Source organism: Ciconia boyciana, chromosome 5 (assembly GCF_034638445.1).
Source record: "Ciconia boyciana chromosome 5, ASM3463844v1, whole genome shotgun sequence".
Lineage (NCBI taxonomy): Eukaryota > Metazoa > Chordata > Aves > Ciconiiformes > Ciconiidae > Ciconia > Ciconia boyciana.
In genome coordinates this window covers 48,623,129-48,695,217 of record NC_132938.1, presented here as the reverse complement: position 1 = coordinate 48,695,217, position 72,089 = coordinate 48,623,129, and the positions used below count along the sequence as shown (strand labels likewise).

The 72,089-nt window shown below is 37.7% G+C and overlaps 2 protein-coding genes across 5 annotated transcripts in view; both read left to right on the top strand.

Annotated features, from left to right (window-relative positions):
* The window catches only part of GUCY1A1 (guanylate cyclase 1 soluble subunit alpha 1), a 14,312-nt gene extending 805 nt beyond the window's left edge, over positions 1–13,507 (top strand). Inside the window, exons 2-8 of one of the 2 annotated variants that reach the window (XM_072862132.1) lie at positions 2,479–2,540; positions 4,155–4,213; positions 5,291–6,000; positions 7,505–7,990; positions 8,509–8,652; positions 10,830–10,984; positions 13,306–13,507. In XM_072862132.1, the coding sequence (XP_072718233.1) occupies positions 2,479–2,540; positions 4,155–4,213; positions 5,291–6,000; positions 7,505–7,990; positions 8,509–8,652; positions 10,830–10,984; positions 13,306–13,507 (1,818 nt within the window). Of the gene's footprint in view, positions 1–2,478; positions 2,541–4,154; positions 4,219–5,290; positions 6,001–7,504; positions 7,991–8,508; positions 8,653–10,829; positions 10,985–13,305 lie in introns of both variants that reach the window. The other variant, XM_072862133.1, reaches the window with a different exon arrangement.
* An 8,845-nt stretch (positions 13,508–22,352) lies between these two features.
* On the top strand, positions 22,353–69,061 carry GUCY1B1 (guanylate cyclase 1 soluble subunit beta 1). Of its 3 annotated transcripts, none has more exons than XM_072862681.1 (14): positions 22,353–22,442; positions 22,790–22,863; positions 39,681–39,781; positions 40,802–40,920; positions 46,401–46,598; positions 55,267–55,497; positions 56,936–57,052; positions 58,494–58,627; positions 59,437–59,634; positions 61,400–61,637; positions 62,483–62,623; positions 63,775–63,929; positions 64,255–64,381; positions 67,759–69,061. In XM_072862681.1, the coding sequence occupies exons 1-14, from the start codon at positions 22,440–22,442 to the stop codon at positions 67,780–67,782; spliced, it is 1,860 nt and encodes a 619-aa protein (XP_072718782.1). In that variant the 5' UTR covers positions 22,353–22,439; the 3' UTR covers positions 67,783–69,061. The 3 variants fall into 3 exon arrangements, with proteins under 3 accessions (XP_072718782.1, XP_072718783.1, XP_072718784.1); XM_072862682.1 differs by having other exon boundaries at positions 64,772–69,061; XM_072862683.1 differs by lacking the exons at positions 22,353–22,442; positions 22,790–22,863 and adding an exon at positions 25,025–25,091.
* Positions 69,062–72,089: the final 3,028 nt, after the last annotated feature.

The window sequence follows — 72,089 nt, the reverse complement described above, 5'->3', positions numbered from 1 at the left end:
CATACTATTTTTAAAAACATTCTGTCTGTGTTTACCACAAAGGTATTCTTATGTCTCTGCTCAACTCAACTGAAAACGGCTACAGTGCACGCACAGTGGTTTGCTTGAGTGGAGATTAATACTATGGCTTGTCTCTGTAAAAAGAACATGAAAAATGCAGCTCCATAACATTCAGCACTTGATCTTGCCTCAAATTCTGTGGAAAGTGTGAAGGAACTGACTGGTATATATTGGGACTACAAATGGCAAATGGCCAACTCTGTGTACTCAATTAATTACAATTCTATTACTTGGACATTCAGTGTACCTTACTAAAAGTGCTGGAGTTCTGTTAAATCTATTTGCAGATCTGTTTTCACAACTCTTCATCTATTACCCTTTTGCTAAAACTCTACATAATCAATTTTTGATAGACCCCTTTTTACATCTGCTGCACTTACACAGAATAAATTAATCCCTTTAAACTGATCTTTAAACGTATAAAGAAAAGGACTTTTAACTCAAGAATGAACTGGCAAAGCACCCTTTCTCTGGTGTCATGAGTGCTGTATTGCTTTTCTAGTGTATAGCTGTTGGTGGGATTTTTAATGAAATAGCTGGGGTTTTTTATCTTTAAAGACTGGTATAAATGTATGCAGCAGCGTATTATATATAATCATGATAGGCTAGTTCATCAGCTGGGACAAAAGCTTGGTAAAGTCAAGGGCATTATGACCGTGTACCCCAGGAGCTACTGAAGTTCAAGATTATTGTCACTGCTATTTACAGTTATTCAAGTCATATTCATTGGAACGTTGTCCAAGTATAGTAGTCTGTTCTCATGCTGATTTGAGGTCAAGACCTAAGCATCTTCCCAATCCTGGTTCTCCATAGAAGGGTTTTGCTTGTTTAAAAACATATTTTTCATTGCTTAGATACGTTATAGTGCCTTACTTAACCATTAGCGACTGAACATCATCTTCTTTCCAATTGGAAACTCCACAACAGGGGGCGGCATCATGACCCCAACTGATTCATGAACTCCTCATGAAAACAGTGAGTTGTGCATGGAAGTCCAGGACATAGTGCATCCAGAATAACTTTTGATTAACTTTGAGATATAATGTAGTCCATGTGATTGTTTTATTTGCTTTTTTGGGTGTTTACAGAAATTTAGAGAACATTGTTCGGAGATAAGTAATTAATTGGATGGCATTCCACTTACTGTACCAGTTTATACACAGATGTAATTGACATTTTGTTCATATACCTGGTAGAACAGTTATTCAATTTAGATTTTTGCTTGGAAAAAGTGTCCAGAATATATTGCCTTTCTGTCACATGTTGTTTTCTTCAGGTGTGCAAACTTTCTTTTGAAAATACAAAAAGTAAAAGATGCAGTAGAAAACGCTAGTTTCTTCAGCGAATGAGAACCAAAGAAAAGCCAGATCACAGCAAGCCTCACAGCCAAATTCTATCATGGCAGTACAGTACTATTCTATCAGCCTGTCTTTATGGGAAGTTTGGGTTTCAAATGATCAGAGACTACATACATAAGACAGCTTCACTGGCCCCAACAATTTGAAATATGCATGTTTGGAAAGTGTTGTATCTATCTGTTCCAATTAGGAACTACAGAAAGGATATGGAATCATGGGATTGAGGTAAATTAAGGTAAATCTTCATGATACGCTAAAAGGGTCTTTTATTGTGGAATCCTTTTACAAAGGTTATCTACAGTGACTAGATTTTCATCTGGAGGATATTTGGGTTTGCAGCATACATAGCCAAAATTCTTCTTGTTCTACAAATATAAAATAAATGGTTCTAACATTGTCTTGAAATGCTATAGTCTTGAAAACAGAAAAGGAGGTAATCTGAAGCACAGAATGCTATATTGATCTTTTATAGCTGTATTTGAAACGCTGTTACCTTTTGCAATTTCAATCTTGACACTTCTGAAAATTGCCCTGAAAAAAAATGTAACTCTTAATATTCCAAGAAAAGTTACTAGGTAGAAGAGACACTTTTAACTGTTTTGCTCTGGGCACAATGCAGAATATAACTGGCTTTTTCTGTTAGGAGGATATTTTAAACTGAAAAGATTTATTTCTACATTTTGCATCCATGGTAGGGTGGGGTTTTTTGGGGGGGTGTAATAGTAGAAATTTGGGTTAGTTATACTTATTTCTTGGCAGCACTGTCTTTATTGCCATCTGACAACTGGGAGGTAAAGCACATCACTATATTTAAAATGCACAACTACTGGCTCACATGAGCTAAGGGGCTTAATTATAGTAGTACTGGAGCTGAAGACATCAACATAAACTAAACCCCAAACACAGAAATGACATGCTGTTTCTAATAACTATACCATCTTGAAAAAAGATGTTAGTCCCAAGTACAGCGAAGTAATTCTTCTCTTTATAAAAATGTTATTCTTACGATTAAATTTTCAGCAATGACATTTTAATCAACATACCTTTTTTTCTTCCCCAGTTTGAAAGGCTAAATCTTGCACTTCAGAGAACACTTGCAAAACACAGAATAAAAGAAACCAGGTATCTATGTGTAATGGCTTTGCAACTAACTTCACAGCAAAAATGTTTTGCAGACAGTTCATAAGGAGTGGGGTGGTGACTGGGAATCAGGACTTCTGGAATCTGTTTTCAATTATCTTGTCAAATTGGTGTGTAACATTTCATGTAATGTAAGTTAATAATGATTTAGTTTATTTTAAAATATTCACAAATATTTAAATCACTCACAAAGTTGACTTAATGGGCAAATTTAGCCATTTGTGCAGGGAAACAGGCAAGGGCTTTGCTTAAAATGAGCACATGTTTTGGAGGAACTCAGAGAATACTCAGGCATAGAGGGAAAGGTAGATATGGTTGTACATGGATCTAGCCCAGTGTTTCTAAGATCCCAGGAAAAGAATTTTAAATGCAAACTATTAGTATCACACAAAAAAAATTGGCTTCTGATACAATGAAAAATCATACGCTACAGATACTGACATACATGTTTTCATTGGGCTCACTTGGCTTCTGGTTTCTGTTTCTGAGGAACTCAGCTTGATTTTCAGCACTCCTTAGTACTAATCCAATATTAATCATTTAAGCTTTGTAGGGAGTGAGAATTTCTTAGGGTCTCATTATACATTGAGCATTCAATAAATTGAATGCATCTGAAAAACTAAGCCCCTCAGTTTAAATCTCCTTTCAAAAGTGGAGAAAAGCAATGAAGTTGGAAACGACACTGTTGCTCACCTTGATAAGAATAGATAATTACAATGTATCTTTTAAATTATACTTGATATTTTCAAATAGCTAGTCGGTTGTGCATTGCAATCGCTGACTGGCTTATTGATATGAATATCTTCCCTATCTTTAATTATGTGTTGCTTCCTGGAGTACTAGTTTGAAACAAAAAAATATTATTCTATTCTGCATGATGTAATAATGCAAATGTAGAACAGATCTAAATGTCTGTATTGCTTTTGCATATAAATATATCTAAGATATTTCAAGTGAAGAAATTCAGAAACCATGTATCAAAAGCTTATTGCTTATATGGAGGTTAATCTAAGCTACATGTCCTTCTCATCATTTTGAGTCTGACATTCAGGTTGACATTTATTGTCCTCAGAGAACTCAGAGGGCTGCAGTTTTGTGTTACAGAGTCAGCGTTACTACCAATGAACAAGTAATTTTGAAGTTAATAGTTGTTATTGGTATTTCCTCTCAAAACAGAAATACTTTATCTTTTGAATTTAATGCAATGTATTTCCAATAAATGCTTGAATATAAATTCCAATCATATTTTACAATACGTTATGAAATATAGTTCTGGGTTCAAGCAAAAAAGCCAAACTAAGCAAAAAACAGGACTGTTGCAACCTAAGAGTTTTTAATCAATGACAGTCTATAGCATTTGGCCTCAACCCATAATCTGAGCTCAGACCACTAAAACTTTAATTTATCACAAATGCACAGGATAATCTAAGATCCTACCAAGACCCTATTTTGAATTAATGAAAAACTGCCTATTTGATCAGCAAAACTTGTTCTGCACACATTAAAGACAGGGTAGGTAACTTCTGTTTCGTACTGTTTTGCCATGTTTATATTGATTTTTCAGGGGTTTTATTTATATTTTTATGATCTTTACAGAAAACCTGGGGATAGAGAAGATTTTGAAAAAATAATCAGTGATCATGCTAATGCAGCAGGTAAAGTAAGCTGGTTTAATAATAGATTTATATTAAAAATATATAGATTATATATGTTATATATATAAAATAATATACGTATATATAAATTAGTCTTGTTACTAATAAATAATTTCCTCCATGTAAGGGCTGCAGGGAGGCTGACAACACAGAGCCTAAACTGTGATCTCTGTAACTAACAGTTCGGAGTGTCAAAATTTGAGCTAAAGAGTTGAGTTTCTCAAGTCTGAGCTGTCATAGCATCATCCACCCCTAAGATCCAACATCTGGAGGGAGTTGTAACATACATTCAGTAATAAGTTGAGTTTTATACTCATGAAAAGCTGTTAGATCCTTTTCATCTTCTGAAGGACTGTAGTCTGTCGGAAGAGAACTGCTGTAATTTGCAGTATGGAACTCTCTGGCTGCATCTGTAATACTACATTAACATTACCAGGAACTGAAACATGGTCTTCTGTACACTTAAACTGTTAAGCTGGTCCTGGCACACAGCTGGCCTGTGACGGATAACACTTTTCCAAATGATTGCCGGTAATGGTTGGGGAGTTGGAACATTCTCAACAGTCAGTCTGCATGCAGCTATCCTGTTAAAACAAATTTACTAGCAAAGGTGTGAGCTGTTCTGTGCCAATTGGCCTCAGTGCCCTGGAATATTCCTAGGGTCATTTAATTTATTGGACCAGGTGTAGGACTTATATCTCCATGTATGCACAGATCCTATTTTATTTTTACTTTTTATTCTTATTTTAAGTTTTTAAATTCCTATTTCTTTATATCAAGCTAAGGGAATTGGGTTAAATCCTGTGCCAAAACGTGCATTCATTCTGTCTACATCTCTACAAAGAACACTGAGTCTTGGATCTTTCCAAACTACAACCTATTGTCTCCCTGTTTTCCAGGGAAGATGAGCATGTCTTTGGTTACAGCAGGACTCCTAAATGAAAGGGCCCTCAGGTGTCAGTGCTGGATCAGGGAAGGATATTGCTAATTTGATTTGGTCTAGCATGAGAAAAGTGGAGGTTAGCCTGAGATTCAGCATAATGAGTGCAGTTCTGACTAAAATGTGGTTCCATGCAGGTGTTCCTGTGGAGTCTCTACGGGAATCTCTTGGTGAAGAGCTATTCAAAATATGCTACGAAGAGGATGAACACATATTAGGGGTTATTGGAGGAACCCTTAAGGACTTCTTGAACAGTTTTACTACTCTGCTGAAGCAGAGTGGCCACAGCCAAGAAGCAGGAAAAAAGGACAGGCTTGAAGACGCCTCCATATTATGCCTGGAGAAAGATCAGGACTTCTTAAACGTGTATTATTTCTTTCCTAAGAAAATCACGAGTCTTATTCTATCTGGTATTATTAAAGCAGCAGCTCATATTTTGTATGAAACTGAGGTGGAAGTGATGCTCATGCCTCCTTGTTTCCATAATGACTGCACCGAGTTTGCTAATCAGCCTTATTTGCTGTACTCTATACAAGTCAAAAGTGCAAAACCTTCCTTATCTCCATGTAAACCACAATCTTCACTTGTGATTCCTGCCTCTATGTTCTGTAAGACTTTCCCATTTCATTTTATGTTTGACAAGGATATGTCAGTTCTTCAAATTGGAAATGGGATAAGAAGACTTTTGACCAGGAGAGAATTTCAAGCTAAGCCCAATTTTGAAGAGTATTTTGAAATTCTTACCCCCAAAGTAAGCTGCACTTTTAGTGGAATAATGACAATGCTAAATATGCAGTTTACTGTACGAGTCAGAAGATGGGATAACACTGATATGAAATCATCCATGGTAAGAGACTTTTTATAACCATTACTTCTGTGAGGAATTTGTTTTCTTCAGATAGAGTTAAAATAGCCGCACAACATGGTGCACTTTGCATTGTCTACCTCTCAACATCTAATACAGCTGAATAATAATGATTTATTGAGGGCACTCTAATGTAATTCAGATTCTGAGGCCAATATTCAGTCAAAACTCTGCTTTAGGACTTTTACACAAGTAAAATCTGACTGTTAACTTGATTTTATTAAAAAAAAAAATTGAAATATTGAGATAAACTCAGTAAATTGAGATAAAGCCAATGACACGCCATGCTGCTGAGAATAAGGGCATTTCCAACACAAAGACAGTGGCAGGGAAAGCTTTACAAAGTGCCTCTCAATCGTCTGGAAACAACAGCTCTAGGATTTGGGGAAAGAAGTAGACATTTCCTGTGCTCATTCAGCCTTTGGTATCTTTTGTATTTTGGTATCTTTTATATTCTGATGTTTTCATCAGATGCAATTGCCAAAGGTCCCACTTAGTTTCAGCTGATGGGATTACTTACTGTCTTTGCTGAAGCTGGGTCTGTGGCAAATGACCTGGCACAGTAAAAAACATTGAATATTCAATGACTGCTTTTATTCATCACTGGCCCCAGCTGAATTCCAGCTTATATACACCTGAGGCACTCCAGGATGAATTACCAGTTCAGACTGAACACTCCAAGAACTTAAATGAAGCATGGTAATAAAGGTTTCATCCAGTTATTAATGAAGTGGGAAAAAATGTAGCACTGATTAGCTACTTTGTCTCAGATCCATTTCTGCACTAGGCAACAGTTTAATGATTACAAGTGGTAATAGACTTTGCTTTGCTTTTGCATGTACTTAAATATGCAAATGTCTATTAGCAAGTTTTTGTTCAAAAAATGGTCTGTCAAAGCAGCACCTTTGCACATTACACAACTGAATACAGAAGGGACATAAAAACACTTCATACAAAATATTTTGCTTTTTTAGATCATTAAAATGGGATATTTCTGCCATTTATGCCTTTAATTTTAAATTGCAGTGAGTACTGAACATCCTATGATGAAATTGAAGCAGATTTTCTCACTTTATCTTACCAAGGAAGTGGTGCATAAACTATACGCTAGAGTTATTAGCAGAAATTCATAGGCCACTATAGTCAGTAACATTTTATCAATAGATGAAAATGCACAAAATTCTTGGTTTCGTTTTTCTTTTCTTCCTAAGCTAAAACTGATACTGATACTCAAACATAATTAGGTGTTTATCCTTAAGTTGTGGTCTAACTTTTGTACCAGAAGGCTCAAGCAAAATAAACTTATTTGATGGCTCTATGATTTAGCACCCCATGTTTTCTCTTAAGTAACTAAATGAAAATGTAAGGACTATGGACCAGTCTGGTTTTCCTACGTTTCAGCAAAATGTATTTCCTCTAAAACTTCTTGCTTCTAAACCATTGCCATGCATTTTTGCATGAATTCTTGTTTCTTTAACTGTTTCAGGTAATGGATCTTAAAGGCCAAATGATCTATATTTTTGAATCCAGTGCCATCCTATTCTTGGGATCTCCTTGTGTGGATAGACTAGAAGATTTTACAGGACGTGGATTGTACCTCTCAGATATTCCCATTCACAATGCATTGAGAGATGTTGTTCTGATAGGAGAGCAGGCCAGAGCTCAGGATGGACTGAAGAAGAGGTTAGGAAAGCTAAAAGCAACCCTTGAGCAGGCCCATCAAGCACTTGAAGAAGAAAAGAAGAAGACCGTAGATCTTCTGTTTTCAATTTTTCCTGGAGAGGTTGCTCAGCAGCTGTGGCAGGGACAAGTTGTGCAAGCCAAGAAATTTAATAATGTCACAATGCTTTTCTCTGACATTGTTGGATTCACTGCCATCTGTTCCCAATGCTCACCTATGCAGGTTATCACCATGCTCAATGAGCTTTATACTCGCTTTGATTACCAATGTGGAGAGCTAGATGTCTATAAGGTACACAATTTATTGCATTTCTGTGGGGTTCTGGGGCAGGAAAGGAAATGAAGACTAAATGGGACAGAAGATAATAGAAGTCCAAAAATTATTTTGCCCTAAACCTTCATTATAAGAATGACATATTAAGATAAATCACAAAACAAACAAACAAAAAAATCAACAGGATCAGCTGTTCACGCAGCCAAGAGAGAAACCCATTAAAACTTAAGAGTTAATTTTGAAAATTAATTTCAATGACAGTGCTGTGAATCTGGAGTAAATAGGTGTTTAAGGTAGCTACGAGTGCCTGACAGCAGATGAGCAAGAAAAAGTATTTTAGCATCATGCCCAGCAATAAATACAAGTTGTGCAACTTTTCCTTTTGAATGATACTGCAGGATTTGCCCAGGACTTAAATAATTTAGCAGGACAAGTAAGATTCAGTCAATATGTAGGTACAATTCTTAGTGAAGTCACGACTACTCTTTTATATGTCAAACTGTCTTAACAGTAAGGAACAAATATGCCTGTTTTAGGTTGAGACTATTGGAGATGCCTACTGTGTCGCTGGAGGTTTACACAAAGAAAGTGAAACACATGCTGTTCAAATAGCATTGATGGCCCTGAAGATGATGGAGCTGTCAGATGAGGTGGTGTCTCCCCATGGAGAGCCTATCAAGGTCATATATTTTATTGTATTTTATATGGTTAAAGTGGGCATTTTTGTTTGTTTAGTTGCTTTTGGCGTTTTTGCCTCAAGGAAATTTCACATCATTGCATTAATTCAGAAAAGTTGGGGAATCAAGTGTGTATGGCTGGAGAGGCTGACCTTTTTAGTTCGATGAATGAGAGTTTTGTGGAGAGGTGAAGGTGAAACAGAGATCTGAAAATTAACCCAAAAGACTTAAATGCAGTGAAATCAACAGGTGCACACTGACATGCTGCAGTTTTTGTCTCAATAGCAATAAATTTGTCAGTGGCATGAAATATTCTGTTACTGTTTTCTAATGAGGAGACTAAACCTCTCTCAAAATTAGACCTAATGAGAACATCTAACTCTTTTAAGGTAACAGGTATAAATATGAGTCATCAAAGACATGTTCTGCTTGCAGTAATCCACACACCTTTAAAGGATTCTGTTGCTGTTCTTGTTTTACAGTCAGATACTGAACCACTACCATAAGATAATGGTGTTAATGCAACTGTTGGATTCGGTGGTAGTTATATTTATGGCTTCCTTTCAGTGAGGATTTACACATGTACTGAACTTTTCATGTAGATTTACCTCTCACTGCGAAAAAAAGAGAAAGGCCTGTGTGCATGACAAATGATGTGGACCTTCTACTAAGTTCAAATGCCCTGGAATGGGGTCCTATTATTTTTAATACAGGTGTCTCAGTTCATTGTGTCTTTCATTTGCTCATTTATAACATTTATCTGTTCATTTGTTCCTTTAGAAAACTTCAGGCTTCTTTGATTTTAGATTAAGGAATATTTGTATTCCAAGACAAAGAATATGGTTATTAAGAGGATTACATGCTCCACATTTGTCACAGAGAACAGCAGTACTATATTACAAATAAACGTCGTACTTTTTGTATTTCACAATATCAAATTAAATTATGCTTAAAAAATCTGGAAACATCTTGACAATATTATAACGTGTTTATAATTTCCACACAAATGCTACCTCTATAATTGTGAATGAGGAATGCTATTACATTTGAAAAAGTAATTTTAAAATAGGGAGAAAAAAATTGTATTGTATAAGTACCTACTACAAACTTAGAAGAAAACTGAATCTTTCTATTTTTAACGATAGCATGCATCTGTTTTCATGAAATGCATCATGAAAACATTGGCTGTTTTGCAAAGCAACAAATATGTCACACAGTCTACTGTCATTTTATATATCAATTGTCAAAGAAAAAGGCGCGACTGCAAACAGCTTACTTTAAATCAGACTTGTATATCAATGTACAAATTTCAGCCATCTTTGCTGTGTGGGTGGATTTTGCTTTTGTTGCAAGCTTTTCTGCTTTTCCACTCAAAATTAGAAATTGTGACTTCTTCATAATGATACATTATTCTCTTGATATGTAAAGAGTAGCACACCTAGTAGATACGCAAGCTTCCCAACATCATGCCATTATTGTGTCAGAGTGCTATTCTGAAGAAAACATGTCTACATGTGTATAAGGCACATATGAAAAAGAACACATCTCAAAAAAAAAAAGAAGAAAAAAAAAAGAAACATAGAAAGCAGCACCAGCTAAGCAAAACTCAAAACTCTGAGTATGAGTTACAAAGAAGAGGTATCAAAATATTGCAGCTGCTTTACAGTTTGATTAATTATCGAAATTCTGTACTCTGGGATTGGGATTTACTTGATGTGCAACCTTGTCAACAGAGTTCAGCTGGCACTACAGCATATACATATCGTCTTTGCTATTCCCTAAGAGTTGTCTTCTGACCTTAACAGCAAAGCAAGTACTATTCATTAACTGTCACCAGCCTAACAACATTGTGTCATGTAATTCCTCCCAGGAAAGTATCCAAGTGTCACAGTAACTCCTGCTGATGTTTCTAGATCAATTTGCTGCCACAGAGACCACTGTTATCACAGTCATATCAGATGAAGGATTACTTACTATAAATGCAAAGCAAGGTAAACTTCAGCTAGTTTCCTCTCCACAAGCAGTGATGACCAGAAAACAGACATTTTAAGGAGACTGTACTAACTAATTTTATATTAGTAGTTCATTATTTCTTTTTTATAATAGAGGAAGAATTTATAAAACTGACTTCAACCATTTTATTTTACCTAATAATGCTGTTTTCTGTCTTTTATTTAAAGATGCGTATTGGCCTTCATTCTGGATCTGTCTTTGCTGGAGTTGTTGGGGTTAAAATGCCTCGTTATTGCCTTTTTGGAAATAATGTAACCCTTGCCAATAAGTTTGAGTCTTGCAGTATACCTAGAAAAATAAATGTCAGCCCAACAACCTACAGGTACAGTGCTTCCTATCTGTAAAATGTCCACCTGAAGTAGTTACTGTAATAGTTCATTATCTTCCTGTTCTTTGTTTTTTCCCCTCTGAAGTACTGCTGTTTATTTTCCTTTTCCTCTTTTTATCTGACTGCACCTTTATTCTGACTGCACCTGCAGACTTCATCTGCTCATGAATGCACCATGGTTATTTTTTAGTCAGAATGCAACCAGCAGCAGCAAGAAAAAGGGTGAAACAGAACAGCTGATATTTATTTTTCAGATGTTACATTTAAAATAAATGGACTGTCTGGGCCAATTTTGCTTCTTACCCTGCAGCTGTATGCCTCTTTTTTTTTTTCTTCTCTCATGTAGTTGGCTCCCCTTTGAGCTATGTGGCTTTCAGTGTGAACTGGATGCCAAACTGGCTGCAGGTGCCCTTGAAAATAACAACCTAACTGAAGAATTGTTAAACATCACCCTACACATCTTCATTCTCTTTTGCTTAGGGAAGATGAATTAATAGGTTGCAATGAATCAACCATGCCAGTGTTTAGTTTATACAGGTCTTGATCCCAACTCAATTTAAACCTTTTAGTATGGAACTTAGGCTGTACTTTTTATCCACTTAGATCAGACACTTTTAGTAATGTGTACTACGTGATTATGCAGACAGCTAGCAGGCTCTCCCATGGGAGATACAGCATCTTTCCTTTGTCCTCCGAACCTAATACTCTCTTTGTAGTATCTGTTTAATTGTACTTAATTGTACTTAAATTATTATCTGTTTAAAAATCACCTTGTAACATGTTCATGGCCAAGTAATAGTGTCTTATAGGTGCCAGGCAAAATAATAGGAAACTGTTTTGAATTTGATGGTAAGAACAGTCTACATCTGAACTTGAGGTCCGGGGCTGAATTTTATGCCACTGAGCTGATAGAGACTATTGTTTCTTCCAGAGTGCCCAAGAGTTTTATAAGAACGAACTGTAGAGAGTGAATCTACTAGTAGAAAGTGATATGGCTGGCTGGGTAAAATAACCAGAAATATGGATATAAATAATTTTTTCCTTTTAAGGAAGCTCTGCTACCCTCACTGTAGCCTGGACAGTCAGTTGTTCATACTCAGCTTGTACCCACTGCCACGTATCTGATAATGTCTCGTGGCAAGGTTCTGTGTCCAATGTGAGACAGAGAATTTGGCACAGGATCCTGACATCCCCTGCAGCATGTGCTATGTGAGTTACAGGGTGCCAAGCTTTAGATTATCTCGTATAGGTGATGTAGATAAAAGTAGCACAGGTATTAGGGCAAACAGTAAGTAACCTTTTCAATCATACACTCTGAACAAATATAGAGATAGCATTAGCATCACCAGTGCTTATGTATGTCAGAAGAACAGTGCTGGCCAGTAGTGATTTTTTTTTCCATATCCATATGGAAAACCATTTTGAATGATACTGACTACAGTCTTTTCTTAAAACCATTAGACACTTCTTCCACAGAAGACCTGCCTATAACTTGTGGCATAAGTAGGTTTCTGCATGGCTGTGTATTCATCTCAAGAGAATATTTGAAAGGAGTATACTGTTGGAAAAAAAAAGATAATTAATTATCTGAGTGCTTAGAAAATAGGCAATTTGGTTAAAGGGTAAACTGTTATTATTGTTGTGGTATGTTTGGTTTTCTCCCTGAGTGAATGATGTGTTAACCTCCTTTTTGTTTAGAGTTTTTTTCTTTTTGATTCATACACAAATTCTAAACACATATTGATAACGTTATGGCATCTTGCACTATAACTCCTGTATATTGCAATAATTGTTTGGAAGCTTAGATACCAGTCATCAGTATTTATCCCTACAGATTAGCAATCTGTGTTTCAGATATAGAAGACCACTGGGTTTAGTGGACGCATGTGTGACAAAGCAAAATTATTAGAATTGGTAAGAGGATCTCAATAGTTTAGTTAATAAGCTTTTCAGTATTTCATTAGCTGAAACATTAATTATGGTGCCAGTTTCATGTGCAAACCTGAGCTAGCTTTCAGTACTAAATCATTTTTGAAAATATTTACAACAAACATAGCACCTACATGCAAAACATTGACAAGACAAAAAAAGAGGCAATACTCCTGTTTGCACTGCTGCACAAGTTAATAGTTTGTCAAGGTTACCAAATAAACAGTATTTTTTTTATATTTTCAGTAAATAACATAAATATTAAAATAGATTCTGCCCTGCTACATTCTGCTTTGCTGTACATGAAGAATTATTGAATGTCTGCACTTGTAGTAACAATTAGTGACTGATCCATTTTTAATCAAGATGATTCATTTTTGTTCTAGGTTGTTAAAGGAATATCCAGGTTTTGTGTTCACACCCCGCTCAAGAGAAGAGCTTCCACCAAATTTTCCCAGTGATATCCCTGGAATTTGCTATTTTCTGGATGCTTATATTCAAGGAACAAACTCACAGACTTGGTTTCAAAAGAGAGATTTGGGAGACGGCAATGCCAATTTTTTGGGTGAGGAAACAGGAACAGACTAAATTGTACATTCACAAGTGTATAAATATTATTATAAATTTATAAATATTTTGATTTTTTTTTTGTATAAATTGAAAATTTTTAAAAATGTATGAAACATGAAAGCACTTTAGATTGTTAACACCTGAAAGCTGGTATTAAAATTTCAGGAAGTATGTCACTGACTACTTTTTATTTTTCCTTTGCATAAGGAACATAGTCACTAAGATAATGTTGCAACTTCACTGTTGAAAATGCTACTCAAAACTACATTTTCCCTGTGGTAATTTGTAAGTGCTACGTAACAACTCTCTCCGTTCTCTCTGTGCTGAGAATTCTAGATGTATTGTACATGCAGTGTGTCAGGAAATGTAATGTGCAAGTGATGCAGCCACATGCAGTGTTGTGAGCTGGTGCTTATCCATGACTATTAAAATGTATTTTCTTAGTGATTCCATAAGAAAATATCCATTAAAATACTGTCATTGCTATCACATACTCCTTCCAGTGCATCATTTGGGCCCCATCCTAGAAGTTGCTGATCATCTTCTAACACTGACTGGAGTCAATGTGTTGAGGGTGCTCAGCATCTTCTGGATCAGGCTGCTAATTGTAGCTAATACACAGATACATAGCAGAGTTTGCTGCTTACTGGTTCATGAACTTTATTTTGTGTATAAAATGAATATAGATTAAAATACTGTATAATCACACACTAAAGTCTCTGTAATCATCAACCAATATTTTAGTTCTTGGGGTTTTTAAAATACTTTACAAAAAATAATATCCACTTGCTGTTATGTATTAGAGCAATAAATGTTTTCTTTTTGTTGTCATTTAAATTTGAAATGTTTTAAAAGAAGTGTAATAAAACATGCTTTGAAGTGTTTGCTTAGAAAGGAAATTCCAGTCAGACTGTATAAAATGGAACACAGCACACCAGTTTAAAGCTATGATCCTTATTCAAGGACAGCAATGTGGGTATGACCTGTTATTGAAATATTGACAGGGGAATCTACAGGTGAACAGAAGTGCTTTAAAACATATGAACACATATACGAAGTATTAATATTACTACAGTACAAGCTTTTCTATTGTGGATGGTGGAGCATGAGTGGAGAACTCTCAAGGGTCTGCCTCTAGAACTGGCAGAATAGAGTTATTTACAAGTCCTGAGTTTAGGATTCTGCCTCTCTAACTAGCAGATCTGTCTCCACAGAAATTTCTCTGTGCCACACAGTTTGATCCCAACTGCAGGCTGGAGAATTGCACTGCTTACACACACACAAATATTTCCAGTAGTATCAAATATTATTAGTTATTATTCTAACCTCTTAAACTCTTGGGTTTTGGCATATCGAGCCATAAAAATTTTCCTTCAAGCTACTTGCCACTGAATCAGCTTTTGCTCTCTGAATATTTACAGGGAGCAATTACATTAGACTACAGTGCCATTCTGTTCATTTTCTGAACTTGACTGGTTCATTCTGAAGCTCGATATACTGTTCTATCCTACTGTTTTGCAGTAGAAACTCATACAGAACATGTGCTATCAGAGCCTTCAGAAAAATCCTTATAAGGGACTAGCACTAAGAACATTTTAAAAGTATATTTTAATTCCGATTTCCTGTAAGCAACATTTGAACAAAACTTGAAACATTGAATCCTGCTATTGCTTGAGGTCTCGTATATCCATCCAAGATGCTTAGAAATAATTCTGTGACACAAAAATGGAACCTGAAAGTCTCTCTCTATATTATATAATATACACCTCTCTCCTGCATGCGCCATATATATATACGCACATATACAAGAATACGTATTTGTAACATTTTTAACAGCAATGTTTCAAGGAAACAAGAACTATTCAGATCTTGGCGACTGATCTTTGCAGTATTATTTTGGTTGGAAAATTCTGTTCTATTGACATAAATACCCAGAGGCTAGTAGCAGTCCCATGTGCATGCTCCTGGATTTTAAAATGTGGGAGTATTTGACTACTGACTATTCAGTAGGCACAGGATATTAAGCCAGTAATGACTGAAGTCAGTAGGAACCTATCCATCCCTGTCATCTGTTGAATGTTAAAAAACAAATAGGCTTTTAAATAAAAAGGATTTCTTTCTCTATATCTACCAAATGGGAGGGGATCTTAGGAGTGAATTTCCTTTTGTCCCTAGGAAAGAAGTATTGCTGGACTGGATGATGGCCATTCTCAAAGCCAGATTTCATATAAATCTGTCATTCAGTAGGATGTTCATCATGGCAGTTCCTGATACCTTCCTAAGTGTATCTCTGTAAAATAAAATGTGCCCTAGGCCAAAGTTCTTATTACAGATCAAATTCATCTTCCAACATTACTTTTTATAACTCTCTATTTTTTAATACACCCTAGGCTACATTACCAGCTAGGATAGAATTGCTGTAGAATTCATTTTTATTTCACTAACTTTTTTTCTGAAAAGTTCAAAACATTCCCATGTCTACATCAGCCTTAGTTCAGAGAAGAATCCTGATAAGGCACTTAAGTGTACACATAAAGCAATATGCTTGAATCTCTGAAGTAAATAGGATTTAGGCATGTATTTAAGACAATGATTCAAGAAAGTGCTTTAAAATGTACTTGTGTTCAGACCTGTTCTGCAAAAAAACACACAAGTCTATGTGTAGCTTTAAGCATAACTTAAGAATTTAGGTCTCACTGAAGCTGTTCCTCTGTTTAAGTTTTTTGCTGAATGAATATGTATTTAATAAGGGACAATTATTTTTAACTAATCTTTTCACTTAGATCTTAAATAGTCCTTTCTCTTTTTAACTAATCTTTTCACTTACATTAAAGCCAATAGAAAAAAAGGAATCAGAAAGACAATAAGCAAATTGTTGAGAAAAACAAAAGGAAGGCAATTTAACTGATATAATAACCGGGAGATTTTGCAAGGAAATAAAACAATTGTTTTTAAGCTGATGTCTTGTATAGTATTATGTTGTATGATATCGTGAAAGTCTTCAGAGACTATGCAATGCTATTTATATAAATATACAAATACCTTAGTGTTATGTCCAGAAACAGTTTTGTTATTATGTGAATTTTTATTTTATTAGTTCCTGAAGATTCTGTGGGGCTGATTCCTGTTCACATTTACACTATGTGATGGAAGATACATTTTTATCACACTGCAATTTCTTTGCCAAAGAGGTGTAAATGGCCCTTGACATAAATAAAAAGTGAGTCCTTTGAATCTTAACAGTGACATAGCTAAAGTAAAAGCTACAGCAGAAGAATTCAACTAATTTTATTTCATTCAGGCAAGACCCGGTAAGATTTCAGGGAGATGTTGGAAAAAAATTCTCATTGGTGGTGTCAGAGGAAGTGCAGTATAGTGTGGAGCTGATGTTTTCTTTCTCTCTGAACTACTGTGCAAGCACAAAGCAAACAATCTCACACAAACTGACAAAACAGTGAAGTGTTTTCAAACAGATAATCGAGCCCCAGGACAGATCTACTTTTTCCTGTGAAATCCTACAAAGGAAGAATTCAGACCACCCCCAAACACAGTTTATTTCTCCCATAATTTTCTTTTGCATTCTCTGCAGAAACAGCTGCAACAGACAGTACAGGAGGCAAAATCAGTATTTCCAGCTGAAAGCCATCAGAATTAAGGGGAATTTCTCTTGAATCTTGGCAAGGGGACCCTTTTTCAAACCCCACCCATCCTATAACCTAGCAGGCCACTCTAGCTGCTACCATTCTTTATGCCTGCTCATTGTTCTGCAAAAGCAGGGGGAGTTTTTGTTTCCTGCAACAGCAATAATTTTTGTGGCTATTTGCCATATAGCGTACAAGGGGCTGTGTTGCTTTCAAAGCCTTGCTCCAGTTTATCAGAAGTCAGCTTGGCAGGAACCAGATTTAACTTTGAGGCTAACTTTGAGGCTGTTTCTGAAATGAAAGCTAGGACTTTCTTTTCTACTCTAAAGTAGAAAAGATGTGTGCAAGATGTCTGCAAGACGTGTGCCACAACAGTCTTTAGAGACCGCTAAAACCATCTCTGATGGTATGGCTGCTCGCAACTGCATAGGAAGGAAATGATAAGATATAAGCTTTTTTTAATCATTATTTTTTAATTTCCCAATCCCATTTGCATGAGTTAACTGGCAGTCCTTTTCAGCAGAGTGAAGGGAGAGAGTAAAACTCACTGTCTGCTGTTACTCAGCATTGCTCTGATACTGAAGCACAAATAAAAGATGGAAGATAATCAATGGTTCTGGAACCTCTGCTACATCCAGATGCAACAGTTTAAAGATGTGTACTCTCCTCAGCACAAACAGTAGGATCTGAATGTTAAATATGCAGTTAGGCTGGAACATGAAGCTGGGGAGCCAGTCAAAGAAATAATAAACTGTGAAAGAATCTAAAACAAAGTAAACAACCTTATAAAGTTGTGTGTCTCATCTGCTTCAGCAGATTTTGGATGCTGACAGTAAAGACAAGTTGAGCCAGTGGTTTCCTAATATAAATGGAAATGAGCACATTGCTTTGCAGCCCCATTATAAGGCCTCCTTTGAAGATCTGTGCTGAAATTGTTTCCCGTCTTCTGAGCAGTACAAAGTTACAAATTCTTGTGCCACTACACCAACAAATGCCATGTTTATATGAGTATCCTGCACGTACAGCATGTAATGGGAAACAACCTAGAGGAATACATGCCGTAACATCCAAAGGATGTGAAAAGAGGCAGATTAAGTCATAGATACACTTCCACTCTTCTGATTTTTCCAGCCCAAACAAAAACTGCCAAAGAAATGTTGAGGACAATAACATTCCCAGCAGCTTTGGACTACAAGCCTATCAAAATCAACAGGAGTCTTTCCATTGATTGCAGAAGGCGTTAGGGAAGATTTGCATGTATGATTAGTTTGCTCTGCATTGCTAAGATTACATTCCTCTTCCAGAAAGATGCAACAGAGCCCACAGAGTTTCTCAAATCTACACAGGTTATTGCATTACAGAACAGCATTGACATATTGAGGGCTGTTTCAGTCATAGCAGAATGTAAAATGGAAAATGAATGTAATGGTATAGTGAAATAGTGTATAGTGGTACAGTAGAAATAATGAATCTTGCTGAAGTGATCTTAAAAAAAGAGTGTATTTCTGCACCTGAGAAGTATTATTATGACAATCCCAAATGTCAAGTCTCAGACCATTATGATTTGAAACAGATAACTAGAAAATACCCATAATTCAGTTTGATGTCAGTAGAGTAACTCCATCGTCAGTAAGTGAAATCCAGCCATACCATATAAGGCAGCATTTTTATTCAGGATTACAGTAACAATATAAACTGTAAGAGCAAAGTCCAAAGTAAAAAATGCAACTTATTAAAATACTTTTTTTGTTTTATAGTGCTTGTGTATTAACACAAACCATATTGAACTGAGTGTAGATGTTCTTGGCCAGCTAGTGGTTTTCCCAAAGTTATTGTCTCAGCAACTGCCCTTTCATACAGCATAAAAGGATCCTATGCTACTTTTTGCTTTCATGGATCTCAACAAGAATTTCCAGATGAAGTTAGCATCTCAAATCAGGAAAAAACATGTATACCACTGCTTAAAACGTACAGCAGTTGTTTTTCTCCTGTAATCACTGACTGCAACTCTTTTGGCTTTCTGATGGCCAGTGCAGGAAAGTCCTCCTGAGAAACATGTTCAGGGGGACACAAAGTGGAGAAGCTGCCTCGTAGGATTTCAGTTACAGAAAACACTTTCTAAAAGGCTCCTTTCATGCCAGCATTCCATCCCACACACATCCCAGTTGTGGCTAGTGCCACAGCTACCCTCCCACTCTTGAATACCAAAAAGTAGCTGGACAGCAAGTCATGAGCAGTACCTAGTGCATGAGGGTCCCCAAATGGGAATGAGATTGCGTGCTATAGTGAATAACCTGCAGGCTTTACGGAAGTGCATCAGATACAGTCCAAATGGTTGCATGATGTGCATAATGCATGTGACCTAACAGTCCTGATACTTATAGGGTTGGGCCTTGAAAACACAGCCCAGTATTAACAGCTTAGTCTGACATGTACTTTATCTTGTTGACCTAGAGCCTTTCCTTCATCTGAAACCAAATCTTGTCTAAGACCTACCGGTTAGTCTTGATTCAGCAGGCACCTGGAATGGAGGCTGGTCCCTCTCAGCAAATCGCTTGGTTGAATTCTTTAATTCAGCATCTTCCAAACTTTTAAAAGGGGATCCCTGTTTTAGAAAACTAAATTAATCACTGTCTGCTTTAACTCTGCCCATGCTGTTTTCAGTTCACATTTTACAAATTTCACCTCGGATGCTAGAACTTCCACTTGTATTACAATGGCTTAATCACAAGAACAGCCTGCAAATGCAACCTACCAAGCCTGAACCAAATCAGAAGAAGAAAGGCAATTTCACAACTGTCTAAAGCAATTTTGACCCTTGCAGATATCAGCACTTTTGAATAAGTGTCACTCAGGTACACAAAATTGCCAGGATAATCTACTTTCCAGAAACCATATCCAAAAAGAATTTTGCGTAATCTCTCTAGTATCATTTTATGAGCATGAGGGTTTACCTCATACACAGACTGAGCAAGGAGATTCCCTTGAAACTTATGAAGAATGGGGATGTTGTTAACACTGATTCTCAATCCAGTCTTCTTGTTTCCTGCCTGGGTTGTGCTGTCAGGACTTCCTTGACATTTTGTATCCTCAAAACTACTTTATAGGTGTATGAAGAGGAAGACTACACAACATCAGAGGGCAAAACTCCCAGGTGTTGTCTTAGATCTTCCAGTAGTGTAGATTCACTACCACCAGTAGGCACACAAAGATTACAAAGGGCATGTAACTACACCATTTGTATTGTAGGATATGTTTTCCCATTTTCCCAAAACTTCCTTCCTACCAAATAGGAAAAGTAGATGGTGACCTGATGTACTCAAATCCTAGTTAACTGGTGACAAGCTGACCCTCCTCAGCTATAGGGAATCATAGCCTTTTGTCTGGTTACAACAGCGTGATTTATGACACCATCTCTGTTGCCAATTTCCTGGAGATTTAAGAGATGCTTAGAGATTTGCATCTCTTCAGTTTTTGTTTGGTTTTCTACACAGATATCTTGGAATTGGATATCTAGATTTGGAATGTGTTAAACTAAGTAGAATTCATTATTATGCCTAAATGACCTAAAAGCAGGGTTTCCCCCTACTGTTCTTGGAATACCTACTGAGATGATGTTTGCAAAATTTCTAATGGCTATCCACCTGTAATTTGTCTCCTCACTAGCAATTTTTTCAGATCTTAAGACAGATTCAAAAGTTCACCAAGCAATAGATGAAATTTCCAAAGATTTTAAATGCTGTCATTTGTTAACTTACTTACATGGAAGTTTCAACACACATACTCCATCTTTGCTTTTTGTAAAAATTTTTTTCCACAAAGTATGTGAACACTTCAAATTTTAAACTTATTTTGCACTGTCTTACTAAGGACTGAACTTTTGCAATTTAACTTACATCTATAATCCATCTGGATCGATTAGCATCTATGGCTCTATTGACTTCATGTAGCAAGATCTCTGCCCAAGAGGTACTACAGTAGTAGTCCATCAAGTATTCATCCTATAATCCCCCTAGATAACCTAATTTTCTCTTGAATATATTTTGGTTCTTTTTAAGCAAGAAAAAAACCCCAGTAGCCTCCTTAGCGTTTTTATTTCATACACTAAGGCCAGGTCCTTAGATGGTACAAAGGACTTCAAACTAAATGGGTTTTTCAAGTGCTGCATTATCATTTTTGTTCCATGTATATGATAACGTATGATGATAACCTGTTATTTCTGAACTGTCCTTGGCATGTTGTCAGCAATCCTCTGCTCAAAAACTCCTGTTGCAAGGGTCATACTTTACCTGGAGAACCCTTTGAGAATCCATATGCAGCGGGTTACTGATACAATGCAGTGTTTATTCACGCTGGCTGCTGACAAGGGCTCAACAACACAAAAAAACCCCACTGCTGAAAGCACTCATTATTATGCTTTTAACTTCACTAGCCTTTGAGAAATGAATGCACAGAAACAGAAATGTCAGCGATCATTTTACCCCTCAGATTCTTCACATTTTACAGGCATTTACCTTCCTAAAAGCTAAGTGGTTGCATTGGGATATGAAGCAACTGAGGAAGCATTTCTGTTCCTGCGAAGGCAACCACTGCAAAGGGCAGACACCAGAGCACATACTGCCCTACACATACCCACCTGACCACTAGGAACCTGCCAGGCACTTTGATTAATCTTCTGACTCAGTGTCAGGCGGGCCCCAACAACTCCAGCTGCAGAAAAGCATTTGGGAAAACCTTTTTGATGCATAGCAAACTGTAAGACAGAGATCCGAAGGGGTCCCCGCTGAGGCGATCATCGGGGAAAAGAACACCGAGCGGGATGTATGTATTTCCTAGGCCTGTCTCTCCTCCCCTCTCCCACGCACGCCGGCCTGGGGCGACAGCAAACACCGTTATCCCGCCGACTGCCGCCGCCTCAGCACCTGAGGCGGAGCAGGGTGAGCCGCAGACCTGCAGTGCGCATAGGGAACCCACCTAGCTACCAGGGCGGCCGGGCCGGCCGGGCCCGCGCCCTCCAGCTCCCCGCTGGGCGAAGGCAGCGGCGCCCCGGGCCGCTCCGCGGACGGCGCTTGCCCGCGGCCCCCGCGCCCGCCGCTCCCACTTCCACGCGCCCAGCCCCCGCCGCGCCGCCGCATCCCCCAGCCACCCGCAGTCCCGCCTCCGCCTCTGATTGGAGGAGGGCACGGCGGCCGCGCCCGCCATTGGCTGTCGGCGGATGCCACTCGGGGCGGTGGCGGCCGGGGGAGGTGGTGAGGCGATCGGACCGGTGTTCTGCTCCGCGGCGGCGGTGGCGGGGTGGCGGCGGCACCATGGTGAGCTCCGCCGGGCCACCTTCCCTACCCGGGAGAGCGGGGCTGACGGAGGACGTCTGGTCTGGTCTGGTCTGGTCCGGTCCGGTCGGGTCTGACCGCGCCCGGGCCCGGGCCCGGGCCCATGGTGGGAGGGAAGAGGCTGAATCCGCTTGGGAAGAGGGAACCGTGAGGGGAGCGGGCCCCAGCCCTTTGTTTTGGGGGGAGATGGGGGGGCGTTTCGGAGAGGTTGCTTCCCGCCGGGGTGACCGGCACCGGGGTGGGAGGGGTGGGGTGGGATGCTGCGGGGCGGCGGAAGGGACTCCCCCGGCCGGTGCCTGACCGTGCCGCCGCCTCGCCCTGCCCCGCAGTACGGCTTCGTCAATCACGCCCTGGAGCTGCTCGTCATCCGCAACTACGGCCCCGCCGTCTGGGAGGACATCAAGTAAGTGTGCGTGTGCCTGCGCGTCTGTCCGTGCGTGTGCCTGCGCGTCTGTCCGTGCGTGTGCGTGTCCCTCCGCCCCGTCGCGGGGCGGGCTGGGCCGGGGCCGCCCGCCCGCGGGGTACCAGGGAGGGCGGCCGCGGCCCGGCGGCGCCCTGTTTGCCGCCCCACGCGGCTCTCCGGTACCGGCAGGTCTGTATGAACGTACGTTGTCCGGCAGCGGCTGGCAGCGGTCCCCAGGAGGAGGCTCTCGGCTGTGACAAGACCAACAGGGTTCTTGCCGCCTTTCGTCCCGCTCAGGGCCTTTCTTAACGCCGCAAAGACCCACCTTGTTCCATCTTTACTGATCTCCAGGAGCCGCAGTGGAGATGACATTGATCCCTGCGGTTCCCTTGGTTTTACAGAGTATATGGCAGAAGTAATGTGCGGGCAAAACGTCCCAGAAACCACGAAAGCCCATCCTTGAGTCAGACCGAAAGACGAACCATGCAACAGTTACATCTCTTTGCGTTCCTGAAGGAACTGAAATACATTTTTTAGCTAGTAAACTCTACCTAAAATGAGTGTCAGATTTTCGTAATGTACCCAGCTTGAAATTAAAAAAAGCCACTGCTATAGAGAAATACCTGTAAGAATGTACGTATAAGAATGATTTTTTGCTTTCTTCTCTTGCACCTGATTTCTTGTGTTCAACCCTTGCTTGTCTAGCAGTATAGCATTTTTCCAAGGAGATGACTGTCTTCACTTTAAACTTTTCATGAATTGTGAGACTGCACAGAAAGTTTGAAATGGGTAGTGCAAAAAAAATTATATTTACCATAAATATGGTAGTATTGATACTTGGGCAAAACTACAAGAACTATTTTTAAAAAGACATAAATGCTTACAGAGTTGTAAACATACTTTGTAAGGCTTCAGGTAACTATGTAGTTAGAAGAAAGGGTTTAATATGTTCTCATGATACTGTATGTTTTAAGGGAGAAGTTGATTATCCAACTTGGGGAAAGTGGTCTTTCAGCTGGACACCTTCTTCTATACTCCTCTCTCCCATTTATTTTTGGCCAATTTTAATATGTCAGTGTAGCGGTCTTGTCATTGTTCTAACGCAGTTTTTGGAGTTAAAGGACTGCTCTTGACTGAGATTTTTGTGACTGTGACACTTTTTTTCACTAATCCATTCATTAAGAATGTGGTAATCTTACACAGTACCATGAAATCAGAGAAGCATAGAAATGTCGGTTGGAAGGGACCTCTGGAGGTCAGCTAGTCCAGTCTCTTTTCCAACCAGGACTGTTACCGGCACTAGATCAGGGCTCAGCTCTGACTTTTGTCTAGCTGAGTCTTTAAAATCACTGGAGATGGAGAGTCCACAGTTCTGGTTCATCAGACTTTCACTGTTCCAGTGATCCCTGACAGTCTATAAATTACTCTTTGCAAATGCAGTTCTATGGATTGCGTAGATGAGCCTTCAGTGAATGCCGCACAGTTTTGTGCTGTAAATTGTGAGCTATATAAGTTTATTTTTCTTACATACCTTACCTAAACACACTGATCTATTTTGAATTCTTATGGTTTGATACTGGTTTTATATGACACATGTTAGTTAAGAGACTTAGTGAAAAAAAGGAGTGATACATGCATCATTTTCCATGAAAATTATAAAAATATATGTATAAAATACAATAAAGAATGTTTGCTCTTTGCTGGCATGCCATCCCTTGCCAAGATGCTTTTGAGTACTATGGTCCACTTTTGTCCAGATTACCCACTAAACAGAATTTGTATTTAAGATTGATCCATCTGAGAAGACACGGAGTTTCATCTTCTAGTACAAGATCATGCTGCATACTGTCAGAACCAGATCATAATTCTGATGCATCCTGTCTCTAAGATTGTACACACACCTAATAGAATACTGAAGATAACTAAAGCCTATGAGGAGTATTACTCATTTAACGCTTTGGAGAAATTTAATAGAAAGATACAAAATGTTTTGCGAAAGGTCAGCTGTGAAAATTCAGGAAGCTGCTACATCCTGTTTCTGTCTTTCAGCTGAGAAACGTGTCTGTCTTGTAGCAGCCCAACAGCTAGGCTCTGCTATTAACTCACAGAGAAGATGGTTTTCTGGAAGGAAACTGTACCACAGCACCACCCAAACAGAAGAATGGAACATGGTCTGCAAGAAAGAGCCAACAGTTATGCAACAGCTGCCATAGCTCCTTATGCAAAAGGTGTTTGCCACAGGGTATTTATTCAGCAGGATTTATCTTAAAAAATAGTGTATCCTAGAGTTTAGAAACCAGCAAACAAACCCTGTATATCTCACTGGAATGGATTATAGCGGTTGTGCTGGTTTAGGGGATGGTACAGGGTCAACTGATAGCCACTAAATGCTTGTTGTTTTAGGTATGTCATGTTCCTGTGGTGCACTTATAGAGATGTTGTGGAAGAGGTTAGATGTTTTACCTTATGTCAGCAAATACAGACTTCTTGCAAAGGCTTTGTTAGAAATGTTAATTATTTAGGAAACAAAGGGAAGATATAGGCCAGCGTTGTGGCATGCTGGGTTGAATCACTGATGATGGAATTGAAGGAGTAATTGGTGAAGTCAGCAGTCTCTGGCTGTTTAAAAAAAATGAGAGAACTTTGCACTGTTAGTGTGGTTGAATTTGCAACAACTTAGGCATTTCTGTGAAGCAGAAAGACCTCTGGGTAGTTCAGTAAAAATTTGACATCTAAGCGCTTTTTTTAAAATTTTGTTTTGAGCTGATCACATATTGCTATTTTATTCCCCCTGAAGTCACTGCAGAAGCTCTGAATCAGCATTGCAGAGCAGTGGGTTGTGATTACTGGGTGATTCTCAAATGCCAGTGGGTGAATTTGTACTTAATATTGATAGAAGTGAAAAGAAAACATAGAACTGAATAACTGAAGTAATGAAAACAGGTCATTCTTAAAAAAAATGTACATTCAGAAAAGTTAAATACTGAATTGTAAAGGTATGCTCCATTGGAAGCATGAAAACTCTTGTCTCCTGTAGCTTCTTCAGTCAAAAGTGACATTGAATGAAGTTCTTAAATACAGAATTTAGGAGACCAAATAGTTGAATTTGATGCTCTTATGAGAGTGATGTTTTCGTTGCTATCACTTACTGTTAACTGAGTCAGAATGATGATTTCAAGTCTCTGTTTCTGCTATTTCATTAATTTTTCAACATGCCTGTGAAACCACAATCTATCTGAAAAAAAGATACGTACTGATGTTGTTTTTAAATGTCCCAGAGTGGAATTCTTGGGAAAGTTAGACTCCATGTTTTTTTCATCCACTTTTAAAACAGAGCATAACTAAACAGCGGACTTTTTTTTACACATCAGGCAACCTTTACAATGAGGCACTAAGCTCCTGGAAAAATTACAGTATATACTCTGAAATTTTACTGAATATCAATTTTGTCAGCACAATGGAAATATGGCTTGGTTTTGCCAAAGAACTAGAATTAAAATGCTTAAAACCCAAAACAATTCAAAGCCATCTATTTCTGAACCAACATTGTTGATCCCAAATAGGTTGAATTCAAAATAAGATAAAGAAAGCTGGCATATGATCAATGAAAAGTAATCTTGATTTATGGAGACTTTATTCATTTTCTCAACCACAAAGTCTCAAAAAATTGTTTCTCCTTAGTTCTTCTCTGGCTACCACTCATAGAATTGAGAATTTGGGGTTGTGGACAGGTTTTTTTGTGATGAAGCCCTAGAAGCATTAGAGGGATTTAGTGAAGCTGGGTGAGAGAGGGGGAGTGAGAGCCACTTGGGAGAGTCCTTCTGCAGTTGCTGAATTCTGCAGTAGCAGATTTTTCTCAGTGGAAAGTGAAGATGATTCAGCATAGTAATTTGTTTTGCTTACTGGCAGTTGTAAGCTGCATGTACATTCTCATTGTAGTTCACTCCTTCAGTCCTTGGAAGGAGAGACTTAGGACCTGGAATACATGGAGACATGCTTCTTTGATCAGCACTCCACTAGTTCTGTAAACAGTTATTTTATTAGTAAATAGACTGTTACTTAGAGCTGTTAACCTCTAAGTTATTTTTGCTGAGAAGACACTTTTGATTTGTCCCTTCCCTGCTTAAGAGAAAATCTCTCTCAGATCCCTTATTTTGTCATTGTTACATCCAGAGGGCTATTTCAGATTGTGTGGCCACAATTGCAGTGTCTTGAAAAGGTGGTTCTCAAGATTCCTTTGGCATTAGATATCTTCAATTCTTCTGCAACCAACATAAACGCTGGCTAACATAAACTAAAAATTGTCAGACCTGACCATTCTCACATACATGCAGTTGTGTGCTCATGTCTGATCAAGGCCAAATTTGTACAGCCGACTGATATGGTAGTGTGTGAATGTGATAGTAAGTAGCGTGTTTGGAATTACTGTCTATGTACCTGTCCAAAACAAAACAGACAGATTACTCACATTAAAAAGATATAAAATCAAAGGCTTATGAAGTTCTGTCTTCTCTGGTATGTTTTTGTGGTGGACATATTTAAATAGGTGTGTGGTTACACATTTTTAAAAGGGGCTTCTATCATGATAAAATGTGAGCTCTTCTGCAACAGGTGTCATGTCTGGCTGAGCTGAACAGCCAATATTTGTGAAATTCTGAGCACTCCATTCAGCAGCTCTAAAGGTTTAATTGTATAACAAACAAGCATTAACAGGGATGTCTTCTTGAAATAGCTCCAGGACAATATGTGGGAGCTAGGGCCATGTTGTCAGAGGGGAATATGTACATAGTCATTTATCCAGTGTTTCCCAACAGTATCCCTCTGTGTTTGATTAAATGAATGCAGGATTTTCCCACGGGCTCCTAAATCTGAATTTAGGCCAGGTTAGATGCTCAAACTGTGACACTTTCAAGTATATTGCCAAGAAAAGGAATGAGAACTCAAATATCATATTAAGAAATGCATTAAAATGCATCATCACAAAACTGTAGAATAAATTAGTATTTTTCCCAAGTAGAAGTACATGAAAGATCTGGTTTTGGGAAGTGAAATGGCACAACCAGTCAACTACAATCTTCATCTTCCTTCTGTTTCTATGGTAGAAGTCCGCACAAAACCATGTGTAGCCTCATGAGCATGGAAAAACTAGAACAGAAGTTGAAAACTCTGTGTTTGCAAAAAGTAACTACCTAGACGTCAAACCACTTTTTAATTGATTTTAGAAAATAACATCTGTGTTGAAACTTGCACAGTAGCAGAATAGGCATTTTGTGCCCCAAGAGCCATGCATCCTTTGCTGGCTGTACCTTAGCATGGGATGCAGAAAGGAAGTAATAGTCTTATTTTCCTGGTGCTCTATGCTCAGTGTAGAATTAAGGCATCACCCTGCCTTTGCCCTTTTTTATCCTCCTTTTGTGGGTTATGCTGGCATGTGCTGTCCACACATGCTCTTAAATGCCAAGACTCAAGGTCTGGGGAGCCTGCTGGGTAGCACAAACTGTACGTGGACCCAATGGTTTGGAAGTGCACACAAAGGAAGAGCAAAAGTCAATCGCTTGTCCTATGAGGAAGGAAATTTTTGTTGTCCTCCCCCAGACTTCACACATTATCACCTACCAAGGCTCCAGGCTAGTTGACTCATCAGAATTTGTTTTCTGTAACTATGGTTAAAACAGTGAAACACTGAGGCTTTAAGAAGTTGTCCTGGTGCAATGTAAGTGGAAAGCTTTTCTCCTCAGTTTCAAATTGCGTTCAACTGAAGTGGTAGAAAACTGTACAATTTTGGGGAGTGAAAGAAACTGCAGGGCTATCATTTGCCTTTAGAAAACTAAACAGACACAGAAACTTCTGCATCATATTGGTAAAGGTTAACATGGGTCAGACTTTAGTGACTCAGTATGGCTTTTGCAGTTAAATGTAGGTGATTTAAGAATACGTGTTTATTGGGTAAATTTTCAAAGGCATTCCTAGTAGTTAGGTACATCAATGTTGTTGCAGGTTGGCTAGTTAAGTCAGGAGAGGTAGATGCTTTTATTCATTTATGCATTTAAAGATGTCCTCCACTGACTTTAATTAGAATTTAGATACTTACGAACTCATTGACAGGATGTGATATTCTGATTAATTTTATTTGCAGTTATATTCCAAAATAGTAAATAATATAAAATCAAATAATATAATAGAAAATCTACTCAGCTCTGCCTTTAAGAATATATATTACAATTTTTTTTACAGGGGACAGAATTGGAGTTTTTTTAAACTTGCATTGTTTCCTGGGAAGTTCTGGCATAGCAAAAACTATCCATTTTTATGCTTCTTAAACAGAGGATAATAGAAAACCTTCTGTAGCTGCAGAATAAAGGCACTAGCTTGACTTATTGTGTCTGTATACTGAGTTCAGAATGTCACCTTGCCAAAGATGTTTTTTTCTGCTTACTGATATGGCAAAACAATTTACATTTGTTGAAAAATCCTGTAAAAATCAAGGTTTTGGCCTATTACCATTGCTTAGCATGATGTTTAGAGGTAATAATAATTCATACTATACTAGTTTGCTTTTTTAGAAACCTAGAAAAATACACACAAAAGCTGTAATGAAAGACTTGTTACAAGTTGCAACAGTAAGCTCTTAAGAGGTGTTGGAATTCAGATAACTTGTAGGTCTGATGCTGGTGGAATGTAAAGTCCATGAAAGCTGTGTTTTGTGCATAAAAAGTGCTGAGTACCTTGAAAAAACAGGTCCACCTGTCTCAAACTGGGCACCCAAAATTAATGAAACTTTTTTGATCCGTGGTAGACTTGCCCATTTAAAATTGAAATGGTATAATTGGCCTCACGAGCTTGTTAGAGAGCTAATTAATGCTTGTGCATGCAAATAGTATAGGGATCAATTCCACAGGAAGGCTTGTTAGAAACGAATAATTCTGTCTTCAGAGCAGGATTTGAAAACTGTGCTGTAAATCAAGCCTGAGTTTATACGTTGATGAATGGGATAAAATAAAATACGGAATAATTGTGCATTAGCTGAGTAGGATCTAGCCTCAGTACTGAAAGAACTGGCAGCCTGGAGGAAGAGGAACAGGTTCTGTGGGCTCATGGGTGTGACTGGTACATTGCGTCATCCAGGCTCAGGGAGAAGCATGGAAATGTGGCTTGGAGCAAACTTCACTAATGTTGCTATGAGTGGTACCTAAGTCCATCTTTCCTGCTTTCACAAAACAACAGAAAAAAGCTCATCTAATGCTTATGGCTCTTTATGAGGCACTCGTTTTATTTCTTCATAATCATTCTGGAAAATGTAATGTTTTCTAAGTTTTCAGCTGACTGTAGTTTCTATGTGTGTAGGGCAACCCTTTAAAAAGCATGTAAAACAGTACTGTAGTCTATACCAATCTGTCTACAGTGTTAACAGTGTCACTTCTGCTAGGAGAGAAGATGGATAATCATCAGCTTAGAATGTAAAGTTTTTTGAGAAACTATATTTGTATATGTAGATACATATGCATATAAATATTTATGTGTATGTATGTGTGTGTATGCGTATTATGTTTACATAACCACAATAAAATGGGCAATAAATATGCAAACTAAACAGGAGATAAGAATCAAAGATCTGTACAAAATGTGAGGTGTGGCATTTCAGTTAGTTATCTGAAGTTAGTTATGTGTAGTTGAAGCGAATGAAAAGCCTTCCAGTTATTTGTAGTATTTCTCAACAAGGGCTGATTTGCAAGACAACCTTGGTGACAAACTCCTTTTAAACATCTAAGTGTGGGTTTGGATGTGCCTAGGACTTCAATTTTTTTTTTATCCTATTAATGCCTTTGGGATTTCTCTCATCAAATTACTGGCTTTCCTATTCCTTTCTTACGTACTTCTTCCCAGGAACTGTAGAAAAAGTCCAGGTGGCTAACAAGTGGGTTATGGATTTTACCACATAGACATGTATAGCTGTATATTGCAGTGGTGGTAATCAGTCCCGTGTGAATCATCTCTCCTGCTTTGTTGAACTGCTGTGAGCTTGCTTGGTATTTTCCTTTCCCAGCCCACAACTATTTTATTATAAAGAGTGCTTGCTTTACAGTTTACCTAAAGTTACTGATTCTTGCATGCTCAAAAACATGGTAGACATCCTGTGTTAATTATCTTAATTGTCTTCTCACCATGAACACAGATGAAAAAATAGACTATTCACTAGAGTTTTAGATTGGAAGTCCATACTTATTTTGGGTCATGTAGGACTCAGTTATAATTAATTGCAGTGGTCTGTGAAAAAACATGAACATTGATTTTTTGCTGCCTCTTTAGCACCATGTGGGTTTACCCAGTGCTGAAGATGGAATGTTCTGTTCAATCAATCTCATAACAATTTTGAAAAAATACAGAGCACTTATAAACAGATGTTAGAGAATTTGGAAAGCCATTAGTGGTGAAAGGACAATAGATTAATTTTTTTAATCCATACACCTCTTAACATTAATGAGTGTTTATCCAGAAAGTGGCATTAAGTAGGAACAGTTATTGTTATTTATGTTTCTAAATCCTTATTTCATAGTATTCCAAAGTTCTCAGCAGTATTTTTAAAGTTTTCTTAAAACTGATGCTGAATAGATGGTTCTTCATAGGTCTGGAGGTTAATATTCACAAGATTTGTAGGGTCAGGATGCTACACTTCCTGCTCCTTCAGTTCCACACAGCGGAAGGACCTGCTTGGAGGTCAGGAGTTTAAGCTGTGTGGATGCCAAATTCTTTAATTCGTCTGGGAAAGACTTGGCTAAAAGGAAATAGTGGCATATTGTGAAACATGGTGTGAGTGTTCCTGCAGTATCTCTCAGGTACTTTTCAGTTTTCCCAGAACTGGGAAGTGCTTTTAGACCTGTCAGGATACCAGGTGGTATAAACATATCACTCTCTCTTATAAATGAAATGCTTAAAAGAGTATTTTGTAAATACCATTCCTTTTAGTCCACTTATGTAAAAGGAAGCAAAATAATACTAGCTTTATGTTTTTAATAATATTTTTAGTATTTGGAGTAATAGCAAAGAACTTGTACATTAGTTAACTGTATCTTCTAGGATTATCTTGGTTTGAAAACCTACATTAAACACTCTCATATCCAGCCTGTAAAACTGGGAAATAGCTCAGAGCTCTGAAGTCTATAAATACACCTATTTACTTTATCCAGAACGTCATTTTCCTGGACAGATTCCCATTTTTATTTAATCTTGTAACTTAATATAATTTATGTTTTTCCCAGCTGTGTGTTTTAAAATATCTCTGGACCATCCACAACATGTACAAGTCTATTTTCTTTTTTTTCCTTTTGGGAGGAGTGAGAAGAGTGGTTCAATATTTTTAATAATTTTTAGCAAAGTATCTTTGTGAAATACATGGAAAAAAGATGGGAAGCATTTTGAAAATACAAACCATCTGTAAAGTAATATACTGAGCAGTGAGTTTGCCATTTTAATGTATGCAAAGACGATGATTCTGGTTTCACTGATACCATCTTTAGTTCTGACACATGTAATTCTGTTTAATAGTGTTACTCTTGGAACGGAATTAAACTTGACATGCTCCTATCAGTGAGATCAGAACTCTGCTGGGTTTCTAAGTGCAGTAGTGTTATTTTGTCATGAAGATTGTTTTGACTGCTCTCTTCAATTTAACAAGCACTTTTTCCATCCTTGGTACACCAAGAATAGTTAAGCACAATGGTGGCAAAAGTCCCAACAGAAACAATACCTATCATGGAAGAAGTCGTAGAGGTGGTCTTGGAACTAGCTGTTGTGGTGTGTTCAAGGTGACACACCCAGGGCACGCACTTTGGACTGGACTCTTGGTAGGAAGAGATCCAGTTGTGCTTTTGGGACACTAGATGATCTGTTAAAGTGACACCAACAGCTTCTAAATAATAATGTTGTTGTATCTCAGAGAAGCCTGTGCATCTTCAGGGTACAAACTAATTGTTCCATGCAGTCTTGTACCATCTTTTTTTCCTGTTTGCATCCATTACATTTTCTCAATATTTAATGCATGCAAAGTTCTTTAATGGGAAGGGTTCTTTTTCTATAAGACTTTTTTTTTAATTCCAGCTTTATGACTGACTACAGAGACAAGACAGCAAGTGCTCCTTCATGTGAATAAAAAAGTTCTGACAGCAGCAACCTTCTTCTTGATTATCATTTATTCAAATTATCTTTAGATGCTACAATCTGACTGCAAAACTACATTAAAATCCACTTTGTGCAGAGTGGGCTGTATAAGTAAGACCAACCTAATGTGGCATCTTGTCCAACTATGTTGTCTGTAAAATCTCTAAAGGTGGCAAAAGAAATCCTTTCTTAAGATAGAGACAATATTTCCTCTATGTGAAATAGAAGTGTGTGCAATCTATGGTTTAAAAATCTGCAGTGCAAGATCTGTTCTGATTTTAAGAATGGTTTTTGTCGGAATGTTTGTCCACACTTAACATTTCATCCATCTCTGTGAATTATTAACATTACCTTTGAACATTAGTAGTGTGTTTTCAAATACTAAACTAGTTTCGCAATGGGAGAGGTTTTCAAAGGCCCATTGTACACACGTAGTATCACCTGTAACGCTATTCTGTGCTGCTAGACCAACAGCAGTTTGGAGGGTGTTAGCATGACTGATGGAGGAAAGGCCGCTTTAAGACTTGATCCTGCTTTGATCTACTCAATAGGAATTTTTCCATTGATTTCAAGGTCAAACCTGTACGTGAAAAATGACCTCTATATAGCTGTGTTATTTTCCATGGTGCAATGGTTAAGGTACTTTTTTCCCAAGTAAACTTCCTCACATTAACCTGGATAATATAAACATTCTGGAGGAAAACAAAGGCGTTTTAGAAAAGTCTGGGCTGGAATCTTTGTTTCCCACAATTCTAATAGCTCTGTGTAATCATTCAGAATTAGCCTAGAGTAAATAAAAAGGGCTGCCAGACCATAGCAGTTAGGACAGGCATAACATAGGATGTAAGTTTTGAACCGTGAAGTATCACATCCCATGTGCTGACAACAGGACTCAGTTTGGGCAAGAGCATTAAAATCCTGGATTTTTTTTAAGTTTTGAATGTAAACTTACTGGGGAGCAAAGCACACCCTTCTTTTGTCTCTAGAAATGTAAATGAGACATTAATTGTAAATTCTGTTCTGACTTAGAAGTTATTTTGAAACAATGATCATATAAAAGTTAAAAGTTTGCTACTGTAGTGCTGCTACTTCACTAAAGAATTAACCAGGGCTTGGGAATTTGCCAGAGCCTGGGTTTTTTGGCTCATTTCCAGTCAAGCCCTTAAGAAAGCCACCAACATGTTATTGCTGTTAATGCCTTTGTGATCAAACACTGCGGTCTGCAGAAAACAGAGCTATGCTAATTTACTCCCATAATTTTATCTGGTAAAAGACTGGGAATAAAGATTGCAGCAAAACATTTCAAGGGAAATGCCACAGTTTTTCATAAAGCTATGGATTATGAAGTTTTCTATGAAATATGGTCAGCCAAATGTAAATTCTTTACATCCAAGTATGCCGTGTTACATTGCAGTTGTAATCCCAGCTCATGAACTACCTGTTAGCCAGGAGAGGGAAGCTGTTCAGATGAGAACAGCTGCAGCCTTCTGGTCTTTTAAAGTTCACATACTCAGGTTTGTAGCCATACCTTGTTGTTCCACGCAGGCAGGTTTGTTTTCATATGTGATACTCGTAGATTATGGAGTTAAAAACAGCTGTGTTGCACTGGAGGAATTACTGTTGATGGACAGCCAACCACAGCAGCTCCGCAAAGCTGGCAAAGCAGCCTCACTTTTAGTATTAGTTATAACAGTTTTCACAATGCTGTCTTATATTTCTTCATATCACCCTTGTTGTAGAACCAGTTCTGTACTGTAAATGGAGGCAGATTCGATAGATCAGGTAGGGGTCAGGTAAATAGGTGAGAAAACTGCAGCCATGAGGAATCAATTTAGGGATTGCCCATTTACCTGGATGAACATTTCAGTGACTTTGTCCTGTTTCCTAAGCTGCTGGTGGTCACAGCCTGGTCAGCCTCTCTGGTGCTGATAGCTGTGATGCTATGCTCTCTGATACAAGTTTATTAGATGACCTGCAATTTTGTGGACTTGCTGAAGGACAAGTGCCTCTGTAAAAACAGGAGTGTTTTCAGATTGCATTGACCATTTTGGATAAGCTTACAGCAGCATTTCCCCATCGCATGTAGTCTCAAGGGTAATCAAATATTTCAGAGAGACTGACTTTTGGAAGTTCTCACTGCTGTCAGATTACTGAGGGAGGCAGAAAGGCTTCAGAAGCTGCAGACACAGCTCACTGGAGGCAGGGGAAAGGCTTCAGCTGACTTCATTGACCCTCCTGTCCTGTCCTCAGCCACTCTATCTGGCTGCACAGTAACTTCCATGACCAGGTGATGAAGCAGATGGAAATCCATCAGCAGAAAAATAACCCAGAAAAACAAATATCTAACTGATTATATTCCATCTCAGCATCTAGCTAAATGATTGGGTTGTACCAGCACAACAGGGCATAGAGGTATGGAGAAGGAATTGTCCTGGAAAGGAAAAAAAAATCTGGAATATAATAATTTTCAAGCACAGGCTTTAAAAAGGCAGTTTATCTTTTGACACAGGTTTAGATCAGAGATTGTCATGGGATTTGCCATATTTGTAGGACAAGCAAAGAGATTTTTGCCCGCATGGTTTTGAGTGAGGACTGTAATCCCCTGCAGGATTAAATACTTAATTTGTCAATTTTTCTAGAAAAAATTTCCCAAAAAGAGATTGGCTTTTGTTGGATTACATTTTTTTCAATATGTTTTTCTCTACCTTTTTAAAATAAAAATAACTAAAAGGCAGGACTTTTATTTGGAGTGTTAGCCTGCAGTACAAGCACTTGGTCCTTTTCCTGTACTGCTGGAACACTTGCTAAGACTGCTAATCCTGAGGGAGAGTGAAGCCTTAGAGCAGTGAGTTTCACCCCATAAAATTGTATCCAAGGAATGCAGATGCGATTGCTAATTGAACTATTTTTTTGTTTAACTTTATCAATAAAGTTATTTTAATGGGAAATACATGATTAAGGCTACAGAGAAGATGGCTGCTGAGTGATCCAAAGCATCTAGAGAAAACTAGAGGAAAACAAAATAGGCACTGATATAACCAGTGGTGATTTTAAAAAGTGGTGGCTCAGAGAAACTGCAGGCATTGAAGAAAAACTTTGACAAAGTAAACTAAAGACAATTAAAATAAGAAAAAAGGAAGCATGGCTTGGCGCAGAGAAGGAAACAGGAAAAGTTCCAGTCAATGTAATTGGAAAGAAATGTAAAAAGTTTTGAAAGAGATACCAGCATCATAAAACTGGGTCAGTTTTTAATAGAGAGAATTCTCACACACAAAAACTGTGTCTACTAGATTGTGCAAGTATGCAGTATCTTTGAGGATGTTCATTGCTTTTTCAGATGTGTGTGTTATACTTTGTGGTTTGGCTGAGATCAGAGAGACTAAAAGAAATCCCAGTACATTTCAGGGATGTGGGAAAGTTTGTTCACCCTCTGCAAACTTCCTTCCAAATTGTATCTAACTTCCAGTTATATATCATGTTATGAGAATCAAAGAATCAAGATGGTTTTCTTTTCTCATATTAATTTCAGTTCAGTTCGTAGGAAATATAAACTCTACCTTCTTGTCCCTGACTGACCTCATATGCTTCAAGACAACATTTCCCACTAATAACTCCAGCTCTCCTCCTGCTTAGGAAAAGAAGGAATATGTGGCATGAGAGCTGTTTTCAGGAATCAGTGAGACTTGATATCCTGCAGGCTGATCTGAAGTTTTCAGAGAATGGCTGGGGAAGAGGACCAGAAGTACTATTTTGGAGTATGAAAATAAGAGTGTTTTAGGGGACTCTGTGTACACATACCATTTCTGCTTGCTTCTTTATAAATATACTGTTTCTTCAAGTAATTAATAAGTTATTGTAATTGATTATTTTAAGGGAAAAAAAAAAGTTTATTGATGTTTTTCGTGCCATTGAATACAGAATTATGTTCCTTTTATGTAGAATTATATAAGAAGTTTAGTCTCACCTCCCCTATAGCCTTGTCGTATTACTTTGGGAAAATTGCTTAGCTTTTTCATAACTATGAATTATGCCTATTCATAGCGTAAGTATAAAAATGTATATGTCAAGTAGCAGTTACAAGACTTCATTAATTAATTTAAAAAGTAGATATATTTTTAAAATAGAAAACCAATGTAGTATAATTTTTGATCAGCAGTAAGAATGTGATGAGCAAGATTACAGGAAGATGAAGAGGAGAAAGAAAATAATGGGTTCCAGACTTCCATTGATAAGTGAACAGTTTATCAAAGACTGATTATTATTAATTGGAGGGTTAAATGACACGTAATTTGATTTAGGTCAATAGAGTACTACCATATGAGATTGGAATCAGGCCTTGTCAGCAGTACCATTTGCCATCTAGCAGTTTTAAGATGAACAAGAGTACTTAATTCTCAGACCTGTCTCCCATTTGAGTAACACAGAAAATGTTTCTGTTTGTATGGCTGGATAATTCCACAACAACTGTAAATGCTTGAATTGTTGTGCAGGCATTATTATTTTGTATTATTTCATTTTAAAAATAAATTATGCTAGCTCTAGAAAATTAGAATCTAAGTTTCAGTCAAAGACTTTTGATTGATGGTTGATCGTGTTATGATGATGGAGACAAAGATTTTGATTTTTGTAGGATTTTACATAGTAGATTTAGAATCTACTTTTATAGGTTTATAATTCCTTTGATGACCATTAGAAATTTAGAGCAGTTAGAAATATTGGCTCTTAAACTCTATGTTTCAGCCTTACCTCAAGGAGCATTTCTGTCCTAGTCTGGTAAAAGCCCTTCATTACCATGGTACTAGTAAATAATTTTTTACTCATGGTTCTCTTTCATTTTGTACTTTAGAAAAATAATTATTCCAGTCCTGAGTTGATGAATGTCTTGATTTGCATGACATGTGCTTAGTTTTTTATAAAAAACTACCTCATCGTCTGCCTTTTTGATATTTTTTTCAAATTCTAAGGCTTTTTCTGAAGAACAACTCCCTGTACTCATTTTTTTTTTTGGTGTGACATACGAAGGTGTGATTCAGTCATTCTCTTCTAGGCTTTCCTACCTATTTGCCTTTCTTTTGTCTTTCTGAAGTGTTCTGCAGCATGGATCTGCGTTTAGATGAAAGGGGATCATTTCTTCTTAATGAGGTAGCTGTGACCCTCCACCTGCAAAGATACTGTCGATGCCATGATCATATTAGTTTTGCTGAACTAAAATACATTCTAAGCACATGAATTAGAGCATGAGTACCTACAAACATCTCTTTTGTCACTATTTCTGCAAAGCACATTGTCTCTGTAGAGGGTCATTGTAGGTGAGATCACAGAAGGGGAACAGCTATTATAAAAAATATACTGAGAAAGGAGGCTGTGCCCTTTTGCCAGATGAGGACTTTAACATGCAGAGCGTGGCTTCATCGGAGACCACACTGTGCCCCCTGCATGTTCCCCTCTCTCTGCTGAAGGAGAATGTGCCAGGGAATGAGGAGTGAATATAGAATGTGACTTGCACTTGCAACAGGGCAGAGCTGCGGCCACGTCCGTTGACATGCTCTATACACAGCAGGACCAGCCACATGGGGCACCTGGCCCTTCAGGGTCCTGGGGTCTGCCTGCCCATGAAGGTGCTCCTTGTCCTCCTCCAGAGAGCTGGGACTCAGCCACCACTGCAGCACCAGTGGCCTGGCTCCTGTGTTAAGCACATGGGGTAAACAGGGAGGAAGACACTTGTGGGCCCCCCCAGCAGCTCACTTATGTCAAATGCAAGGCTTGGAAGGCACAACAGTTCATTGCCTAGGGATATCAACTTGTTTTCCTCAGGACAAAAAAATACCCTACAGAGTCACGCTGCCTTTTGGACAAGCTGCTGACTCAATGTTCAAGCTGAAGAGAATGATAAATGATCCTGAAAAACAAAGGCGTCATTTTGTTTTGGTTTTTTACTTAGCAGCAGTAGTAAGTGTGCACGTGACATATGCATGAGCCTTGTCTTAAACCTGGGGTTGAGAATTCTTTGTTTTAGTGAAGAAATGTATATTTTTATTGTGCTTTAGCTAGGTTATGACACTTTACTCATGAAGAACTGACATGCAATGCGAGAACAAGGCCTTACAAAATCCTAGCATCCTTTTTTTATTTCTGTCTACTGGGCATGTGCAGAATTCTGAAAAAAAGGTATTTGATTAGTACCTACATCTGGATTTTAGATTCCCCTTTGAAGATATGTGCAAATAGTTGTTAAACTTCCCATGCCTTTTGTAAATAAAGTGTAATCAAAATTGGAAGGAATGAAAACACTTGCTTAAAAAGTGTTTAAAGAGCCCATCTTGGGCTGGATTATTGGATATTCTCCTATTTTAAAATGCAAATTCTGTCTTTATTAGTTCAGCAACTTCTTTGTGAGGCTCTGTACTGAAAAATTATGTTTATATTCTCACAGCTAATTACTATTTTCAGAACACATGTGGTCTGAAATATTTGTATTGTACCCTAATGACTCTGAGATATGGAGCAGATTTATTTCTAATTTTCTATCTTAAGTAATTTCATAAAGATAGAACCTACAAACTTATTTTATTTAAAAGACTAATACCAAACAATATATAATTGATTTATCAATACGGTGCTTCTCCCTCAACCAAAAAGATTTTGTTCTATTTTCTTTTTAGGAAGGAGGCACAGCTGGATGAAGAAGGACAGTTTCTTGTCAGAATAATTTACGATGATTCCAAAACCTATGATTTGGTTGCAGCTGCAAGCAAAGTCCTTAGTAAGTAATACGGGTATCTTCTTTGCCCGTTCATCACATGAAAGATACGCCGCCCCCCCAAAACTCCATGTAGCAGAGAGAAATAGGATTTAGCTCAGAGGAAGTGAAAACAGGGTATTGGTTAAAGAGAGAATTTTTTTTAAATCTCAGAAGAAAGGATTTTATTTATTTATCTAAGATATTTTTATTGTTTTTATTACTTGGAGCGATTTTTATTACTTCCAAAGTATTCCAAGTGATAGGTACACCTTAAACTGCAGTAATATACCTCATCCACAGAGCATGGTCCATATTACAAGCAGTCATGAAGTAACAATATACTGTTGTAACTACCTTGCCAATACACCCAGGTTTCAACCGCTCCTGCAAGAGCAGCCCGTGAATGAATGCTTGATCTCTCTGCTGAGCAAGCATTCTGAGTTACAGAAATGTTTGTGGCGTGAGCATGTCTCATTTCATATCTTCCATTGATTTGGGTCGCATTCATTTTCAATCATTGCAGCTCTGATCTGGAATTTAAAGGGTAGAATTATGTCCATCAGCATTATTTTATCTGCAGACCCAAGCGCGGTATGAATTTGTTCTGAATCAGTAATTAGCCAAGAACCCATAAGACTATGATGACTGTAGTAGTTATGTTGAATTGGAGCAGCTGATGTGGTTTCATGCTATTGTAAACCAGAAGTAACTCCCCTGAGGCAAGCACTACTAACAACTGAGTTCCTTTATTTTCAAGTAGTGATTTCTTATCTGTATCAAAATCTAAAATGCTGTACATGCATGAAATGCACAATGTGGCAAAGTCATAATGGTAATTGGTAAATCCTAATGAAATTACTGTATTGAATACTCATTATTTGCCATGTGGACCCTGAATCTTGTTTTTCTCATATTCTTGACCTATGGATCTGGGTGGAGTTTAGGTACTGTCTTTCTTATTTATGAATACGAGACTAAAGTAGTAAGCAAAGTGTGTGAAATATAGTGTTTGAACTGAATCATGTTTCCTGTCTTAACTAGATCTAAATGCCGGGGAAATTCTTCAAATGTTTGGGAAGATGTTTTTTGTGTTTTGTCAAGAATCTGGCTATGATACAATTCTACGTGTCTTGGGCTCAAATGTCAGAGAGTTTTTGCAGGTAAGAATTTTGTGCCAAATTATTTCAGATGTTGCAGGTATTGGCCTCACGTAGATCACTTATTCCACTACCTGGCTTGGGCCAATAAGGAGTAGTTGGGATTATGCACAGGTTGCTTATATTAAGCCCCTGACAATAAATTACAGGGCCACAAGGAGCAGATGTATTAATCACTATTTATTACTATATACACATAATACAAATGTATCAAACACTATGAATAATAAAATATCAAGTGACCTGAGCAAGAATTATTAAATAATAAGATTTACATACCAAGCCAGAGGTCTCCTTGCTTGGATGCAACCAAGTGCCAATGGGCTGGAGACCCTGCTAGCTTTACACTTGATCTCACTTTTATACACCTTGACCTTCATCTTTTATGTGGGTAGCATAATACCACAACCTGTTTATGTACCGAGTAATGTTCCGACAGAGCAAGCATATGTGCATCTGCCTTTCTTTGCAGTTTAGCAACCTATTGCTGTTTATCAATCTGCCTCTATCGTGGGAGGCTCTGTGGTTTGACGACCTATTTCTATTTGTTATTTGTTTGTGGGAGGCTTTGATGGCGATCAGAATGCCCCTTATTCCACCAAAGGTTACTCTGTGCCCTGCAACACAGATGCCAGGCAGAAGTATGGTCTAGTCAACAGATTAGGCTGAGATTTGGAGATATAGGTTGTACTGTATAATCTTCCAGTTATTTGTGGAGAAGTGTCTGAAAACTTTGTTCCTTGGTATTTGTGTTCTATAGAGCTTTCCACTGCTCAGCAGTTTTAGCATTGTTGTTCTCTTTCCCTCTCAGTTAATATATTATTCAAATAATAATTTTCCCATAGCATCTTTGACTGTTCAATTTCATAAAAAAGAAATGAGAAGGCAGGTAAGCTGGGGTTGCAGAGGCATTCATAAATCTGAAATTTAATTTGAAATTCCAAAGAAAAGTTTTTAACAGGAGTCTTCATACATAACAAAAGTATGGAGTACAAGAGACATGAAAAAACCCACCAATTCAAATTGTCTGTGTGTGTTAAGTAAAAAGACTTACCTTGTTTATACTACCAGAAAATGTGGTCTTCAGATTTGTAGGATATTTCTTCTCCTAAGTTCCCTTTGACTAATTATAGATACTGGTTATTTCTAATTGTACATTATATACAGAGCTAGGGCTCGTACACAGCTTATCTCTAAGACATTATCCTTCATCCATGAACTGAGGGTGGGATAGAGCAGCAGTGTTTAAGTTGATTTTTGTGCTTTCCTAACTGCAGAACAGCGTGATACTGCACTGTAAAACAAAACAAAATGAAAACAATTTTTCAATAGCATGGAAGAAATGTAGTGACTTCTCTAAAGTGTGATTTCTAGAAAAAATGGGCTTCCCTTTTTTGTCACCTGAAAATTGTTGACTTCAAAAAAACACTTTGGATTTAAGATTTGTGATATATATCATTCTTGAGAGAACTGTGTGCTGTAATGAATTTAAAAACATTGAACTGATTAAGATTTCATGGGAGATTGCCCAAAAGCTGAGTGTGAAATCTCTGTTGATTTTCACTGGAAATTTAGCAGCCTTGTGTCATCCGTTCCCTTAAAATCTCTCCAGCAATAATAAGTGAAAAGAGCAGAGTGTGTCATTTGCTGGATTACTAGGATATTTACTTCTGTGTCTCACTATCTGCCCCAAAACCTGGGTTATTCCAGGGCATCTTAGATGTAGTCAACCCAGATTTCTTGTACAAATCCCATGGACTCTAATTGCTGGGCAGACAGACAGGGTATGTGTATGTTCCAACATGTGCATACCATGTGTGATCTGTATACCGTTGTCTGTTTATGGGATGTGACATCCCTTATATTTCATAGTTTCATTCACAGGCGGCCCTCAAAGCAAGCCTCCAGTTAAATGTAATTTTTAAAGATGACTCATGTACTGAAGTTGCAGTTAGGGTTGAGCAAGAATAGGGGAGGAGGAAAAAAAGGTGTAGCTGGCCTATTGCTCCATCACTTTGAGTACACATGGATGGGCCAGTCCTTCCCTATTCCTTTCTCTCATTCCCTTTTTGATATAGTATACTTCTCTTTCCATTCCTTACCATGTGTGATGATGAAAAGACTGGACATGTTTGTAGTGCACACCAAACCTCTATAACAGCGTGAACAGCTTACATTTATATTCTCTAATTACAGTATTTTAAGCTGCTTTGTTTGAATTTCAGTGTTAACAGATGACATTGGCTATTATATACTTCTGTAAATTTTAACAGGACTAATGTATTAGTAGCTGGGCCAGAAGTGTACTTTTTAGCTTTTTATTATGATGGAAAATCAACATTATCCGTGATTTATTATTTTTGCATCTTCCAGCAGTCAGATTAGGTCAGGAAACTAATGTATATACCTGTTACAAAAATAGATGCAGATTGGTTTTAATGTGCTGAACTTTTGTCGAATTCTTAAAATACATAATAGAGTTCCAAAAGGTGCTTCTTGAAATCTGTACTGAGTCCAGGATATATGAAATAATTGAGGGCTGCAGCATTTTAAAGCATGTGAAAATAAATCTCATATTTATGTTCTGTTTCCCTTGACATCTCAGAGAAAATTTAGTTTATTCATAGATGAAACACAGGTACTTCAAGCTTCATGAAAGAGGAAAAAGATAGCACAACTAAATCTAATATTTATACTGTCTATGAAAAACAGGCCTGGAAAAATGCAAATCATATTGAAAGACACTATGCCAAAGAAAAGCAGTGTGAAAAGAGGTACCTCCTAAGAAACCCAAAGTGTGCTTTTATGTTATGTTCAGTAGCTTTCTACTGAATGAAAATCAAACATTGGAGTAGTGGTTAGTTCTCTCATTTAGGGAATCATTTACATGGCTATTTAGTTGTTCATAATTGCAGTGCAATAAATTTCAGGGTACTAATTCCTCTTTTAGAAAAGTTTCCAGATGCTCTCTACCACAAATTGCTGAGCAGCTTATCTTTGTATTTCAGGTGCCAGTCACAACTCTTTGGCTTTTAGACAGGCCAGGATGTGCCTGATTTAGTATCACAGCTTGGACATCCCTTTGTGTTTCACCATGGAGTTGATCACTGCTCTGCAAAGCTCTAGAATTCATGTCTCTGGTCCCAGCACAAGCTCTGGCATACATCTGAGCAGTCTAGGAGCCAACAGTTCAGGGAAAGAGCTTAACCTATTATTATCTGTACCTGACTGCACCTCTGGCCCACAGCAGGTGAACAAACTAGAAAAAAAAGACACATTTGTTCTTCTAGAAGCTGCAATATCAATTTAGAATGGATCAGTCACAACAAAAAATAGGAGTGGGAGTGACAATGACAATGTCCAAATGACAGGATCTGTGAGTGATTTCAGCTCCGTGGTCTGGAAGCACATCTCTGCTGCTTCTTGGCTGTGTGTTGTAGCAAAGTTCTGAATACAATAAGCTCTTTGCTCACCCCATAATTTGTATGCATAGGGAGAAAAGACACATTGGGGACTGGAAAGCAGCTGCAATACATCCTGGGGCAAATCCCCCACTCTGGATGATTAGATAGTCAAGACTGAAGGACATATCACATGGGCTGGACAAAGTCGATAATGGGGTAGTAGGGTGGCAAAGTGGTTTTGTAGAATGGGGATACTGCCATTTGTTAGCAACACTTGTGCCGGACTTAAACGTTAATAATTAGACTACCATCTTATAAAAATTCTGACATCGGCCATTTCCCATAACAAACTCCTTTTGAAATTCTTCAGATGTTGATGACTATGTAACTGGAAGATTATAATCTTTTCCTATCTATCTCCTTAAGATGTTTTTTTCCAAAAGGTTGATATATCCCAGCTGTTTCTGAGGCGTGTGTACTGAAAGAGCAGTTCTGCACCCTGTTAAGGAGATTGTGGGGCACTCCCTTGGAACCAGTCAGCTCTCTCGCTCTTTTCTCATCCACACTCTTTCAAAGCAGTCTCTTCCAATTTCATTGTCTTGAACCCTGCGAAGTTCTTACAGAATTTGCCTTCACAGATTATACTTTTTGCAACTGAATGCCCACTAACAGCTGGAATGAATTAACTCTGAGATTGTTGCCTCTTCAAATTTTAATTGGAGGTGTTGATATAGCAACAAAAACATGAATTTGAAACAAGCTAAAAAACTGAAGGAGGAAGTTCCAGGCTGAGTGCATTCTATGGAATTAAGTTCTAAGAGTCTCATTTCCTCTGGAGGCCTCCCAGGAGAAGAGGCAGCTGTTTGAGCACTTCACAGCTCACATGAAATCAAGTTCAGTATGCTTCCACAAATTTGATGATCGACAGATGCTCATGAAAGGTGGAGAATGGCCCAGACAGCACACTGAAAATATTTTCACTTCACTTCTCCTCTTGCTGTCAGAAAACAATATGCAAAGCCTGGTGCAGCAGTTTCCTGGAGGGGTGGGAGAACAACATTTAAAATATGCAGTAATGTTCTGGACTTCAGATGTAAAGGAGTTGTATGAATTTTACAACAAAGGTAAATAATTATGTGGGTTGCAACACTATCCAGCAAGATTGCTCTAGGTTGCTCTTTCTGTGTTAAATATACAGTAAATAGCAAACTGGAGCCTTGATAATTGCTTCATAATCAAAGTCGGAGCTACCGTTGTGTTCTAAGTGTGATTTTTATCTCATTGTTCTCTTCAGTGTCCTTATTAGATATGCCTATCGATATATCATTTAGCTTTCCTCTCCAGATAGCAATTTGTCTGGTCAAAATTTAAAGTTAAATACATAAGATGTCCAGAACATCAGCTGGAAAAATAGAAGACCTCTTCCCTTTCTTGAATAACCTGTTCTGAAACATTATTACAGCAACTGTGGTATGTTCTATGTATTCTGTGGATTTTTTCAGTTATTCTCAAATAAAGTATGTATTTGAGGTTGGTCTTTTAATCATTTAAATCTTTACTTTAAAATTTGAGTCTTTGTCAGGCCCTGTAAACTTGGGTTGACTATTATGGTGTCAGAACTAGCCTGTTTCATTCAGAATAAGGAAAAAAGATTCATGTTTATTGAGACATGTGTATTTGTATCTGAGACCTAAATTCAGATCTGAAGAGGAGATTATAGGGACTAGAATTTGGAAGGGATGAAAATGGATGAGGTACAGGCTTGGGAAACACACACAAGGTCTTTAATCATCAGAGTGTTTCAAAATACAGCATAGTCAAGCATGAATTCTTACTATCTGGAGTAATTTTTAATACTGCTAATTCAATGTCCAAATATTGCTACAGTAGATGGAAAGAACATTGCGAGCTACCTGAAGAGCCTGCTATGATGACAGTTCTACAAATAATAAGGCAAACACACAGGGAGTGTGAGCAGTAGGAGAAAGGAAATGTTCAGATTAGACAGAATATGTACTTACTTTCTTCAGAGCTAATAAGTGAATGCCTCATAATCATGTTTTTAATTTCTTCTTCCAGAACCTGGATGCTTTGCATGACCACCTTGCTACTATTTACCCGGGTATGCGAGCCCCTTCCTTTAGATGCACTGATGCGGAGAAGGGGAAGGGGCTCATTCTGCATTACTATTCGGAAAGAGAAGGTCTCCAGGATATTGTCATTGGAATCATCAAAACAGTAGCTCAACAGATCCATGGTACAGAAATAGATATGAAGGTAATGTCTGAAGGGATGTACACATTGGAATTTTATGTCATTAGGACAAAATCAAGAAAATCAAAAGTGAAGTGATGGCAAACAATCGTTTTCCTTGTTGCTGTCCTCTGTGAAGCAGTGGCATCAGTACTGGCTCAGGAAGAGCCATTATCATTTGTGTTGCTTTTAGGACAGGTCAGCCATGTGCTGAGGTGGCCAGCACTAATTTGCAAACAGACTGTATTGGGGACAGTTGAGAACAATATCCCCTTATTCAAAGCAGGAGATGACATGTACAGAAATTATGTACTTGTTTTTTTGGTGTGCTTTTTTCCACTTTATTTTATATTTGGCATATATTTCTTACTGTCTACTGTGTTCTGTGAGAACACGGACATTTTGTCTCTGTGTCCTAGGTTCTTCATCTATGTGCAAAATGTGAGGCCGATGTGTGTTGATGAGGCCTGGCTGGCAAGCAGTGTTCTCCTCCCAGCCTGCATGCCAGGGCCGTCCCAGAACCAAGATGTGTTTGTGGGTTTCATACTACCATTGTGTGGGAGCGTGGCTGGATATACGCCTACAGCCCCAGAAGTGGAAAAATGTTCCTCAGTCACAGAGTTTACATAACGTCATGTGTGCTAAGTCACTTGTGAAATGGGAAAGAGGCTTCTGCTTTGTGTCCATACAGAGCAACAGAAAGATTTACTTGGTCAGGCCTTGCATATGTAATGGTATAAAATCAGAGCTTGATCCAAGGTGCAGATATATCTGGGGAAAAACAGCAAATAAAAGGTTTTTGGTGTTAGAAATATTGCAACTGATATAAAATACTTTTCATCAAGTAGAAAAGAATCTAAGCAGGTACAGCAAGCATTCTTTTTTTTTTTACTATTTCCTAGTCATACTACATTTCTAGCATAGTTTCATTGTATACTTGCTCAGAAAATACGTTCCAGTTTCATGAGTGTATCACAAAAACGTGATCTTGCTCAGATAAGATATTTACAAGGAACCTAATGACAAAGGTATTTGTACTGCGATATCAGAATATTTGCCTTTTAGTTTTCTTGTTATAAGCTAGCTCAGGTTTATAGTGAATGGCTAGCTGTGTATAGTGATGGCGATATACTTTATGTCCTTGTTTAGATTCTACTTTGTAGAAATTCATAGTTCAAACTTTTACAGCAGGTGTTAGTAATCAGATACAAAGGATGCAACAGAATCAAAACAATCTTCTTCTTAGGTCCCTGTTTATTCAAAGTGTTGAGACAGGCAAGGAGGACCATGTTGGAAAATTGGCTGCAAGAGTGCTGAAGTTGTAGCTTGACAAGGATTTCTTTTGGTAGCACAGGCAGTTTACACAGTCCCCGTTCTCTTACTGCTCAAGCTTGTCCTATGACAGCTTCTTCAGCTGTATCTCTCCAGCTGTTGTGAAGCTATAAAATAAACTAGACTGAGGAAGTGAACTGGGTTCAAAATAACAGGGTTTTTTTCTGGGTTATTTTTACCCACATCTGTTCTTTTATGTGGTTTGGTGTTCTGTCTACCAGAGAGAGTTCTGCCAGCATAGTTGAGGGGTCATGCAGAGACAAAAGTGATCAGTGGGGCAGAGGAGAAATCTGGGTTTTGCAAAGCAGTTACTAGAACAAACTTTTGACAAACCATGTCCTCAATCTGAATGTTACTTTGTTGAGAACGTTGTATTGAACAGTACTGATATCCATCTAGGACTTCTCACAAATAATACATGTTCCAAAGAGTTTTAAATATTGATTCTAAATTTACTTCTGATTTTCATTTGACTTTGTTAGGCTTTTCTGGAAATCTTATTGTTGTACTGTAATTAAATAGAAATTTAATAGTATTGGTCAAGCCTATTGTAAGTGAGCACAAAGTTTAATTTAAATCCAAACTATTCTTCCAGACCATCTGAGCCAAAAGCACATAGGTGCCTAAAAATTAGTATTACCTCTAAACTGAAGAAAGTGCTTATTGTCTGTATTTTATTTTGTCTGTTACCCTGGTTTTTTCCTTGTCCCTATTAGAAAGTCATGTGCCCTCAACCCTGAACTTTTTATCGTCTCTGCTGGTTAATAAAGCCTAGCTTTTGACACCTTCAATGACATTAAATAGTGCCTTAATCCAGAGGTACTCACAAACTTCAGTGGTAGATAAGCAGAGAATAATCAGCTGCTTGTTTCTGTAAAGTGAGAGTGCCAAAATTTGCAGATTATCCACGCAATGAAAGTCTCCCTCCATTACTCCACAGGTCAACTATTAATCATTAATGGTACAGAGTGCGGGTTTTACAGCAGAGTAAGTCTGCCACTGTGGTACCTGGCTAGTTTTACACTGTTCAAAGAAATGAGAACAGGAGAAAAAAATTGACCGACTTCTTTCATCTTGATCCCTTGCCTCATAATTTAGTAAATTAATGCTTTCATGTTTCAGACTTAGTAATGCATTGTTTGAAATAGCACAGCGCAGAAAAACAATGGAGTTGCTTTTCATCCCCTCAGTTTTTGTGGACCAATCAATGCCTTTTCTGTAAAATTTTTGGTTTGGACTTTAGTTAAAATTTTTCTTAAGGAATAATTTTTTGGGGAACTGATAAGAGCCTCAGTGCCCAGCTCTAAGGTTCTGATGTTATTATGGGAGTTGCATTCTGACTTGCAAGAACAGAGCTGAGATTCCTGAGTTGTCCTTCCAGATCTCTTTATCCAAAGCATTTACATAACCATCCAATACAGGACTGGTTTAGTAAGTTCTGCAGTTCTCTTTATATTAGTGTAAAGTTGATATCTGCAATTTGATGTTTAATACTTTGTTATCCACTTTTCTTCTCCAGCTGTTTAGACCAAATGCTTACATAAATCTGCTTGAGAGAATACATGCTTCTAAGTCTGTATTTTCATGAAATTTTGCTTGAATTTGTCTTACATATTACCAGTTTCTGTGAAGGTGGTAGCAGATCTTAATTGTTTACAATAATACTATTTTTATTAAGTGGTTAGATTTTGTTTCATGGGTTACACAGAATCACAGAATGGCAGAGGTTGGAAGGGACCTCTGGAGGTCATTTTGTCCAACCCCCCTGCTCAAGTAGGGCCACCTAGAGCCAGTTGCTCTGGACCATGTTCAGACAGCTTTCAACTATCTCTAAGGGTGGAGACTCTGCAAACTCTTTGGACAACTGGTGCCAGCGCTCAGTTCCCCTCACAGTAGAAAAGTGTTTCCTGATGTTCAGACAGAACCTCCTGTGTTTCAGTTTGTGCCCATTGCCTCTTGTCCTGGCACCGGACACTACTGAAAAGAGCCTGGCTCCATCCTCTGTGCACCCTCCCTTCAGGTATTTGTACACATGGATAAGATACTCCTGCACCTTCTCTTCTCCAGGCTGAACAGTGTCAGCTTTCTCAGCCTTTCCTCTTATGAGAGATGCTCCAGTGCCTTAGTCATCTTAGTGGCCCTTCACTAGACTTTCTCCAGTAGCTCCATATCTCTCTTATACTGAGGAGCCCACAACTGGACACAGCACTCCAGGTGTGGCCTCTCCAGTGCTCAGTAGAGGAGAAGGATCACCTCCCTCAACCTGCAGAGGAAACCTAAGATATCTCATGATCACAAGAGGAAAAATAAATATTGAGAAAAACACATTGTTCGTGTTTTGCCCCAGATTGTTTATTTGGGTGGAGAAATAGCTAAATGGAAAAAAAAGTTTAATTTTATCACCTTTCTGCAGTTTCACACAGAACTATTTTATAGATAGATAGATAGATAGATAGATACATGTTCTTCTGAAATACAGTAGGGCTTTCTTTTTCCAGAATGGTGTCCTTCAGGAAGTGTACCTTTTCTTTTAACACCTAGCGTATGTGTGTGCTGAAGGCAAGAAAAAAAATAAAAGGTCTCACTTTGTTTCTGTTAAACTGTTAGCACTGAAAGGAAGGCAATTTGTTTTGAACTTGGATTCACAATTCCAGTTGAATAGTTCAGGAAAGCCGATGTTGACATTAATTGATTAATTAGTTCAAATCCAATTTGGTTTATCTTCCCTAATAATGGTAATCCATTTTTAGCTAAATAGAGCTAAGACTATATAATTTTTGCAGCAGGTATTGTCCCAAGAATTGCTGCTGACTTTGAGAACACACTAAGAATATTTAAGTTCTGCCAGTCTCAGTATGAGGGCTAAAAATCTCATGGTGCTGGTGACCAGCATTGGCACGCGATCTCTGTTAGCAGCCTTCTGGCTATGCCTTCTCTTGCTTCACTTGTCAGAGGTCGTTTGTGTATAAATGAGGGTGACTTGTGAAGGTGAAGTCAGGACAGAGATTCCCTCAAGGCTACAAATGGTACAGGTCAACGAAGAATGTTGTACAATCCTAGAAAGCCCAAAAATCTGTTGGGAAAAGAGACTTCTGCAGCTGTGTTACTATCTGAGAGCAGACTATCAAAATTTTTCTTTTAGACAGCAAAGATGGTTTACAATATCAAATGAGAAAAGGCCAGGGGAAATCCTTGACAAGATGGTAATTTCTGCCTGTCTCATTACTAGTGGCAATATGAAAAAACAAAGCCAGAATGTGACCAGCTGGAGAGCTGACCTAAAAACTACTTAGGTACTTGTTATGGAGGACAAGCAGTACTGATCCATCCATTAAAATGCTAGCTGTGTTATGAAGATAAGTCAATCATGGAGCATAATCAGCCTCTACTTCTGACAAAAGGGCAGCAGGAAACTTCACTAGCTCCAGGCTCAGAGGTTCGGTGCAGTGCGTGTCTCTGCCTTGAAACCAGCTGCCAGGTGGAGACATCCCCGCAGTTTTAACTTCGCGTGTGCAAAGCTAAGAGTGGTGTCATTTCCACAGTGAACTGCTTTGCCTTGGGATCGCCCTGAAACAGTTGCAGTGAAATTTGTCAAGTAGCATTGCACAGTCAGTTTTGATCAGAGGAGATCAAGAATTTCATCCTGTGTTGACCTTTAAATGGCAAAACCCTGACTTTGTATTAATCTTTACAATCTGATAGAAAAAGATCCCTGTCCAAGGACATTCTGTCCCACCCCCATGCTGATACGGGTGTATGTTGGGGACATGCTCGTCTCTATAGAATTGAGTCTTGTCTTGTAGATACATCAGTGAAAGTTTAACAGATAGCATGTGTTCGTTATACGTGCTATATCACCATGATACTGCTTGATTTAATATCTTGTGTGAAGCTCACCAAATATATTAAACTACAAAATCATTTTAAAATAACTGTTCTCTGAATTGTCCTTCCCTGAAATATTGGTGTGACTTTTCACTTGGCTAAGCAAGGACACGCTCTGAAGATACATCTTCTGGAAAGCACAGGCAGGTTAGCAGTTAGATGTTATATATTCTCTTTGAAACCAGGAGAGTGATTTTTCTCTTCAGTTTTTAACTGCAGTTACTATGGTGATTGAGCTCTTGGGTGTGGTGAACTGACGTCACTTCACCAGCTAAGACCGCAGGGGGAGGAAGAATTAGACTAGATTCCTGGCTTTGTTGCTTCTGTCACTGAACTTTCATTTGTCAAGCATTTAACAGAGGCTTCTTCAACAATGTTTAAATGATACTGACATTCTGTGGCTTGCAAACTTCTCTTGCAGAAGGAAACAATAGATAAGTTCTATTCTAGTTAAGCTTACTGCAGACTATCTAGGGCAGGTCTTTATGCCAGATAAGTATCTGGCCAATTAGATTGTATCCGTAGGTACAAGGGTGAAGGGACAGAATTTAACTTATTGTGTTAATGGCCAGAAGTGCTCATTCTAAATTTGCTGACAAGATGGATGAAATCATAAGACAGGAAGATAATATAGTGCATAAATGATGTGAGCAGAAAAGACATAATGAAATTACATATCCAATGGGAAGTTATTTAAGGGTGAATCAGTAGCTTTCGTAGCCTGGAGAGGGTTATGATTGTAGCTTCTGTTAATAAGGGTCTGTGCATGGATGACCAGAACAAAATTCAGTAAACCAGCCATGTCCACAGCATATCAGGTTTACCAGGAGTGTGCAGCTGGCACTGTGGCTATCTTGTAGATCTGACACATTCCCATGTGTTTGGCCTGTTGTTCATTTGCTGCACTAATGTGATACACTAGTACAGCAAGCATTTCTAGATGCCCTGGAGTCTGGTCAAAAATAGTGTTGCAAATGAACTTGAAGATGCCTGGGAAATTTGCAGCTTTGCACTGTTACTGACACAGTTCTAATCTATAAAGGTTAGGAAAATAGCACATTGTGTGTGATGACTGACTTCATCACTGTGTAAGCTTGTAGGATCTGTGGAGGGTCGTGTCTCAAACTCAGCTAGACATCTTGAAGCATGTAGCAGTTCTATTTTTATAGGTGGCTTTTTTTTAACCAACACTTGAGTTTTGTTTATTGATGCATCATTCATTTCTAATAAATGGAACAAAATGGGAAGTTATGAAGAATCTGTTAGGTGCTGCATGGTAGCAGGAAAAAAACCTATAAGTACAGGTGCAGGTTGGTAACAGAATACTAGTATGCAGTGACTAAGATGGTCATTAGGTGATAATATTAATATCTCTGGAACATGATGGGCTGTTAATATGAACATTTCCTTAAAATTTATTAGATCTTTACAAATGAATTTTAGAACTGCTTTGCCAAATGAAGAAGATTTTCATCCAAAGTATGCATTTTTTTCCAGTTGTGGCAAGAGCAACTCTTTGCAGTAAGAGTCAAGACTGGAAATGATCTGGAAGCATAGATCAATTCTAGTCATAATTCTACACAATTTGAAAAAGGTTACTGTGTGTAATCTCAGCTATCCCTGGCCACAATAATAGTAAGAATAAAATAAAACCTGTGGGAGTGTGTATGAGTGATAGAAAGTAAGAACTAAGACTGTAACTGCATTCTATCAATCCTCAGTGTGGCCACAGTCTCTCATAATTTCAGGGATAATGATTCAAAAGAAGAGGAAGACATGGAGAGCCTTTAAACCCTGAATTCAGAGGAAAACTAGGTCTCCATCTACTATGTTCCATTTTCCTAGACAAACCCACATAACTTGTTTTCCTCAAATGACCACCACATATTCTTTCTGAGGTTTACCTCTTATTAACTTATAATTTCCCACTTCTCTTTGTCACACACTGCCATATGGATTACCAACACAGTTTATTGAGGAAATTAGGTTTATCATCATTAGCATTTGAACTTGTTCATACATCCAGCTTTAGGTACCTACATTAGCTGGTAAATTTAGTAGGCTGATCTTTCTCTAGGTTACTTACGTATGCAGTAGAAAGAGAAGACTAATGCAGCACATGGCATAGAGCACCTACATCAGGGTCCTGCTCTGAACTGTCCTCCAGAAAAGCCTCTCTTTCCTTTAAATAAATAGTCAAATAGGAGATCAAGGAACAATACCTTCTTAAATTAAGCATTATTTAGCAATAAGATACTGTTTTGTTGTTTTACGCTTCTCCATTTGTATAGGAACAAATAAAGGAATCAGCAGTCCCCAACCGATCAGCTAGCATGGCTGACAGTTGTGGACGAGAAATATTTAATAAACTAAACATCTTAGGGATCAAGTGCAGTGTTTGTGCATATCCATTCTGTTTTCATATTGTAACTGTTAATCTCTGTGGTTAGACTATGTGTAAAGGGCAGAATTTGGATGCATTAGAGATTTTAAGAAGTCTTTTTTTGCTTCAGTGGCTCTAGGATCAGACTCTAAATGAAAGTAGAATCAGGTGCAACATGTTCCAGAAAGTTGCCGCTAAACAATACTGTGTAAATAGAATTGTTCTGTTCCAGTCACTAAATCTAATTAGACTTGAGAAGAGGTGAATTTGGCCTCTCAAGGTAAATTATGTTATTCTATTAGTTATTAGCTTTAATTATACTGCAATACATGACTCTCACTGCAAACAAAATAATCCCTATTAATTTCGTATTTTTTACTAACTTTGAGTAAAATTACAGAAGTGTGAAATGCTATATTCAGGACACGTATTTGAGATTCGACTGATGTAGATGACTCTGGGTTTGCTGTGATTTCATTTAATATGGGATGCAATTTGGAGAAGATTGTAATTATGTTTAGTTTTATCTTTTGGTCCTGATCTTGCAGTCATCACTGCTTGAATGTGTAACAACTGTGTATTCAAACATCTGCTCCATCCACTTTTCTTCTGGCTGACAGTGACATGCCCAGCCTCTGGTCAGCACTGTTGGCTGTTGTGTTATAGACCTTGCAAAGAGCTTTCATCAAAATAAGGATTCAAGTGGTCTGTGTAATTCAAGACTTGACACATGCTCATTCAAGGGGAGGGGAGAGTCCTGTTTTCTGGCATGTACCGGTAAAAGCAAGCATAACCTGAGCCTTGACCCCTGATTTCAAGATGGGCATTTCACTCAGGCTTTATAAATTGTATTTGAGTGATCCTCAATATGTTGTTCATGTGAAGAGCCACTGTGGCTAAATAAAGGCATAATTATTCACCTGGAATTATAAAATCAGAAATGCTTATTAGAATATAATATTTTTCAAGATGCAAATATCATTCTTGAATTCATCTTTCTGCTCTAAATGTATTCCTGTCTTCATAGTAGCGTTCCAGTTATTAATGAGTAGCAAAGTTTTCAGTTTTTCACTTTTTCCTTCATATTTCTAGGTTATTCAACAGAGAAATGAGGAATGTGACCACATTCAGTTTTTAATTGAAGAGAAAGAGTCTAAAGAAGAGGACTACTATGAAGACCTTGACAGATTTGAAGAAAATGGTACCCAAGAGTCTCGCATCAGTCCCTATACTTTCTGCAAGGCCTTTCCTTTCCACATAATATTTGACAGAGATCTGGTGGTCACGCAGTGTGGCAATGCTATATACAGAGTTCTTCCACAGGTTAGATGATTCTCATGCATGAATAATCAGAGAGATTCCTAATGCTAGATGCTTCACAGGTTTATTTTAAAGTTGAATAAAATAGATTTAGGATTCTCTGTCTAAACAGCATTCCTGTGTAACTGTATAATATTTACTACATTGTGCTCCTCTTGTTTGAAAAAGGACTGTGAAAAGAGTCCTAATTCTACAACAGCTCTGTTCCTTATGATCATGTCCATGTGCAGTAAGAGAATAAGCTTGAGCAGAGAAAACCTGATCACCCCCGTAATTCAGGTGTTAGCTTGATACCCGATTCTTTCTTGTAGCACGCTCTGAGATACATTTCCTGTGAAAGTGGCAGATAACTCTAAAGTTGATGTGACACAGTCAGTGCAACTTGATCTGGGGTTCAGGAAATGGTCTTGCCCATACTACTGTATAGTGTAGCAGCAGGTACATAGTCTATATATATTACTTGACAGTAATGCCTTCAAATACTTAAACTGTCAGGTGCCTAATAACTGAAGAGCAGAGTAACAGAAATTGTGGTATACTTTTCTTGGCTTGTGCATCAAAAGCATCAGTATTAACTAAGATGAGACAAACTATGTTTGTGGTATATATATGTGTGTTCTGAACTGAATGCAGCTGCTGCAATTTCCTCTGGTTATTTACAGTAAAAGAGTACTCAGAGGTCCATTTAATGTTATGCATTGTGTATATGAATAGGATACCTCAGTTCTTGCCTGAAAAAGCTGACAGTGTTTCTAAAAATAGGCAACAGGTAAAAGCAGTAATACGAGAAGCAAAAGGTAAGATGATGAAAACATCAAATGATCTTTACAATTATGTAGGCTAACATTGCACATACCATGTTGTTTCTGAATCATTGACATACTTTTAAAATGCAATTTTATGTTATTTGCTTTTTCCTGCAATTTGTTTTTGGTGATTTCTCTCTGAATTTTGCAGAAAGATTTGAAAGAAGAGCTTTGTAAGCAGCTCTGCCAGATTTTTCCCAAGGACATTCAATGAACAGCTATAACTAACTATTCAGCCTACTGAGGATGGCTATTAGAATCCTTATTATCGGAGTTGATGCTTTCGTGAACATAGCTTATTGAAAAGGGAGTTTGAAGGAGGTCACTTAGGAGGAAAACACTGGAAAGCTTTTTTTACTGTAGAGTGGAAACAGTTTGACAGATAATGAATGTGATAGTCTAACACAATTTTACAAAGTCATCTTGCAGACTAGAATTGCACTTTGAAGTCAATATACTTCTGATGTGAAATCCTTAATTGAAAAACCTTGTCTTTTAATGCAGAAATGCATAAAGTGTATATTCTCTTCCATTCAGTAGTCATCTAAGCAAATTGAATATAATTACTCCATGTATACTTTTATTATAAAACATAACAATCTTTTTTTTTTCTTTTTTTTTATTTTTCCTTCTAGCTGCAGCCAGGAAATTGCAGTCTGTTGTCAGTTTTCTCCTTGGTCCGGCCTCACATTGATATTAGTTTCCATGGGATCCTCTCACATATAAATACAGTCTTTGTACTGAGGACCAAGGTAACTAGAGAATATTCACCTGGCTTTTCTTTAAGTATGCTTTGGAGAGATAAGAAGAAGTGCTGAAAGTTCAGAATTTTTCAGAGAAACTTCTTTGCACAGTAGTATGCTCAGTCCCTCGCTTGTATCAGCAATAGTGTGTCCAGCAGGAGTAGGGAAGTGATTGTGCCCCTGTACTTGGCACTGGTGAGGCCGCACCTCAAATACTGTGTTCAGTTTTGGGCCCCTTCCTACAGCAAAGACATTGAGGTGCTGGAGCGTGTCCAAAGAAGCGCAACGAAGCTGGTGAAGGGTTTAGAGCAGAAGTCTGATGAGGAGCGGCTGAGGGAACTGTGGCTGTTTAGCCTGGAGAAAAGGAGGCTGAGGGGAGACCTTATCGCTCTCTACAACTACCTGAAAGGAGGTTGTAGTGAGGTGGGTGTCAATCTCTTCTCCCAAGTAACAAGCAATAGGACAAGAGGAAATGGCCTCAAGTTGCACGAGGGGAGGTTTAGATTGGATATTAGGAAAAATTTCTTCCCCGAAAGGGTTATCAAGCACTGGAACAGGCTGCCAGGGAAGTGGTTGAGTCACCATCCCTGGAGGTATTTAAAAGACGTGTAGATGTGGTGCTTAGGGACATGGTTTAGTGGTGGACTTGGCAGTGCTAGGTTAACCATTGGACTCGATGGTCTTAACGATCTTTTCCAACACAAATGTTTCTACGATTCTATCATTCTATGATTTTGAGTCTTGAGGCAAGAAAAAGTCACAGGTGTGAATTCATGCGTAGCTGTTAAGTAGAATTCTTTATAGGAATGGTGAAGTACATATACTTCATGTTTGATGCTTTCTTTGCAAGGGGCCAAGCCATTATATGGCATTGTACGAAAGTAAATGTAGAAGGGCGATTACCTTTCCTTTTGCTTTGTAACAATATGGGAGACAAATATGAAATGTGTTCTTGCTTGGGCCTGTACATTCATACACAGTTCTATGTCCTTTTCTCTAGCGAGGGCAGGAGAAGAGGTGGGTAATATGAACGAATGCAGCATGTAGAGTAGCACCTACTGTATCAAGGAGCCTGTTTATTTACAGAAAACTGTACCTGAGAGAAACCAACAAGATTTCTTAGAGATGCTCCCAGGCACAGATTGAACTTCATAGAATAGGCAATACTTTTGTCAAACTATTGTTAAGAAATGAAACAGAAGAAAACAAGAAGCTATGAACATGAATGTAAAGAAAGATACCATACTTTATATCTTTGAGGTAGCAAATCACAGTATTAAAATATGGGTAGTGTATGGTGTTCAAATGAGAAATTAATTGGGTTTTAATATAGGCTGTAACTCTATTCCAAACATGCTGACTGCCTTCATAGTGAAGGCACTTACATATGTGGCCTGGTGCATAACACATGTACAATTGCCCTTATATAATTGTGACTTTTCATCACCAGGAGGGGCTGTTGGATGTGGAAAAGCTGGAGTGTGAAGATGAACTGACTGGCACAGAAATCAGCTGCTTACGCCTGAAAGGGCAAATGATCTACTTGCCTGAAGCAGACAGCATTCTCTTTCTTTGTTCGCCAAGGTACTTTAAACCTTAAGAGTTCTATAATATTGGTTTTCATTTTACAATTACTAATTTTAAGAACACTTGTGAGACTAGTACTACAGAGATTAATTGGTTCAGGTATTCATTTCATTGATTTTGATGTGTTTATACTGAAAGAGGGAGGAGCATTTAAACATAGGAACTTGACTGATTATTAAATAATTCAGTATAAACATTGGGATACTCTGGCACAGTTTGTACAAATGGGAATTCTTCATGATTCCATGATTTTTGTCAGGTTTTGTCCTTTGTTTCTTAGTCTGAGAGTGTCACAATGATTTGGTTTCCTATGTGGATTCATATATTTTTGCAGTAGTTTTAATGTAATAGAGCAGTGATGATTATAAAGAAGTGCTTGGAATGGGGGATTGAATGGAGGGCTTCTTTAGCTAAGAGCATGTTGAGCTAACACATCAGATTACACAGTTACAATACGTTAATCTCCTGTGTAAAAGTGAGAGAGTAGATGAAGACAGAAATGGAAGAGGCTACCTTAACATAATCTTGCTTTTTATTTGTGTACTGAAGTATGTACATTTGATATGTTCATGGAACTCATCAATGAGAATTCTATATTTAAATGCAAAAATCAAGAGCCATGTGTTAACATGAATGAACACAAATAAGGTATTTCGTAGAAGGGATATGTTGTACAGTTCATCACAAGTTCAGAAGCATAATCTTTCTTCTGTTATTCAGCAGCCTCTGCTGTTCATTTGAGTTTTAAGTGCTCCTTTGGCAAGTTTAATTGTAGCCATGTTATTATATATTTCTCCACATTGCAGTGTGATGAACTTGGATGATTTAACCAGAAGAGGTTTATATCTGAGTGATATTCCATTGCATGATGCTACCCGTGATCTGGTTCTTTTGGGAGAGCAGTTCAGAGAGGAATATAAACTGACTCAAGAGCTTGAGATCCTCACTGACAGACTGCAGCACACATTGCGTGCACTGGAAGATGAAAAGAAAAAGACAGACACGTAAGAACCAAATCTTGATTTTGAGCTGAAACAGTCGCAGCAATATATTATTTATAGCTATCTTCAAAAAATAACAGAATCTTGGAAGGAATATAAGAGATATTCAGGGCCAATAATTTTGGAGTCAAGAAAGAACATTTTACTTCAATGCCTCCTAGGGTATTTCTTCAGATTGTCAAATGTCATCTGCAGTCTAGGCTTTTACATGCACAGCTGTTTTAATGGCTCCTTCCCTGATAAGGAAAGTTATGACAAGTGAACTGACAATGCTTTTTGCTTTGTGAATTACCTAAAACAGTAGTTTTGCAAACTTTCTTACATGCAGTTTCTGTAGCCAAGATGAAATTGATGAATGCCCAAATGCTACTATTTGACAGAGTTCTGTAAACCAGCTGTAGACCTCTTTGTCTTTCTGGACTGCCGTGCTCACAGGTTAATGGAACAGAAAAACATATCTTGTAAGCCTCGAAAATAGTCTATGTAAAGGTGAAGTTTTGCAATAGGCTAATGCTATGAATTTGATTTTTATAGTTACCTGTAGAAATGGATTTGGGGCTATCTAGATAATACTACTATCTAGTTATAAGTGCATAACAATAATAAAGTATATGCATTGGGCCACAAATCCATTGGGGATTGGTTGATCTCTCAATGGTTGACTCTCATTTATAAAACATAGTTCCCATCTCTGTAATAAGAATTTCTTGTGGATTATACTTGTTTAGTAGTAGAATTAACGTTTGTTGTGCTATGAATTCTATTGACAGATTATTTTTTTTTTCTGTAGTAGAGTAATGGAAATTATTGTAAAAAGACTTGAAAGGGATGGATGGAAGAGTCAGAGAGAAAAGAAGCCTAAAAAATATTTTTTCTATTCATTCCTGTTGACTTGCTTTATAAAGTTATTTTATCTTTAGGAATTGTAGCCTTCTTGGCAGCTGCTGGAACAGACAGTGTCAGTACTATATCATGTGCCAAAAGTATTCACTAATTATAACTCATGCAGTAGTGAACTTGCCAAAAATGCAACTAATGAAGGTTTGTGCAGGAGACTGTGTGCAAAATGATGCTCAAGATTTGGGAAACAGTCAGAGATCTTCAGCTTGCCCACTTAGCTGTGTAAGGAGGGAAATACACCTTAAGATGGCAGTGAGAAAGTTGAAGGAGTACACATGAGAGTAGGGTGAAGCTCTGTGTGTGTGATTTGGATTTTATTTGCATAATTTGTAATATGAACAAGTGTTAATATGTCATATAGACTATTAATTAAAAAAATATGCAATAAACCCTAAAAGCAGCATTCTTAACAGAAGAGGAAGCATTTAGCAATGCATGAATTGATCAAAAGTGGAAAACTGTTTGATCTCTTCATGGCCTTTTTTGCAGTTTTTATGGTTCTGTGAGCAAAACCAGATTATATGAGCTGAGAATATGGCAGAAATGCTTAAGCAATGAGCAAAAATGATCCAAGACACTATTAACAGTTCATGTTAGAAGAATTAGTAATATATGCTCCTTTTTTTGGTAATTTAGATGTATTAATGTGTGTTTGAAAGGTCATGCTGGTGTAGGTATGCTGATGTAGATCAATTCCTGTTTCTCAAATAACATACTCTTCAGTAAACATCTTTCATACTGCTCTTTGATGATGTATGTTATAAACCCTGTGGGAGGTACTAAGTTAATATTTGAAGAGTGCTGATGTAAAGACCTTTCTCCACATTCTTTCTGTTTTGCTTGTGCCTTTCTTTTCGTACACGTTTAGATTACTATACTCCGTTCTACCACCATCAGTGGCAAATGAGCTGAGACACAAGCGTCCTGTTCCAGCTAAGCGGTATGACAATGTGACCATTCTTTTCAGTGGCATTGTTGGATTCAATGCATTCTGTAGTAAACATGCCTCTGGAGAGGGAGCCATGAAGATTGTTAATCTTTTAAATGATCTTTACACGAGATTTGATATTCTGACTGATTCACGAAGGAATCCATTTGTTTATAAGGTAAGCAGAAGATTTTCAAAGTATTTAATCTATGACTTTTCAATATTTTACTATCATGTCACTGTTTTCCATCCTTTGAATTTTAGGCTTTTTAAAAAAAATAGTTATGTTCTCAGTCTTTGAACTGTGTTACCTCATATTACAGAGCTAAAGAAGAGTATGTTGTTTATCTCTAAATGTGTGAAGGAACATAAAGGGCTTAGTTCTCAGCAGGATTTCTGTACAGTCACCCATTAGGTGGATATAGAGATCTACTTCCACGTTTAGCAGACGCGAACACTTATACAAGCAGTTTTTGGTTCTGCTGACCCTGTGCTTTAATTTTTTCAGTCATATGTCTGGGTCTCCTGGTTGTAAATTATAACTTATTATTCAGTTGTTCGATGTGAATTTAATTCCTTCATTAGGAATGAGGTGTAGTTGCAGATGTGGCTGGTAGCAGGTAGATAGGTAAATATATGTATATATCCCATATATATGTACATGTGTATGCTTGTCTGTCTATATGTATAAGATTCAGTCCTAGCTTTTACTAGAAATAAATTTTATGTCCTCTACCAAGTGAGCGAAGGGTGTAAGTCAAAATAAACGTAGGACTCAGCTTCTACAGAAATTCAGAAGACCCCTAGAGACTCAAGTTCACACAATCACAGTGTCATTTTAATTTGTTACATTGTTGGTATACCATAAATTCTCTTCAATAACAAGCAGAGATGACAGGAATTAGGGTGATCTGAATGAAAGTGAAGAAAAACTATTTGAAAGTCTCGAAGGAAGCACTATGTCCATTCTAGTACTCTAAAGCCCACAATAATGAAGTAATTGAAAAATATATATCTTGATAGGTGGAAACAGTTGGGGACAAGTATATGACAGTGAGTGGCCTACCAGAGCCTTGCATTCATCATGCACGATCTATCTGCCACCTGGCATTGGATATGATGGAAATAGCAGGCCAAGTTCAAGTAGATGGTGAGCCTGTACAGGTTAGTAAATGTGTGGGCTTGAATGAAGAGCCCATTCTTTGATATGATAATGCTTTGAAACATGATAATGCTCAAGTCCCAGTCCATGCAAGCTTTGTTATTGTTAGATTTTGAGACAGATACCTACAAATAATGTGAAGAGTCACATGTAGATGTGACGTGCAGTTCCCAGACCTTAAAATCTAATTATTGTGCTTAACCTTTTAAAGGACTAAATCAGGTCCGCATCATTTATGTCTGTTTTCTGATCATTTAAATCTAATCAACAAATTCCCATTGTGCATCGAGTACAATTCATTGAGACTTCTTCATCTCAATGAACAGAACAATAATATTCCTTCACTGATATTTTTGAACATGCTTCAGATCCTCACGTCAGCATGAGGAAATATTGCATTAAAAAGAAAAGTACAGTTCCATAGGCAGTTATGGCAATGATTACCGGCAACAATGTATATTAGTGGAAATTCACTCACTGTGGGATTTCATGAAGATGTTGTGGCATTAATACAGAACTGGGGAGGCTGCATTGACCTGTCCTCATCAGAAGGCTGTGAGAGCAAAATAAGTAATGAGTGTGATGCATATTTCTATTTACGTGAATGTTATTGGTCTAACAACTAGCTTGTATCTGTGTACTTCACTTTAGCAAAGTGAAAGGGCAAAGGGTGAGGTTTGATTTGGGGCTTTACAATAACTGTAATGTGCTATAAGAATGAGCTTCTCCAAACCCCTGTCCTATCTCTTGAGCTTTTAAATGCAAAATACCATGATGTTTCCTCTGCAAAACATCTTTTTTTCTTGACCTACACCATCCATTTCTGCATCTTCTGAGCGCTCATTAAACACAGACCTGCAGAGTATGCCCCTTTTCCCACTTTTTAAAATTTCACAGTACATAATAGCAGCATGGCATTGTGCATGCTGGAAAAATGTGGAATTTGTTCTTTCATGTGGGAGGCAGAGCCATGACACTACACTACCATGAAAAAAAGTGACACGAAACACAAAATGCAAGGCTTTGAAGAAGCAGGAGTGGCACATTGAAAAAATAAACTCTAGGAGAGAGAAATGGCATAAGACCTGTATTTAGTCAGAAGCATCAGTTACATCAATTTTGAATATTCAAACTTTATTTTTTCTCTCTAAAGATAACAATAGGAATCCATACTGGTGAGGTAGTCACAGGTGTCATAGGCCAAAGGATGCCACGTTACTGTCTCTTTGGAAATACTGTCAATCTAACAAGCAGAACAGAAACTACTGGAGAAAAGGGCAAGATCAATGTCTCTGAATATACTTACAGGTGAGTGATGCAGTATTTTTATTGGTGTTGACATCTCAAAAGAAATCACTTTGTCAGCATAACATCAAAGTGTCTTCAGAGTTGAAAGTGACAGGACTCCTGCAAGACATTATTTAAAGTACATGAGTTCTCATGAAACTGTATGGCAGACTGTGTTATGATATACCGTTATTAGTATATCATATGAATATAGAATAATGATCTAGAGATAGATTTGACTCTTTTGTGAATTTGCTCACATATCTGTAGCATGTTTAATATTTTATATAGTGTGTGGCGTGCATGCATAGTACATACATTTACATGTTTTCTCTTTCAATTTCAGGTGTCTTATGACACCAGAAAATTCAGATCCTCAGTTTCACCTGGAGTACAGGGGTCCAGTTTCTATGAAGGGTAAAAAAGAACCAATGCAGGTTTGGTTTTTGTCCAGAAAGAGCACAGAGACAGAGGTATGACTAACCAGAGTGTCATTTTTTTTTAAACAAGGCATAAACATGACAAATTTAATCTAAACCACTGAGATCCATTTGCATTTGCAAAACTAAATGTTCCCTAGAAAAAATGAAGAGTTTTGTACAACACTGTTTCATTAATGCATTTACTATCTTGACAGCACATTAAAGTCCTTGATTATTTGTCTTTGCAGTTGTGCAGTCCCTGAAAGAATACTTTTGTATTTTAAAAAGTCCTTGAGGGAATGCCAAGTGTTTAAATATTTATATCTCCCTCTTCTTACACATTTTTCCACTGTACTAGATTTTGCAATATAATGTCGGTTTCTGTTTAGCTGACATGTCTGGTTATCAGCATTTCAAAATTCACCATTTGCTTTCTTACAGTGAGTGAATAAATGTGCCTTCAAATATTTAGGCAACAGTCCAGCAACCACTTGCAGGCAGGCTCACACCTGATGTGTATGGTGGTCTGTTAACCCCAGATGGATCTGCTTGTTCAAAGACTGTTGCATGATAGAGGTCTTGCTTTAGAAATATACAGGGTGAAAACTATTTCTTCTAAATGACATATGAGCCTAAATCCTCTTCTCAAAATGATGTAGGGTAAAGCTCTTCAAGCACTGAGTGGTCTTTAAGCTTATGCCTCAATTTCAGAAGTCTGGGCATGTGTTAACCAAAATCTCATTAAAAGCCAATGATGTCTAGACTTGTAAGTGTGCTACAAACTTAGACACTTAATCAGGTAGCAGTATGCCAGCTGATTTGCCATAGCTGAGCACGTGCGTACATTCCACCCATTGCCAACAGGGAGAAAAAAAGGGTAAAAGTAATTAACATAGCTTGAATTTTGTATTGAAGTAATACAAAAAGGAAGAGTTTTAAGCGAATGTATTTAATCTTAAAAATATACTTGACTAAAATAATGAAAGTCATCAGTTACCTTGGCTGAAGTTAGGTTGGCTAATTCTTGTAAGTCACAGGAAATTAATTACATGTCGAATACTCATGTGCTTCTGAAAATGAAATTTAGGCTGTTAAACTGTTTCAGCTCTTTAGGAGATCTAATCTAGATTTATTACCACTGGTACCCGAGTATATGAATACTGACTTTTTAATGGTAACTCCCAGTATTAAACTTCAGGGGAGAGCCTGTACTTTAATTCTGCTGAAGTCTGTATTTTAGTATATATTACTTGCCATAATATTCTGGGTGCCACTTTTGATAATACTTTTCTCTTTTTATTCTATATCAAGATTAACTATAATTTCACATGGCTACCATTCTTTCAAATCTACAGTTGTATTTAAAATATATTTTAATTAAACACCTTTCACTTTTTTCTGCATTATAAATTATGTCCTATCATTTGTAGCAGGGCACATTGTAATTTTAAATGTAAAATTTCAGAGAGGTACTGAGTCAGGTGGGTATTTTTCTTGTTTCAGCCTCACACGTGTTTAATATGAATATAGGCTTCAGATAGTTTAGAATTTTAAATATTGCAATTTCCTTTTAGAGATCTTGTACAACAGTTGGTTTTGTTAATCCTCACAGCAGTCCTGAGAGGTACTTGCTGATACTATTATCTAGTCATCGAGCTTTGTAGAGGGGGACATGGGGGCAGGAATAAACCGGACAGAAAAAAACTGTCAGCCTGATTTTCAGGAGCACTTAAGACTCACAGTTTAAGCACACTCAAAAAGTCTCTCTAATTTTTGTTAATGTTTGTTAATTCTGAAATTCAGATATACATGTAATTCTTATAGATAGAAGGACTTCTCCCATCACAGGTATCTCTTCTAAATTGCAGTAAGTTTGGGAGAATAGGAGACTAGAAAGATACATTCATATGGTGATTGGAACTGATAATCATTTTGTCAGAGATGATTTTGAAAAGTGAAAGAATATAATCCTCTAATCTTTTAATTCTTTTTCACTCCCTGCACAATTTCATCTGTCCATACACAAAAAGATGCACTGAGTTTTACTCCTTTAAGATTTTCTGAACTGTTTGCAGTTTCTCTTTGTCTTGTGAAGGTACTCTTCATGTTATTTCTGGCACTTTATTGTCTGTACATAATAGTTGTAATCCAAAAGTGGAAATCAGATAACCAACTTTTTATGTTGGATTACTTTAGAGTAATCACTTTGCTTTAGGCAAGGGTGTAGTCTTGGTTTTCTTTTCAGAATCTTATTCTCTCTGACCTTTCAAACGCATACACATGCTAATGTATTATCATGTGCAGTGTCGTTAATTTCAGGGGGACTGTTCCTAACAGTAAATATGGCATGTTAACATATATTCAGAAACTATATGGTAAGTTTCCTGAAAGGTCACTCCAGAATATTGCAATAAGTGGCTTATAGAAGTAAACATGAAAATATTTCTTAAAACATCCTGAAGATATTTCTGCTGATTATTCTTTTACTGTGAAGTTTTCTACCGCCAATATCTTTAAATCTAGGATAGATTCACCTTGGTGATATATTCTCCTTTTCATTCTATCCCTTAGAGAGCAATTAGCTCAGCATTTGCAAATTTATCAGCATCATATTATTTTACCCTGAACCCCAGTAATGAATATATGGTGAGGAAAAAGGACAAAATACTTACAGCTGGCATAGAGATGGGAAACCAAGGCTTAAAATATGCTGTCTCTCTGTTAGGCCTGTAGAAAATTATAAGGTTGGAGCAGCTCAGCATACCTCAAACTTGGTTCCTAAGTTGGCATCTCTAATATCAGTCACCATGAGCAGTAGTTACTTCTGAGAAAGACCTGATTTATAAGAATCAGTGTTGGTTTGGAATGCTGCCCCTTTACTTTTTTCTGCTTAAGATATCTCTTCCATGATACCATTACAGCAAAAATTAGAATTGCATCAGAAATATACATAGAACAAAAGCAACTGTGACCAATTACTCATTTTGCATCTGCTTGTTTGCATGTTATAAGATTATTACTATCATTATTATTTTAACAGAGGTTCAGCTGCAGCTTCTCTCTTGGGAAGCAGATTTGTTGTAAAAAATAAAGCTTGCAGAGAGCCTCAGACATTTGACTGCAATTTCCATAATTCACATTTTCAAATATCTTTCTCTTCTGCCCTGTCCCCACATTACTGATGGGAACAAGTTAAAGTATCTTGGTCAGAGCTGGTAGTTCATCAGGGAATGTAGGAAATGTTACTTTCCTACATACAACACATATGAAAGAAATACGTGTGTTACCTATGCTGTGTTTTATTATTTTTATTATTTACTGATATTGGTTGCAAGTTGTAAAATGTATTTTGTCACTGCATTGACCCACCATGTTGTTGCTTCAAAGAAAATCCCTTACTTCCCAAATTCTACTTGCATGCACTCAAGGAAACAAAGCAAGATGCTTTCTGAGCTGAGGAAAGAGGAAGAGGACGCTGGATAGGGTGCAATACTGTCTCCAAATAGGGTGCCAGGCAGTAAGGTTGAGTTATGGATGTTATTTCACATCATATCTCCCATTGCCATGTTCAGTACCATTGTCTTTTGCTCTACTCCTGAAATCATACTCACCATTTTTCTCCACGCTCGCTTGCTATTTTTTTTACCTTAATGTTTGGTATTGTTATATCTCTGCTATGAGCATGTATTTCAGGCTTTCCTTTTTTTGATATGCATTTTTGCACGTCAGTCATGTGGCCCTTCCTACCACCAAGATAATATTGAATAAAATTTTGTAGTATGCACGCCACAACTAACCACTTCTATCTGATGCATCACATCTTCATCTTCATCTCTGAAGTAATAGTGGTTACGTGAATCAGTGACATTTCTGGAAAGATAGGTGTTTTCAGTTGTTGAGCAGAACAATGAAACTAAAGAACTATTTTTAAAAATAATACCTAAAACAGCATTATGAAAATTATTGTATAAATGTTGTTTATCAGATTTTGTTCTGCTATTACCATGCTTCCCATTCATTTTGTGAATAACACTTGATGCACTGTAAATTCCTGGTTAGAAAAAGGTTCCTATTTTGATATCATCCTGCATTTTCCCTTTGTAGACACTATGTAAACATTTTCTGTATTGAAAGGGGGCAGTTGTTTGTCTGATACTGCCATTTGAAGCATGTGCCAATGTACTTCTACTGAAATGCTGTTCACTTGCAATGTATTTCTCATTGATTTATATTAACTAAATTAAGTTGACATGTTAATAATAGATTGCCGGACAATTTTAGATCACCTGTAGTGCTTTGATTCTTTTCTGATGGAGCCCCCAGAATTGAAAGGCATGCTGCTGGGACATGATGTCATGGTTGCCTTTTGGTTTGGTCTCTCTCATTTTCAGAAATGATCTTATTTTATTCCTTGGGAGGACCTGACAATATTCTAGGCATCATGGCATAATTAAGGGATGTAAAGCTTGTAAGGGGACATAGTGTCTTTTATCAGCTGATGCAGTTAGTAAAAGTGGACAAGGTTTCAGATGCGTAGACCTTCCATAACTTCAACATACAGTGCATTTTTATTTGAATAATATCTGTTCTTATCTGACTGATAATTTCTGAATATTTGCATTATAAAATAGGATAGTACAATTACTTTGTGTATAAAAATTGTCTATATCTAATATACCTTATCAGCACAGAATATATATGTATAAATGTTTCATGTTAATGTGCAAAAGAAATTGCAATAAATTATTTTTTCCACTGACTCATAGAAATTTTGGGATTTTCTTTTCAGTGAAAGCTGTATTTCATTGTTTGATACAAAACAAGTATGTTCTCTATTCCATAATTTGAAGTCCAAGTTTAAATAATTTATCGTGTCATTGTTCCAATGTCTGCAAATGTCCAGGTCTCCCACATTCAGGTTAATGGATTACGTCCTCAGATTAAAGTAGTGTTCAAAATGTGTAGATTAATGCTTCAAAAAATAGTGGATGAGGTCACAAAAATGCATACATTCCTTTGAAACTCTTGGACAATATTTAACAATCAAAAATTATTAGCTGTCCACTTTGAGCAGGATGTACATTACCAACCAAAGCTTTAGGGACAGAAAATGAAGAGGGAAAGCCACATACATTCCTTTCCATCATCTCGCTGTCGGACAGCAACGCATCCCAGCAGTCCATGAGAGATCGCCCTCGCTCTAATAGATAGACAACAGCAATTTGCACTTGAAGTTGATCAAGCTTACCAAAACTTCAATGATGACTCCTAAAGACATGGGATTTGTGACGGCTGTGGTTGTGCATTGACATAATTCAGTCAAACAGGTGTGAAGTAACTGAAGTTTCTATATTACGCTTCAAGCTGATGGAAGATGGCATACCAGAAAACTCAGATAATGCTCTGAGTTTATATTTTACCTTCTTAATCATTTCAAAGTGTTAAAGCTCCTGTTAAGCTACTCTGTAACATAACCAATTTCTTAAAGTACTAGAATAATAGCTCATATATTGTGTTCATATAAGAGCTTTTTATCTCAAGGAAACCAATATGATTTAGGCACTTAACCACTTTTATTACTAAAACATCTCCAAGTAAAGGGATGTTACTGGACTTTTAGTCCTGTTTTATTTGAGTGCCAGGGACACACAGAGTGTCCGTGTTATTATTTTTCAATTAACAAGATCCTTTCTTTCCTGGGGGAGAGTCTGAAATTGTTGTCCTTTCATGCACCTACCTGACAATGAGAGGGGAGCAAGTAATAAGCCAGTAAACAGAGCCAGGCTAATCTAACTGTAAGAAAAAAAAAAAAAAGTAGTTCCATTCCCCAATCTATAGCTGCACATACAAAGCACTATTTTTTTTCTCTATTGTTCTTCAGACTTCTGGCTGGCTTTGGGTGACAGTTGTGGAAAAACTGCAACAATACGTGCTGTCTCCACCAATTCACTCTTTGTTTGTTATTAGCAGGAAAAGGCTAACATTCATTTTCATTATAATGGTCGATAGGTCTTTCTGCCAATGTGACTGTTTTGGAGATAACGACAACCAGGGAATGTAAGAACAATTTTATGATTATTATTCTGGGATGAAGATGTGTGTTATGAAGGTTTTGTTCCAGACTATTCCACATATCCAGCAGTCACATTGACGTTGCCTTTGTTATTGTTTTTTTGCAGAGATGATTATGGGGATTTCAGTATGTATAAAGCACCTAGTACAAATTTTACACTACAATAACAATTGTACTCTCAAGGGAAGTGATTTTGTGTGATGAGGGTCTGTGAACTCGCAGCAGTCAGCCAATGCTAGCACACATTTCTTTTTATCTGTTCATGTGCTGGACACCTCTGGCATGAAGCCTGGGTGTTTTTTTGTATTGCAGGTTCTCAGGGTCATTCTAGCCTTCCAAAACTGATTTTACACTTTGATAAGTGTGGTATCCTGTCTAATGCTCAAATAACTGACTTCAATTAAAATGACAGAACTTAGCTGAGTGCAGACAAAAGACTGAAAGCATTCATAGTTCGTAGCTGGTGTTAATCATAATCCTGAACTGACGACCAATTAAGTCAATAGTCCTCGAACATTTCTTTAAAAATAAAAACCAAACAAAAAACCCCACACAAAAACTACGTGGCCATATTTTTCAGATGAGAAATAAAACTCTGTTTGAGCTCAGGATTCCTGGCTTCAGCCCCTATGTCAATATGAGCATAGCGTTGTAATGAACTGTGTGAAAAATCAAACCACTTTCATAAATCTAACTGAAATATGCAATGTACTAAGTGTGAAGAAATGCACATCTATTTCTCACAAGTCCTAAATACCGTGTGTAATGTTCCTGGAAAGAAAAGAAAGCAGGTTATGTCCTGTTATTTTCAGATATTTTGTGCAAGTCAACTTAATAAATGGCAATTTTCATATGCAAAGTGTTCGGAAACAATCTGATTTTCAAAAAACCTGTATTAGGAGGTTGAAGAGTAAGTATCCTTTTTCCACAGAGGGCATAGTGAATCATGCAGAGATGTAACAGCCTGTACAAGAAACCAAAGCCTTGCCTTCTGTCACATTATCGGTGTGTTTGTGGCCAAATACATAATGATCTAGAGGATAAGAAACTTGTCCATAAAGTGAGGTACATGCCTTTTCACAAAGCCTGCCTTTCCCACATCATCCTACCCCTCAGGTTTTATAAATACATACATTATATCTATATATATATATCTATATATATATATCTATCTCACACATTAACTTCTGTGTAGGCCACCTTTCTTCTTTCCTTGCTGCTTGGGCCTGGGTCCAGGGAAAAAAGACGATACCCATGAGGTCTATAAAACAAGTACAATAATACTGCAGTAATCCTGATGAAGGCACTGTGTGGGGGCTGCATAATTACTCTCTAGTCCCTGTCCCTGCAGTCCTTCTTTTCTGTTTAACATAAAATGTATGAGCAATCTTAGCACAATTATTGGCAGGGGAGGGTACAGCTAGGGACAGGAGGGGAACACCTGAGCTCCAACTAGAATGATCAAAAAGTGTCTCAGATTGCAAACAAACATTGTTTTCTCATCTGTGGCTCATACTGTGCAAATTTAAGGTTTGGTGTACATATGTTGTTAAACTGGAGATTTCAGTATTTTCTTCAGCTATAATTAATTGTTGTTTTATCATGGAGATGCAAAGAAAAAGACAACATTTATTTATTAAATACTTGTCCTAGGACAGGTTTTTTTCTTACTCTCATTATTGGGCA

Bases quoted from the DNA above. Each gene is read 5' to 3' on its own strand.
- GUCY1B1 (XM_072862681.1), top strand. The intron at 57,053-58,493 runs GTAACTAGAGAA...TTTCATCACCAG, and splicing joins TCTTTGTACTGAGGACCAAG to GAGGGGCTGTTGGATGTGGA. The intron at 59,635-61,399 runs GTAAGAACCAAA...GTACACGTTTAG, and splicing joins GAAAAGAAAAAGACAGACAC to ATTACTATACTCCGTTCTAC.